Here is a 72,089-nt window from a genome sequence, read left to right as displayed (position 1 = left end):
ACACACCGCAAGGTTTTCTTTCATGGGTCAGATGGCCGAGTCCATAAGCTAAGACCAGGTCTTTCTGTGCAGGAATTCCGTCTCCCTTTCAGTCACTGGTTACTTGCAGTGACACACTTTTGGAAGCCAATCTTACCCACTTAGAATCTGTCTTTGGAATCTTTGGAATCTCAAAGAAAATCAGGGAACAACTAGGCTTCTGTAAGAGTAAACTCTGTTTTGAAATGTAAGTTGCATATGTAAATGTCCATATCATTAGTTCAAACTAATGATATGGTCACATTTCCATATAAACATATATATTTTATAAAGTGAAAACACCCGTATAACCAGAAAACACAGCAAGAAACAGAGAGTTACCTGCATTCCAGAAGCTTCTTCAGTCACTTCTGTCCCTGTCTCCCAAAGGGTAACCACTATGTGGACTTCTAAGACCATAGTTAGTTTGGCCTGGTTTTGAACTTTATATAAATGGAATTGTTGTTCAGTCACTTAGTTGTGTCTGACTCTGCGACCCCATGGACTGCAGCACACCAGGATTCCCTGTCTTTCACTATCTCCTGGAGTTTGCTTAAACTCATGTCCATTGAGTCAATGATGCTGTCCAACCATCTCATCCTCTGTTGCCCCCTTCTCCTCCTGGAGTCAATCTTGCCCAGCATCGGGTCTTTTCCAATGAGTTGACTCTTCTCATCAGGTGACCAAAGTATTGGAGCTTCAGCATCAGTCCTTCCAATGAGTATTCAGGGTTGATTTCCTTCAGTTTGAACTGGTTTGATCTCCTTGCTGTCCAAGGGACTCTCAAGAGTCTTCTCCAGCTCCACAACTCAAAAGCATCAATTCTTCGATGCTTAACTTTCTTTATGGTCCAACTCTCATATCCATACATGACTACTGGATAAACCATCCTTTTGACTATATGGACCTTTGTTGGCAAAGTGATGGACTATGTAGTATGAAAACTTTTATCTCCAGCTTCCTTCAATCAATGTTCATTTTGTAATATTCAACCAAGAACAATAGAATTTTGAGGCTAAGCTACATGGGAGGTAATATCTGGTCTATACTTATTTTTTTTGCCTAATTTTGACAAGTATGTATGAAAATCAGAAACCAAACTCTCAGCCTTTATCAGTAGGAGTTTAGCAAACCAGTGCAGATAGTCAGGAAGAGAACACTTCGAGTAAGTAGAAATAGCCATGTCTAATTACTTCAGAAATATTTCAAAAGACCATGTGAGTCCAGGTCTAAAAGAATAGTAGAAAGTGTGCATACAATTTCAAGTCTAACACAAATGTATGCCTAGTCATAGTATTACAGTGACTCCCTTCTTTCAAAACTTTGCAAAATTCTTCTAAGCCTCCTAAATTCCCTGCAGCTTAGAGAGCCAACAATATAAATATTCACAGGATTTTCCAAAGCAAAAATTGCTGCTTGGCTCCAGACAAGCAAACCAACAAGAGACTTTACTGGAACAAGATGCAAAGCACAGTCATATTGAATTTGAACATCAATTTTAAAAGCGATTCTTTATAATTTCTGGAGCTCATAATCAGAGAGGCCGCATGCTAATGAGACTGTGCCAGATAGCTTGGCTCTTCTACTTGGGATTTGCTTCTGCTTTTATTTAAAAATAAAAATAACCTGTAATACATAAAAATGTTTTCCTTCATATTATTTAGTCAAAGTCAAAATTACATTTTCTGACAATTAAATCATGCTTCCTTATTTTAGTAGAGGGAATGTTTGATTTTTTTCTCTTGCCTGAAAAAGGGTCACTGGAAAGACATCTATAGGAAAGCACCCACATCCTGAACTGGCTGTGGAGAGACCAAGATGAGTACAAGATGAAAAGGGATGGAAGATACAAAATTAGCATAGGTTCACACCCAACCGATTCTCAGAAACCAGCATGGAGTGCTGAATATATCCAGAAAGGGCCCATTCATTCATTCATTCCTTTAGGAACTCTGATTGTATCCTTACCAGATATCAAGAACAAGCTGATAATGATTTACCAAATGAATAAAGTTTCTTGCTTAAGGGAGAAAATGCATTCTTGGGACCAATTATGTGCTAGTAAACAGGTTCTTCAAGGGAAAAAAAAATCCCTGTTTTTCACTCTTTTGTTGGCATGATATAAGTATTCTCTCCACCTGTGATTTCAAGATACCCATTGAATTATGTGATCATAGTACAAAAGGTGAGTATTCATCTACCCCAAGTAATTATTTAACTATGTTGGGTAAATGGGCAGTTATGCTTCTATGGATGCTTATGATAGGAGGGGTGACGAAAGAGAGGTAAATTTTCCTCTACTACAGTGAGAAGTGAATAGATGCAGGTAAAAACGGAAAGGATGATGAGAAGTACCATGCTTTTCATAACAGGCTGTTGAAAACAGTTGTGTCTGGAATCCAAGAAATAGGCAGAAGAAACTGGGGACAGATATTCTTCCAATAGCCTTGGAGAGCTTTATGAGTCTTTAAACTAGATCTTGAAAATTTTAAAACAGGGTTAATAAAAGTTAAATTTAAAAAGGTACCCGTTGAAGTCGCTGAACCGGAGTTGGAGGGAGATACACAGTTGGGCTTTCGTGATTAAACAGGAGTCAACTCTGACACATCACCGCCTAGAACAAGTATTGCTGATGATGTGGAAAGGTATCCTTGAGACAGGATAAAGGCCGCATACACAGCACTGCACCTTCTCACCAATTAATCAAGGAAAACTGAGTGTGTATTCTCTGTCTCTGGAGGCCCGTGTGCACGTGTCTCAGTCAAGTCCAGCCTTGCTGAAAAGCGAGCCATGGTGTTCCAAAGGGAAGCAATACAAGCAGAATAATCATGCAGGGCAGGGATTTAGAAGAGCTCCAGTAGGTCAGCGAGCCCAGATAGCTCCCTGTGCAATTCCGCTTTGAAGCCTGAAATTCCCAAGGTCAGCATCAGGAGGCCTCGTGAAATGCCAGGGTTGTCCCAGAGGGGTAACAAGTCACGCCCCTGGTAAGCAGGTGGTGTGGCACAGCGGAAGGAGATCTGGCTGATCAGTAAAGGTATTCCATTCCTGGTCAGATAATAACTGATTATGAGATGGGTGGCAAGTCCCTCAGTTTTGAATCTCAGTCTCTGTGTACCCAATGACATCCTTTGTCATGCTCATCTGATACGTTGCAAATCACCTCTGCATCTAGCAGGCCTCTGGACCAAGACAGCAGATTTGTTGGTGGCTCTGTGCTACAAGGTCCGATGCTTTGACAGTGCGCTTTGTTTGGAATTGGGGTATGGAGAGAGATGTCCACCTACTTTTTACAATGTGTGGTATTTAGTTGCTAAGCCCTGTCTGACTCTCTTGAGACCCCACGGACTGTAGCCCTCCAGGCTCCTCTGTCCATGGGACGTCCCTGGCAAGAGTACTAGAGTGGGTTGCCATTTCCTTCTCCAGGGGATCTTCCCTACCCAGGGATCAAACCCATGTCTCCTACGTCTCCTGTGTTGGCAGGTGGATTCTTTACCACTGGGCCACTAGAAATGTTGTGTTCTGTAAATAATTCACACTTTCAGTTCAGTTGCTCAGTCATGTCTGACTCTTTGCAACCCCATGGACTGCAGAATGCCGGGCTTTCCTGTCCATTGCCAACTCCCAGAGCTTACTCAAATTCACGTCCTTTGATTCAATGATGCCATCCAACCATCTCATCCTCTGTCATCCCCTTCTCCTCCACCCTCAATCTTTCCCAGCATCAGGGTCTTTTCAAATGAGTTGGTTCTTCACAGCAGGTAGCCAAAGTACTGGCGTTTCAGCTTCAGCATCAGTCCTTCCGATGAATATTCAGGACTGATTTCCTTTAGGATGCATTGATTTGATCTCCTTGCTGTCCAAGGGACTCTCAAGAATCTTCTTCAATACCACAGTTCAAACGCATCAGTTCTTTGGTGCTCAGCTTTCTTTATAGTCCAACTCTCACATCCATACATGACCACTGGAAAAACCATAGCCTTGACTAGACAGACCTTTGTTGGCAAAGTAATGTCTCTGCTTCTTAATATGCTGTCTAGGTTGGTCATAGCTTTCCTTCCAAGAAAAGTGTCTTTTAATTTCATGGCTGCAGTCACCATCTGCAGTGATTTTGGAGCCCAGAAAAATACAGTCTCTCACTGTTTCCCCTGTTTCCCCACCTATTTGCCATGAAGTGATGGGACTGGATGCCATGATCTTAGTTTTCTGAATGTTGAGCTTTAAGTCAATTTTTTCACTCTCCTCTTTCACTTTCATCAAGAGGCTCTTTAGTTCTTCAATTTCTGCCATAAGGGAGGTGTCATCTGCATATCTGAGGTTATTGATATTTCTCCCAGCGATCTTCATTCCAGCTTGTGTTTCATCCAGCCCAGTGTTTCTCATAATGTACTCTGCATATAAGTTAAATAAGTAGGGTGACAATACACAGCCTTGATGTACTCCTTTCCCTATTTGGAACCAGTCCATTTTTCCATATCTAGTTCTAACTGTTGCTTCTTGACCTGCATACTGATTTCCCAGGAGGGAGGTCAGGTGGTCTGATATTCCCATCTCTTGAAGAATTTTCTACAGTTTGTTGTGATCCACACAGTCAAAGGCTTTGGCATAGTCAATAAAGCAGAAGTAGATGTTATTCTGGAACTCTCTTGCTTTTTCGATGATACAATGGATGTTGGCAATTTGATCTCTGGTGCCTCTGACTTTTCTAAATCCAGCTTAAACATCTGTAAGTTCATGGTTCATGTACTGTTGAAGCCTGGCTTGGAGAATTTTGAGCATTACTTTGCTAGTGTGTGAGATGAGCACAATTGTGCGGTAGTTTGAGCATTCTTTGGCATTGCCTTTCTTTGGGATTGGAATGAAAACTGAATTTTTCCAGTCCTGTGGCTACTGTTGAGTTTTCCAAATTTGCTGGCATGTTGAGTGCAGCACTTTCACAGCATCATCTTTTAGGATTTGAAATAGCTCAACTAGAATTCCATCACCTTCAATAGCTTTGTTCATAGTAATACTTCCTAAGGAACACTAGACTTCACATTCTAGGATGTCTGCTCTAGGTGAGTGATCACACCATTGTGGTTATCTTGGTCATAAAGATCTTTTTTTATAGTTCTTCTGTATATTCTTGCCATCTCTTCTTAATATCTTCTGCTTCTGTTAGGTCCATGCCATTTCTGCCCTTTATTGAGCCCATCTTTGCATGAAATGTTCCCTTGGTATCTCTAATTTTCTTGAAGAGATCTCTAGTCTTTCCCATTCTATTGTTTTCCTCTATTTCTTTGCATTGATCACTGAGGAAGGCTTTCTTATCTCTCCTTGCTATTCTTTGGAACTCTGCATTCAAATGGGAATATCTTTCCTTTTCTCCTTTGTCTTTCACTTCTCTTCTTTTCACACCTATCTGTAAGGCCTCCTCAGACAATCATTTTGCCTTTTTGCATTTCTTTTTCTTGGGGATGGTGTTGATCACTGCCTCCTGAACAATGTCACAAACCTCCATCCATAGTTCTTCAGGCACTCTGTCTATCAGATCTTATCCCTTGAATCTATTTTTCACTTCCACTGTATAATCAAACATTTCTCTCTCATTCTTGTCGTGATCACCAGCTTTTACTAGTGCTTTATAAAGGTCCTCAAGACTTTCAAGATGTCATTCAACTATCAAGTCAGCATCAAACTTTCAGATTCTAAGAACGACATGAACATCATAAAATTTTTTGCAGCATTTCTCTGTGAGTCAAAGTGAGCAGAAGCATAAGAGAGGCGGGAAGTTTGAGTACCGGGAACCAAGGTGAAGAGATAGATGAAATAAGCACTTTAACATAGTAAACCGGGCATGGAGTTTCAAGAGGGAGTTTCCTGTCTCTCCTTCACAGTGCATCCTCCATCCACCCAGGGAGTATTATAAATGTGTGTTTTTATCATCCTCCCAAGAATCTTAAAAGTTACAGCCCAGTAATCACACATTAGAATTCACTTTGGTCAGCAGTAATTAACAGACAAAACTGTGCTAATTTCACCCTGCTCATCATAATTGTACCCCAATTCACAACAGACCCAGACAACACACAACACAGACCTTGAGTCGGCTCAAACAAGAACCGCAGTGCCCTTCAGAACAGGGTCCTGAGGATCCGAACACATGCCTGTCACTGCCCTGGTTCTTAACTCCTGTTTGGAGAAACACAAATTTTGCCAAATCTTCATTTTTAAATCTCCTGGCATTAAAAAAAAGAAAAAAAAAAACTTGCTCTCCAGCCATATTTAAGCAAGGAAATGTGTTTGTCCAAATACTTACTTGGTCCTGAGGAGGAGACATTACTCCCATCAGAGAACATCATGGGCTTTAAAATTTTGACAAACTCCATTTGTTCGCGGGCATCTGGCGTGAGCTGACATCAGCGTGACTCTGACAGCCAGTTGGCACTCGAGCCCTAGGATAAGAAGTAAGAACTTTAGAAGTAAATTGTCCGGGGGAAAGGCCATTTGAGGTCTTGCAACCCTGGCTGCCTCAGAGTTTTTCCAGAGATAATGAAGCCTGTGGTTAAGAATATCCATTGATCGCTGGACCAAAATGGGCTTCCACAGGCCGAGAAGCTTCTTCATTGATCTATTTATACTTGCATCATAAATTTTTTTCTGATTCTGAAAGAAATGCAAGCTTGTAAAAATACAAATGGTAAAAAGAAGTAAAAGCAAATGTCTCCTGTAGTCAACTACCCCAAAAATAATGTTATTCTTTTTTGTGGATTTCCTTGAGTTTTAATGCCTATGTGAATATCTACATAATAATTACCATGACTTAATAAAAGTGGATCATAACATACGTGTATATATAGATACACATATATATAATACACAATATATATGTGTATTATACACTATAGGCTTCCCTGGTGGCTCAGTCAGTAAAGAATCCACCTGCAAAGCAAGAGACCTGGGTTCAATCCCTGGGTTGAGAAGATCCCTTGGAGGAGGAAATGGCAACCCACTACAATTCTTGCCTGGGAAATCCCATGGACAGATAAGCCTGGTGGGCTACAGTCCATGGGGTATCAAGAGCCAGACATGACTTAGCAACTAAACCACCACCATGTATATATGTAAGATATATATATATATATATCTTTTACCCCTCGTTATTGAAGGGAAGTTATGACCGACCTAGACAGCATATTAAAAAGCAGAGACATTACTTTGCCAACAAAGGTCCATCTAGTCAAGGCTATGGTTTTTCCAGTGGTCATGTATGGATTTGAGAGTTGGACTATAAAGAAAGCTGAGGGCTGAAGAATTGATACTTTTGAATTGTGGTGTTGGAGAAGACTCTTGAGAGCCTCTTGGACAGCAAGGAGATCCAACCAGTCCATCCTAAAGGAGATCAGTCCTGGGTGTTCATTGGAAGGACTGATGCTGAAGCTGAAACTCCAATACTTTAGCCACCTGATGTGAAGAGCTGACTCATTGGAAAAGACCCTGATGCTGGGAAAGATTGAGGGCAGGGGTAGAAGGGGATGACAGAGGATGAGATGGTTGGATGGCATCACCAACTCAATGGACATGGGTTTGGGTGAACTCTAGGAGTTGGTGATGGACAGGGAGGCCTGGTGTTCTGTGGTCCATGGGGTCATGAAGAGTCGGACATGACTGAGCTACTCAACTGAACTGAACTGATCCTGGACATCTTTCTAGGTCAGTTCTTGTAGTCCCATGCCTTTCTTTTTAGGGTCTGGACAGAAAGGCCCCTCTTTCAGGATCATTGTGTTTTCTTTGTGAGGGGAACAGAGGAAAGGCAGTGTCCCATTTCACAGAAGGACAAATGGAACTGCAGACAGGATGCCTGCCCCTCCCAGGGTCCACAACCAGCTGACTCCCCAGCACAGTTGAGACCTCCACAGTCTGGACCTTTGGACTAGCGACCCTTTCCAGGTGTCAGCCCATTGCTCCCCCATCTCCTGAAATAGAAGTTAAAATGATCACTTTTGAACAGCTAAGCTGTGCTAACCATAGATTGATTTTGCAGGTTGCTACCAAGAGGGATACTCAATCATTAAACCACAGCGGATGGTCATTCATTCCCGCAAGAACTAAAAATAAACCCAGTAGGTCATCTCTGCACTGTTTTCCAGCAGAACTCGAAACAAACCAATGATACAGGCTTAGCAGTGCTGGTGCCTGTTCCCTTAAGAGAAACAAGCTCTCGGAAATTACAGTTATTTATTGTTCCCTGTTAGACACAAAGACCATCATGAGTCTTCCTTTCTCTATCGACTGGGAAGACAGCATTTATCACAGCAGGAATCTGAAGTTGGGGTTAGGAGTGTACTTTGGGCTGCTTCTGCGAGGAAGGGCTGGAGAACCCCTGCTCTCCATGCTCAAGGCTCTGCTGTAGTCTATGCAGGACACCCTGTCCTTGTTCCTGTCCTTCCACCCGGACCACCCACCCCTCCGGACGCATCTGCTAATGGGCATTGCCTTCTATCAGACTGCTCGTTGCCCCCCACCACTCCAGCCTTGAGCCCCTCCTTCACCAGCTTCTCTCTCCAGATACCTGGTTCCTCTTAGCTTCTTTTTGTTGCTCTTCTGTCTCCCCTATTGAGCTTTGCAGGTGGCTCAGTGGTAAAGAATCTGCCTGCAATGCAGGAGACACAGGTTCAATCCTTGGGTCAGGAAGATCATCCTGGAGGAGGAAACAGAAACCCACTTTGCCTGGAGAATCCCATGGACAGAGGAACCTGGTGGGCTAGAGTCCATGGGTTGCAAAGAATCAGACATGGCTTAGCACTGAACAACAACAAACTCCCTCGCTACTGCACTCAGACTGTCTGCCTGGGCCTTATCCACTGGCCTGTTTTCACTTGCTCTCAGCCACTGAGTTCTGTTGGTTCTTCCAATGCACCCAGCATCATCTTGCCCACCTCAGTCAGCCCTCATCCCACATCAGTTCAGCCCTAGTTCCTGTCAAGTTGCTGTATGGATGTCCACCTCCAAGGTTATTTTCACACCAGATGTCCTGTCTCCTGTCTCCACTAAACCTTCTGGAAGCACAGCTCCCATCACACCCCTTTCCTCTTTCAGAAATGTCCAGGGGACCCACTGCTGGTTTTCACTGGGTCTCTCAACAGCTGTTTGTTGGTGCTGAGACTTCAAAGGTGAATAGCATCTAAATCTCTGCCCACAGAGGTACACATCTCACCTGGAGGAGGATGAGCCAGTGAATAAGACATGGCCAACCCAGACGGCTGCAGGGGGAGGGGAGCCCAGGTGCTGAGGGGCTCCAGGCCAACTCCGGGGGTTAGGGGAGCTCCGGGGAGGGGATGACAGGTCACAGCCAGTCCTGAGGGAGGAGGGTCATTGAACCAGATGACAAAGGGAATCATGATCCTCCACCATCTGGCCTGAGTTTCTAACTTCTTCTCCTTGCCTTCCTCCTGTCCCACAGCTCTCTTCCCCGCCCCCAGCAACATTCTGTAGCTCTCTTACACCCCGGACTTCTCTGGGGTCCCCTCTGCTTAGAAAGCCTCCTGCCCCCAAGCCCACCTTGTCTCTCCAGTCCCCAGGCAGTCTGACCCCTCGTGTGCTGTCAGCTGTCCTGTTCAGGTGTTCAGTCTACAGTTACTTAGCAAATGTTTACAGAGTGCCATTTTGGCCAGGTTTTGAATGATGGCAGAATAGAGACACACGGAGGGGAATAAAAGATTTAGAATCTGTAGTATAAGCAGCTAACTCCCACCCCCGATTGATGGTGTCATTATATTGCAGGTAAAAGGTTTTCTATCAGACATCTGACCCCCATCTACTGGATAACTTCTGCTGTCTCCTCCTCCCTCTTCTGGTTCTTTTCCTTCATTCCTGTAGTCATTCAGATCTTTATCATTCACGTATTTGCCACATGCCAACTTGTGTTACTGATTTATTTCATCTGCATTCTTTCTCTGTCTCAGTTATGAGCTCCTATTGGTAAGGAATCTCTCTTTTACTACACTTCTATACTTCCATAGTTAAGGTTCTTGGCTCTGTAAGACATTTAGGCTTTTTTCAATGGATAAAGATGAATGAATAAAGAATATGTGAATATGTAGATATATATATATTATGTGATACAATAAAGTACCAAAATATCCTGGTCACATATTATATATTATATAATATGTGAATATATATATATATATATGATGGGATACTACTCAGCACAAAAAAGAATGAAATAATGCCATTTGCAGCAACATGGATAGACCTAGAGGTTATCACACTAAGTGAGGTAAGTCAGAAAGAGAGGTGCAAATACCATATGATATTACTTATATGTGGAATCCAAAATATGACACAAATCAACTGAAACAGAAACAGATTCATAGACATAGAGAACAGACTTGTGTTTGCCAAGGGGCAGGAGGGTAGGGGAGGGGTGGACTGGGAGTTCGGGATTAGCAGAAGCAAACTCGTATATATGGAATGGATAAACAATAGGTCTGACTGTAGAGCACAGGGAACTATACTCAATACCCTGTGATAAACCATCATGGGAAGGAAGATGAAAAATACACATATGTATAATTGAGTCACTTTGTTCTATGGAAAAAAATGGACACAACATTGTAAATCAACTAAACTCCAATAAATTAAAAAAAAAATAATAATAGCCCTTGGCCCTGGGGTCCCCTCATTGGATGGGAAATTGAGGACACGGATGGGAGGAGGATGTGGGCCCTGCAGACACCACGCCCCCAAGGTGCTGGCGCTGATGCCTTACTTGGGATGAGCAGGTGAGCGGGAAACATCGCCGTGACAGTGCCCAGCCTGGGTGTGGTCCCCTCACGTCCTCCCCTGGGCAGCCTCTGGGCCTTCCTCACTGACTGTTGATGAAGAGAAGCATTTCCATCCTCCAGCTCTTTCTCCCACCATGAGCGCGCCCTGGCATTTCTGTTGTTCAAACCTGGACACATAAGCCACTACCATAATGCAATAAATTTCTTTTAACACTAAAGCCAGAGCTGTAATGATTTATCTCAGGATCTCAAATCATTTTGACTCTCACATATACTTAAATTATAAACCATGTCAGGAAAATATCTCATTTTCCATAAGTAGTAATAGTCAGGTTTATAAGTTACGGGATAATATTTTATATGAGAAAAGGTTGAACTCTTGTCATTTCCTTCCCAAGCCTGAAATAAGTAACACGAATAAAATGGGTTTTCAATTTTCCAGTGACTTTGAAAACCATCTAAATGGGAACCACTTCCCTTTTTCCTTTAATGCAGAGACCTACATTCCATAGACTTTCAGAAATATTTTTGAAAGTTTTCACCTTGCTTTTGCTTCAGGATTGCTGATAAGCTGGAGCTTAAATTGAATTTATTTGAAATAGAATTAACAAATTGACTTTTTTCTGGATTCTGTTCTATCTTGCCAAAATTTTAATGAGCTTTTCATATAGAACCTTGAAAATAAATGCATTAATAATAATTCCAGCCACAGTCATATTAGTAGAAGAGTTACCAATGCAGAGAGGTATGGGAAATGTTCCATTACATATAAAGATTAGATAAATAGATGAAGAGAGAAATAAATTGAAATAAAACTAAAGACCTAATAGTGACCAGGATATTTTGGTACTTTCTCTCCTGTATGTCTTTTTTTAATAGTAAAAAATTTATAAAATCAACTTCTGGAAATGTTCAAACACAGCCGTGGTCAGACAAATAATATACTTGACTTGTACTTCATATTTCTTTATACTTCTTACCTTTAGCAAAAAAGAAAATGTAACAGTGAGAAAGCAGAGCTGCTGTAAGAGAAACATCTGTTTCTCTATTCTTAAAGCAACTGAAAAAAAAAAAAACTATAATAAGATTCAGTGGACATTATTCAATTAAAAAAAAAGCCTTTCTTCAAGAAAACATTTTAGTGCACCAATTTTGTTTCATTACTAATGGGGTCATTTCAATTGTGGAATACTAAATCTCTTTTTCCATTATCACTGTTAATCGTACAGAATACAGAGTCCCACCTGCTGACGATTTTGACAAATTTACGTTGCTGATAAAAGGAAACCATCTTCGTTTGCAACCAAATCACAGGTTATCGCTGCCTTCATAACTTGGGAATTGAAATTCACTGCTCTTCCAAACTCGGGACTTCAAGAGCTGTATTTTCTCTCTTATCTGGGATCACCGTCAGCAGTGGGGCATTTCATATCACTTTGGACCCCATCAGTATCGCTGAACACACTGGGTAACATGAAGCAAGGTTAATTGGATTGATAACATAGCAATATCCAAATGGTTGAATATTTTAGCATCCCATTTACTATAAATCTGAAAGCACTTGTCATTTCCTCCCTTATTTCTGGTGAGAGTCTAGCCCCCAAGTTTTACCATGTAACCTTATGACTCTGACCCCTTCCCTCAAGCATTTAACCGGTCACCTTGGCACTGACCAGTGACTAATTCAGATGGAACAGCAAAGCTGGTCTCTTTTTATAAGAGAGAGAGAGAGCGTGTTTTCCATAGCGCAGCCCTGCTTGATTTGTTTTTCCATCGCTTTTCAGAAGCTCTATTCTTTTACTGCCCAGGAAAAGGGAAGGTTTATATCTGCGCCCAACAAAACCACTCATGTGCGAGGGAAACATGGGCTCCAGGTGCCCACTGGCACCACTGCCATCTGAAATCAGGCTACCCATAGGCATCTGCTTATCCAGTCGATGGTTTTGAGGCCTGCAGAGAGCACCCACCAGGGAAGGCTGGCAATGAGAGTCTGCCTCAGAAGCTGACAGCTAAACCCAGGTCCCCACCCCACGGGAGCCCTGTTGGCCCATCTCTGTGGAAACTCACCAGCCCCAGGTTCACACAGCACCTGGGCAAGTGGATGCACTAACTGTCCATTCACCCAGCCAACATTTGTGATGGGGGTAGGGGTTTGAGGGCCCAAGTCTGAGATGCAAAAATAAAGGAGACCCAAGGGACTTCTCTGGCGGTCCAGTGGTTAAGAATCTGCCTTCCAGTACAGGGAGTGTGAGTTCGACTCCTAGTCCGGGAACTAAGATCCCTATGCCTCGTGGCCAAAAAACCAAAACATTAAACAGAAGCAATGTTGTAATAAATTCAATAAAGACTTTTAAAATAAAATAAAGGAGACCTAACTGCCTCCTTCCAGCTCACAGGTGGAATCGTTCATACCAGGAGTGGAGATGACATCGCTCCGCAACCACTGTAGAATGCCATCCTGATGTCATGGGATCCTGAAAAGAGAGGTCTGGTGGGAACAGATAAAGGAAAATGTCCAGAAGAGCATCACTAGCCCACTGAGGAGTCAGCATCACCTGAGCATGCAGGGCTGGACCTGAAGGATGATGGGAGCCAATCAGCAGCTGGTGAGCCAGGGGCTTTGAGGATTCCATAGGTGGACAGTTACCATCAGGCTCCTGTCTCATCAAACACACCATGAGTCACAGAGTCACCGATGTTTACGGAACACCAACTCTGCCCCCATGGTACATCATCTCCTTGAATCCTGAGAAGTCTCTCAGGTTGACACTGTCATCCCATTTTACAGATGACAAGCTGAGACTCCATAACTTTACTGAAGTCTCACAGCCAGCAGATGTGGGAATTAGAATTTGACCTCTACAGCAGCAGTCCCCAACCCTTTAGGCTCTACAGACTGGTTTCATGGAAGACAATTTTTCCACGGATGGGAGTGGGTACTGGTTTGGGGATGGTTCAAATGCATTACATTTATTGTGCAGTTTAGTTCTATTATTATTATTATTACATCAGCTCCACCTCAGATCATCAGGCATTAGATCCCGGAGGTTGGGAACCCCTGCTCTAAAGTGAAAGCTGTTTCTTTTTTTTTTTGGTCTCTGAGCCAGGTTTCCACCCCAAGAGGACACGGAGGTTCCCAATAAGAACTGGGCATTTCTGCTCCAGGTTTGGAGCAAAGAGCCAGCCCCCTTTACCCCCTCCCCCACTTTGGGTCCCCTGATTCACTGGATCAACCTACCTAGGATTCTCCCCAAGCCAGTCATGGCTGGGCCAGTTTTGTTACCTTGTGAAAGTGAAAGTTGCTCAGTCGTGTCCAGCTCTTTGCAGCCCCATGAACTATACAATCCATGAAATTCTCCAGGTCAGAATACTGGAGCGGGTAGCTGTTCCTTGGTCCAGGGGATCTTCCCAACCCAGGAATCGAACCCAGGTCTCCAACATTGCAGGCAGATTCTTTACCAGCTGAGCCATCAGGGAAGCCCAGCTGGCTCTTTTCTCCCCTACGTGAGTGGGTGGGCCTGGGTGGCTGGGCCATCTGTTCCTCCAGCCTCTGCCAAATCTGGGTTTCTTTCCATCACCTGCTATCCACACTGCTAGTTCCTACTTCTCCACCCTGTTTCTCTTCCATCCAATGGTCTTTTTTTTTTTTTTTTTTTCCATACTCTTCCTGATAGATGCTGGTTTCATCCCAAATAATCTACTAACCTGCCTTCTAAAAATGATTCTGGTCAGTCTAAACATTTCAAGGCTTTAAAGAGATGTTACATTTTGGAGTCAATACATCTACAAATTATAACTCTGCTACTTACCAGCTGAGTGATCTTGAGCAAGTGGCTTTACCTCTCTGAGCCTCAGTTTTCTCATCTGCAGAAAGGATACAGTGATGACGCTCTCACAAGGTGATTGCAAGGACTCAGTGAGCTTGTTTTTACAAAGAGCACAGAGCAGCGCTTGATATCAAGACCACCGCACTGCACAACACCAAGCTAGGATGGGAATAGTGCCCCCTGGATGCATGCAGTTGCACAGCGCACAGACTATGCTGGATACAGGACTGTATCCAGCAGTCCTGCCTGGTAAACAGTTAATAATCAAGAAAATGTTATTATTCTTTGTTTTCCTTCTTGCTAGTAGCTGCTTTGTAATAGGTCTTTAAATTGGCCCATGTGGGATGGCTGCTGTTGCTGCTGCTAAGTCGCTTCAGTCGTGTCCGACTCTGTGAGACCTCATAGATGGCAGCCCACCAGGCTCCTCTGTCCCTGGGATTCTCCAGGCAAGAACACTAGAGTGGGTTGTCATTTCCTTCTCCAATGCATGAAAGTGAAAAGTGAAAGTGAAGTCGCTCAGTCATGCCTGACTCTTAGCGACCCCATGGACTGCAGCCTACCAGGCTCCATGGAATTTTCCAGGCAAGAGTACTGGAGTGGGTTGCCATTGCCTTCTCTGGCAGGATGGAGCACATACTTAAAGATTTGAAGAACATAGCTGCACTGTGATACTCATCTATGTAAATTGTTAAGGAAGGCTTTCATGTAGAAAAGCAGATGTCAAGAGTAGCTGTCTCTCTTGACAAGGGCTTAGACACAGCAGCCCCTGGATGCTCTTCTCACAGCCTGCTGGGCAGACTAGCTGCTTAACCCAGCCTACTCATTTCTCCATACTGTACTTCTGCCAAGCAAGTCTTGTATATTGAATAGGTATTTGCACAATAAATGTATATTTTCCAGTAAGTGCCTCTGGCTTCATTGTACTGCCAGAGAACTTTCTATGCAAGTGGCAAGGTCTCTGTAAAAAAAGGAGGTCATCTGAGTTGTTTTCCAGCCAGAGACCTTTAAATCCCCTACTTAACATTATTAGTTCCCGAGCCCATTGTTGATAACAAATATCCTTGTGATTGCTTGACCTGAGCATGATTGTTTGAATTTCAGTCCTATTTTTACTTTCCCTTCATAGCCAAGTTCTGTGTGATCTGTATCTACCGTCTCTATTGTATCTGCTTCCTACTCTCTAGACTCTATAACCTGTCTTTGATCAGTTTCTGTTAAACTCTCTTCTGCCTTGTTAAGGCTTTTCCGTCTCTTTTTCTTGGCATCCCTCCAATTTCCCCGATTCTTTTTCTTTTGAAGTCACCAATGACTTCTTCCTGGCCGAATACTGACCTTACCAGGCTGCAGAGAAATCCCCTGGGGAAAGGAAAGTCTTTCCACAAAAGTGGTGTCAGAACAACTGGAAATCAACATGGGGAAAGAATAAACCTTAACCCTTACTTCATAATTTCATACCCCCAAATTACAGTTAGATGTAAAAGCTACATCTACAATTCTTTGGAAGAAAACATTGAAGAGAATCGTTGTGACCTTGAAGCAAATAAATATTTCTTAGACAGGACCCAAAAAACATTAACTACCAAAAATAAAGTGATAAATTGGACTTCATCAAAATGAAAAACTTCTACTCAACAAGAAAGAATCATGAAGACAACAAATAGGCAAACTGTAAACTATCAGAAAACATTAGATAAATCTGATAAAGGACCTGTATACAGAATACACAAAGAACTCTCACAACTTAATATTAAAAAGCAAAAACACCAATGATGAAAGCGGCCAAAAAATCCCTGACCAAAGAAATGGTCCGCAAGCACTTGAAGAAGTATTCAATATGATCAGTCATCAAGGTAATGAAAATTTAAAAGACTGGCAATACGAAAGTTGATGAGATGCAGAGCAAATAATATTCTTAAGTGTTGTGTAAAATCATACAACCACTTTGAGAAACTCTTTGGCAGTTTCCTATGGCACTAAACATGTAACTATATTATACCCAGCAACTTTGCTCCCAGAGTTGGCCCAAGACAAATAAAATTAGATATCCTTAAAAAAAAAAAAAAGACTTCTACAAAAATGCCACAGATGCTTTACTGAGAGTAGCCAAAACTGGGAGGAAAATGGCCATCAAAAGGAAAATGGATTTTAAAAGTGCCGTAGAGCAATCCGATGGAACACTACTCAGACTACAAAGGAGCAATAGCTATAATAACATGGATGGCACTCAAAAGCAGCCTAGTGAAAGCAGACAGACATCAAAGAGTGTGTACTCAGTGACTGCATTTATGTGAAATTTATGAGCAGGCAAAGCTCAGCTATGGAGACAGAAATCAAAACAGTGGCATCCTGTGAGGTAGGTAAGGGGGTTGGTGAGTGGGGACTGACTGGTTGGGGACACAAGGGAACTTTCTGGGGAGGTGGGAGTGTTCTGTATCATGATAGGAATGTGCCTTAAGTGTGTAGGCATTTGTCAAAACTCATTGAACATGCGCACTTAAGATCTGAGAATTTAATTGAAAGTTGTAATTCAATAAAAGCAAATTTTTAAACAAATGAAGCTTCCCCTTCTCAGGCTTTTTTGCTGCTATATAACATCTATCTCCTCAAACTGTACCCTGGCTCTGAGGATTTCCCAGCCCCCTAACTCCCCACCTCACCCCACCCCTGTTCTGTGTGCTGACTGCCAGAGGCTGGACCCTCATGCCCTCATCCTTTTTCCTGTGTATTACCTCATCTGCTCACTCATCCTGAGCACAGCCACTGTCGAGATACAATAAACTAAATTCACAGATTCAAGACTTTTTTTCCTAACAAAGTTGGAGAACATTCCTTCTGCAGCCTACGAAATGCACCCAGGGTGATTCATATCCCTTCCCCTTACTACTTCCCACAGAAACCAAGCAAAACCAAATCGCTTACCTGGAAATAGCAGATGACCCACAAATGTCCACAGATACCCATCTTGGCACCCGGCATCCTCCCAGGTTCATGTCATTACGTCATCCTTGCTTTTTGGAAATAGGCTCCCTTTTCGGTTTGAGTCCTGTCGCATTCAAAGGCTAAATTCACTGGAGAGTCATCATGGCTAATGCTGGTCTCCTAGTGACATCTAAGTGCATTGCTGATGTTCAATGAATATTAATAAATAATAGCAACTGTAGGCTTGAGTAAGAGAACCAAGCCCCAGGCACCATGCGACCGGGAAAACTAAATAAGAAATTTTGAAGCTTTCTACCGTCATTAATTAAGATTAGAAGGCTAGTGAACTATGTAAGAAAAATGAAGCAATCTTTTATATTCAGGCCCAGAAAGACTGAGGATGATTGCATTTTACTGATGTCTCTTTGTTTTGCTTTATTGTGTGTGTGTGTGTGTGTGGCAAAGAACCCTAACTCAGACAACCATTAAGAAAAGTCATTAGAAAGAGCAACTGAAGAACATACAGATGTTATTTCCTTACCAAGCTTTTTTACTCAGCTGAATACTCAGAAATGTGCAAAAAGAAAAAGGTCTGGCTATAACATTTTTAAAAAGAACTATCCAAATGAACTTACTTATAAAACAGAAACAGACTCACAGACTTAGAGAATGAGCCTATGGTTGCCGGGGAGAAGAAATATTTAGGGAGTTTGGGATCGACATGTACACTCTGCTAAATTTAAAATGGGTGACCAACAAGGATCTACTATGCAACACAGGGAAATCTGCTCAATGTTATATGGCAGCCTGGATGGGAGGGGAGTTTGGAGGGAATGGATACATATATACGTATGGCTGGGTCTCTTCACTGTTCACCTGAAACCATTACAACTATGTGTACATCTGTGTGTGTGAGAGAAGGTCATTTATTTGTGTCTGACTCTTTGTGATCCCATGGACTGTAGTCTGTCGGGTTCCTCTGTCCATGGAATTCTCCAGGCCAGAATACTAGAGTGGGTAACCATTCCCTTCTCCAGGAGATCTTCCCAATCCAGGGAGTGAACCCAGGTCTCCCACATTGCAGGCGGATTCTTTATCAGCTGAGCCACCAGGGAAGCCTAAGAATACTGGAGTGGGCAGCCTATCCCTTCTCCAGCAGATCTTCCTGACCCAGGAATCAGACCGGGGTCTCCTGCATATGCAGATGGGTTCTTTACCAGCTGAGCTACCCCAATACAAAATAAAAAGTTTTTTTTTTAAAAAAAGAGAGCTACCCAGATTAAATAGTTTTCTTTTTCCAGCCCTTTGTACCAAAGACATTGAATGGCTTTTTCCATTGTCTATTAATAGAGATACTTTTGCCTGATTTTCTGAAGCTGGTCCTGTCTAGTTTGAGAGGATAGTTACGGATAGAAGTCATCACAGCTTTTACTGCTATCCCTAAAGACATATCGAAGGCTTGGACATCTTTTGATAACACACATTCTGTTTTACAAGATTGAAATCATTGCGACCTGGGGCTCATTTCCTGGGAAAAATATGTGAGCAGAGCCGGGCTGGAGAAAGCAGGGCTATGTGCAGGACAGCTCTGAGTTGGGAGGGAGAAGAGGACATGAGACCAGGGGTGGCCATAGCAACCACAGTGGCGACCAGGACTCCCTGAGGGCTCAGTGAGCACCGGACCCACTGTGACACCCACTCAGCCCACCTGTCACCTGTGCCTGCACAAAGTTCTCGGGCATACATGTCGAAAGGGCTGTACTAATTTTTTGTTTTAGTGTGGATAATTTTTTTATTACAGTATAGTTGATTAACAATCTTGTACCAACCTCTGCTGTACAGTAAAATGACTCAGCTACACACATATATGCATTCTTTTTCAAAAATAATCTTTTCCATTATGGTTTATCCCCAGAGATTGGGTATATTTCCCTGTGCTAAGTCACACTGCTACGCATGGGGCCGAAAGCCCTGGCTTCCCACATGGTAGCCAGCGTTCATTTTTATCCACATCCAGAAAATGGTCTTGTGCCATCCACTCTTCATCTGTCACATCCTTGGTAACTGCCCCATGAGGAGCTTGTGAGCGAGCTTTGAGTGATGGTCTGGAGTCACCGCTTGGGGCCAAGGTCTCTGCAAGGTCACCTCTGCAGGGCTAGCGGGCCCAGACCAGCAGCATCTCAGGCGGGTCACGGGAGGTTTGGGACCCTGAGTTGTTTGCTGTCCAAGTCCCAGTGGGGAGTCTGGTGCACAGTAGGCGCTCAAAGAATATTTATGGCTTTATTGAATTCACCACGAGAGATTCAGTAACTCACTGTTTCAGGACCTCCTAAATTATGTGGCCAGAAAGACAGGATGAAATAGTTCTACTTGTCCCTACGAGAATTCTCTTCAAAAGGAGTATAATGAACCAGGCATTTTAATTATTCCAAGGACACTGCCCGGTCAGTGTCTCACTGAACCACACACATGCTGGAAGCCTGGATGCCCTGCATTCTGTTTGGTTTTGGTGCCTGGGGTCCACCCAATTCCCATTTCCTTGTTTCTGCTTTTGTTCCTCAGGAGACTTGAACCAAAACACCTCCTGCGCTTAACCAACTAGAAATGAGTATACTGAGCACCTCAGATTGTAATGAAACAAAGGGCTGTCTCAGAAACTGCACAGCCAATCCCTGAGGAGCAAAACCCAGACTGGACTTCCCTGAGGATGTGCTAGCACGGGGTGAATGGGCAGCCTCCTCTGTGCCCTCCTGCATGACAAGGAAAGCATTTCTGATGACTTTCGGCAAAGAAATGTGAGCACACCTTTCCCAGCGTAAAAGAGTTACGCAAAAAAGTAAATAATTCTGAGAGGGTAATTGGCACTGCATCTGGCTTCTCCCATCCAGGTGGCACCAGTGGTAAAGAATCTGCCTGCCAATGCAGGAGATGTAAGAGACTCAATTTCAATCCCTGGGTCGGGAAGATCCCCTGGAGGAGGGCATGGCAACCCACTCCAGTATTCTTGCCTGGAGAATCCCAGGTACAGAGGAGCCTGCTGGGCTGCTATCCATGGGGTCACAAAGGGTCAGGGACAACTGAGCAACTAAGCGCGTACACATCTGCTCCTCCACGCTGATCGGTAGGACCATTAGCCATCCTTCCTGAACGCTGATGGTAAGGTGATTCATGGAGATTCGGAAAGTATAGAAACCAGATGTGGGCAAATCCTTATACATTCTAGGAGCTCAGATTTAGAAATAAGTCTTTTCAGGGACTTCTCTAGCAGTCCAGTGGTTAAGACTTTGCCTTCCCCTGCAGAGAGTGTGGGTTCCATCCCTGATCAGGGAGCTAAGACCCCACATGCCCTGGGGCCAAAAAACCAAGACCTAAAACAGAAGCAATATTGTAACAAATTCAATGAAGACTTTTAAAATGGTGCACGTCAAAAAAAAAAAAATGTCTTTCCATTTTCATTTTGTAATTTGCTGTTGAGGGATAAAGGGGGTCTCATTCATTGGTCTTGAGTTGGAGGCCAGACCATTGGAGATTTTGTTTTTCATTTAGAATCGTAGTGAACAGCTATTTGATTTATTTTCTAATTAAACTAATACTGTATTCCAGGTTTTTGAGTCTATGGACTCATGCTCTTCTGTAGATGAAAATACCTCATAAAATAATGAATATGGTCCAGAGAGTACTGAGTATAAGTTTTTACAACATTGATTCATATTGTCCATTAGACGAAATTCTGGTTTTTAAAAGACTTGTTATTTTTAAAAACAAATAACAGTCTATCTAAATGTGTTATAGAAATGTCTCTTTTGGAGAGATGGCGTAGTATAATAGACTGAGTTCTGGTTTTGAAGTGAAGCAGCTGCTGTGCCCTTGCTGTGTGACCCTGGGAAATTCACCTAACCTCTCTGAGGCTTGACTTCATCATCTGAAAAAAATGAAGACAAAACCCCTCCTGTTCAGGGCCAGAGTAAAGATTAAATGAGAGGCTATGTGTAAGCACCTGGTGCCTAGCAGCTGATGAAGAAAAGTCAGATCGTCTCCTGTCCTGTCCCAACTTAGAAAGGAATGGTATCATATGTTTTATTGATCAAACACAAGTAATCTTCCTATTTGCCCTGGAACGGTAACATTGCCTGCTTGGGTCATAGCTGCTGCAGATTCTATTTGTGATGGTTAATTTTTGTATCAAATTCATTGGGCCAAGCGATGTCCAGGTGTCTGTTTCTATTTCTCATTATTTCTGGGTGTGTCTGTGGGGGTGTCTCTGGAGGATATTAGCAATTGAATCAGTGGATTCTGGAGAGCAGATGGGCTTCCCTGATGTGGGGGGTTATATCCTATCCCTGAAATAAACAAAAGATGGAGGAAGAGAGAATTGGCTCCTTCTCGGCAGGCCTACATGACCTGGGACATCAGTCTTCTCCTATCCTTGGACAGGGATTCACTCCATCGCCCCCTGGTCCTCAGGACTCCAGATACAGACTTGAGCTCCAGTGTTGGTTTTCCCAGGCTCCGATCACAGATGGCAGACTACCCGCCTGCATCATCTTGTGAGCCAATTCCTTATAATAATCTCCATGTATCTCCTGTGTTGGTTCTGTTTCTCTGGAGAACCCTGACTAACATGCCATTTTCAGGAAGTGATCCCTACTACCCAACCTGGACTAGAGCTCTCGATTTAGGAAAACCCTAGCCTTCCTCACCCTTGGAGAAGGAAATGGCAACCCACTCCAGTGTTCTTGCCTGGAGAATCCCAGAGACGGGGGAGCCTGTTTGGCTGACTGCTATGGGGTCGCACAGAGTCGGACACGACTGACGCGACTTAGCAGCAGCAGCAGCCTTCCTCACCCACCAGCCCACAGCCCTCAGCCCAGCTCTTGTCAGCAGTCGGGGAAAATCACAGCTGCAGAATCACCAGGCTGGGAATTCTCCAGGGATTTTTACATAAAGTCGTCTCACTTTTTTTTTTTTTAGTTATCTCCCACAGTGGCAAAACTCATTTCAGCCTGATCTTAGAAACTGAAATCTGTGTTCACACAGGTTAAAAAGAATAAGCAATGTAAATGATGTAAGAGTTGTATCAGAGTCAGGTTACCTCTTTGATATTTGACTCCAGAGTGAAATGAGGCCAAACCACTTTAGAAACAGGTTTTAAATGAGTCCTCATATGATAGCCCCAGCCCCAGAACAGAAAGTTTAGGAGGAAGGTACAGGGTGCTTTGGGGCTTCCCTGGTGGCTCAGATGGTTAAAGAATACGCCTGTGAATGCAGAAGCCATGGGTTCAATCTGTTAGGCAGGTAGAATAGGGGAAAGGAGTCCAAAATGGTGGTGGCTAAAAGACAAGGAAGGGAAAAGCCCACGAAAATAGAACAAAGGAAGGTCAAAGGAAGGTCCGAGGACCGGAGTGAAGACTTCAGGTAGAACAAACAGCGCTCCGGCTAAGCCCAATTTGCATAGGGCAGGCCCAGGTGGAGGAAAAAACATATAAAAGGAGGAGCCAAAGCGCTTTCTCTCTCTCTCCCTCCTCTGCGTGCTCCTCCACTCTCTTCTCTTTGAGTCTTTGGGTCGGCATGCCCTCGCGCTTTGAGGATGGATTCTCCTGCTATCTTCTAAATAAAATAGAGCTGTAACACTGATTTGCCTAAGAGCTATAACACAGTTTGTCCAAGACCCGAGAGCTGTGACGCACCAAGGGCTTTAATGTCTGTTGCTCCAAATCTTTGTTGTGACGAGACAAAGAACCGAGGAACATACACTCACGTGACAAATCCTTGGATCGGGAAGGATTTGTTTGCCATTCCCTTGGAGAAGGGAATGGCAACCCACTCCAGTATTCTTGCCTGGGAAATCCCATGGACAGAAGAGCCTGGTGGGCTACAGTCCATGGGGTTGCAAAAGAGTTACACATGACTGAGCAACTAAACAACAACAGGTGCTTTGAGGGTCCCGCCGCCCCTCCCCTTGGCTTCCCCACTAGAGCTGGGAGTACAGGCCCTAGTGTGGTGCCCTGGCCGCCTTAGTGAGCCATTGTTTAACTTGCTTCCTCTGCAAATGGAAAATAAGATACCTACTTGGTAGGCTTATTGAGACACTTAAAATGAAAATGTCTGATAGTTATATCAGAGGTTCTCCATGAGTGGCAAGCATTTTCTGCAGGCACAGGGAGTAATATAGGAAATGGGTTGTTGACTGACCTTTGAAAAAGCTGGACTCTATTTGCCAAGGAGGTGGAGTAGCCGGAATCATCCATGCATCACTAGTGGAGTGTTAAGTGGTGTAACCATTCAGGAAAACAAAACCAAAAAAAAAAAAAATTCATCCAAAACTTGCCAGATGACCCAGCAAGACCACTCACAGATATAGACTCAAGAGAAATGAGTATGAATGACCCTTCCAAAAAAGACTTATATGAGAATATTCACATCAGATGTGTCAGATCTATTCATAAGAGCCAAGAATTAAAAATAGGTTAATGTCTGTCAAGTGGTGAATGAATAAACAAACTGTGGTTGATCCCTACAATTGAATACTATGCAGCTGCAAAAAAGAGGGAACTATTATTTCATACACTTCATGGGAAATAGATGGGGAAACAGTGGAAACAGTGTCAGACTTTATTTTTCTGGGCTCTAAAATCACTGCAGATGGTGACTGCAGCCATGAAATTAAAAGACGCTTACTCCTTGGAAGGAAAGTTATGACCAACCTAGATAGCATATTCAAAAGCAGAGACATTACTTTGCCAACAAAGGTTCGTCTAGTCAAGGCTATGGTTTTTCCAGTGGTCATGTATGGATGTGAGATTTGCACTGTGAAGAGGGCTGAGGGCCGAAGAATTGATGCTTTTGAACTGTGGTGTTGGAGAAGACTCTTGAGAGTCCCTTGGACTGCAAGGAGATCCAACCAGTCCATTCTGAAGGAGATCAGCCCTGGGATTTCTTTGGAAGGAATAATGCTAAAGCTGAAACTCCAGTACTTTGGCCACCTGATGTGAAGAGTTGACTCATTGGAAAAGACTCTGATGCTGGGAAGGATTGGGGGCAGGAGGAGAAGGGGATGACAGGATGAGATGGCTGGATGGTATCACTGACTCGATGGACGTGAGTCTCAGTGAACTAAGGGAGTTGGTGACGGACAGGGAGGCCTGGCGTGCTGCGATTCAAGGGGTCGCAAAGAGTCAGACACGACTGAGCGACTGATCTGATCTGATCTGATTATTTCATACAACAGCATGAGTTAATCTGAGGAATATTATTTTAAATGAAGGAAACCATATATATGAGAAAATATACACTATATAACCGCAGAGATCAAGAATTTCAGAGGTCAGTGGTGAAATAGTGACTCCTGCAAGGGTGGGATCGTGATATTGGCAGGAAAGGACCCTAAGAGAACTTTTTGAGATGATGGACATATCCTAAATATTGATTTGGATGATGACTGCCCAGACAGGTACAAAACTCATCAAGCTATATTGTTCAGGTGTGTGCACTTGATATTTGTAAATTATACCTTAAAAGTAAATTTGAGAGTCTCTTCGGCAGTGAACAAATTCCCTTAAACAAATTCTTAGGCCATCCATGCAGTCATTTCCAGGAGTCAGAAAAGCCTAAACCCCTCCCCTGCCCTGTCCATCACCTCTCCCTACACCTGTGGGTGGGCTCTGCATGGCTCTCTGAAAGCAGAAGTCTCCAGCCACTTGGCAGATGGCAATCATATTTCTGCTATATGACAAGATACAGGAAGATACAGGAAGAACACAGTAATACCTCCTCATTCTAGTTACAGGAAGTCTCTAATCTGGTGTTGAGAAAGGGGTTGGAACGTAGATATTTGTGGGTACATATTTGGGTACAGCTGGGTGTTTCTCCTAGGAGCAGGAGGAACTGATGCTGTGTCACTCAGGGGATGGGAGCCTGACACCCGAAGAGGAGCCTTGGCTTCACAGGGCAGTCAATTACACAGCCAGCCTGCTGGGATGGGGGCGGGGTGCTGGCTGCTCATCTCCCTGCCCTGAATCCCCACACTGTGTCTTGGCAGGGTTTTCCTAGCACATCATTCCATTCTTTCATCTGCCTTCAAAGAGTTTGAAAACATGTTTGTGAATTACTTACTTTTGTGGAACCTATTAAGTCAGAAGCTTATTTTCTTAATATAACAAGTAGATTAAAATGTGAGCAATTTCATGGTCTGCAAAGACAGTCAAATGTTGATTTAATTCCAGAAGGCATGCTCTAATGTGCATTCATAAAGCCAAAGTGTGTTTCTTATGAACAAGGAATTACTATCTGCAGGCAGGGCAGTGGTGGCGAGGGTGCTGGGGTCCTGGCCCCTGCATCAGAAGGCCATCTAACACTGCCCATGTGCTCTGGGCCAGGGGTAGAAGCAAGCCGTGGCTTGTGGGGCCTCGGTAACCTCCAAGAGCGTGCGTGTTCAGTTGCTAAGTCGTGTCCGACTCTTTGCGACCCTATGGACTGTAGCCCTCGAGGTACTTCTGTCCATGTGATTCTCCAGGCAAGAATACTGGCGTGGGTTGCTATTTTCCTCCTCCAGAGGATCTTCCCGAACCAGAGATCGAACTCAAGTCTCCTGCCTCTCCTGTGCTGCAGGTGGATTCTTTATTGCTGAGCCACCAGGGAAGCCCACCTCCAAGAGCACTGGCACCTTTTAGGATCAGAATCATTCAGCTATGGGCAAACAGTCTACAACTGCTTCTGCAGAGTTAATGATTATTAATAACACCTACTGTTTCTCAAGTGCCTCCTGTAAGCTTGGAACTATTGGTTTCTTCCTAGGCATGGGGTTATTTAACCCTTAACAACAACTCTGAGAAACTGGCTCAATATTAGGGGCTAGGATTTAGCAAACACAATTCCATAGACTGTATAGTCCAGGGAGTTGCAAACAGTAGGACATGACTGAGTAACTTTCACTTTCACTAACAAGTCCAAGGCATTTAACCCTTGCAGCGGCAACTCCACAAAGAGGGAATTATTCTCCCCACTTGACGATGAGAAATTTGAAGTTTAAGAAGCCAAGGAACTTGTTTGGAGGTTACGCAATCCCAAGTTGCACAAACTTTAAGATTTAGTTCAACCTAACACCCATGTCTGAGCTCCCCACTCCCACCCCACCTCAGAGCAGGTTTGCATCAAGGAGGGTGACAGGGAAAAGGGGAAAGCTGGGGCATTCAAAGAGCTTCCCAGGTAGCTCAGATGGTAAAGAACCCATCTGCCAATGCAGGAGACATAAGAGATGTGGGTTCAATCCCTGGGTCAGAAACATCCCCTGGAAAAGGGAATGGCTACCCACTCCAGTATTCTTGCCTGCAATGCCTGGAGAATCCCACAGACAGAGGAACCTGGTGGGTTATAGTTAGTTACGACTGAGTAACTAGCACTTTCACTTTTTTTCAGGGCATTTAAAGGCCAGTTCCCTGGGTGTGGGGAGGGCAGGACTGGGAGAATCTGATTAGCCACAGAGACGGGTGCTGGAGAAGAAGGAGCCCAGTAACCATGAGCGCCCGTGTGTCTTTGTGGAGCTGAATTGGTGGCCGTGATGACAGTGAAGGTGGAGACGTGCATGGTGGGCGAGGTGCGTTGGGAGGGCTCCATGCTTTCTGTCCTAATTTTGGAAGCAGGTACCCTGTTTCCATGGTGGCCAGTCTCTACCTGAAGAGACTAGAGCCAAAGGCATATGGCTTTCTTTCCCAGAGAATTCAAGGGCTTGGGCGCATACACACACACACACACACACACACACAAACACAAACAAAAACCCAATCCTTTGTCCCAAAATAGGGCAGTTTTTAACATGGCAATTTATTTTAAAATGTTACTGTTCTCTGCTGGAATTATTTTAAAAATTCCTGCCTGTATCATTTATTTCCCCAAGTAGAATATCAGCTCCTAGAAGGCTCTCATGGCAATGCCTGTCAGCGCTTCAGCGCCCTGCCAGGTCATCTGGGTCCAGGCAGTCCTGACCCACACTTGAGGCACCAGTTGGTGGCCTCCAGGTGGTCATCCCCTGAGCCAGAGCCTGGGTGGGCCACAAGGGCAGGACAGGGAAAGCCCTGGGCCAGTTTCTGGCAAAAGTAATGCCAGGCCATCCCCGTTGCGAGAACCCAGAGGCATCATAAGCACTGTCTCCCAAGACTCCTCAGAGGAATTTTACTCCAGATGGTGGCAGGTGCTCCCCGGGGCAGTCTCCCTCCTCCTCCTCCCCTTCACTTTCTACCCTTCATTCCCTCCCATCCCTGTTCCCCTCCCAGGGCTTCCTGGGATTATCTCCCAAACACACTCCTGGCCTGGAAACTTTGCCTCCGTTTTCAGCTCTCGAGAGAGTAACCCAAATAAGACAAATCTGCACTGTCCTCAGGACTCAGCATCCAGATCAGTGATTCCCAAAATGTGGGCACCAGGCCAGCAGCATCAGGGCCACAGGGAATTTGTTGAAAATGCAAATTCCCAGGCTCCACCCAGACCTGCTGCATCAGAATCCCTTAGGGCGGGGGCGGGGAGGGGAACCAGAACTCTGTGAGTTAACAAATCCTTCAGATGATGGTTTTGTCTTTATTTTTAAAAGTTTTATTCTATATACAAAATTTCAGATTTGTCTTTTTTTCTAGTAGGTCTTGGAACTGTGGATCTGAAACAGAAGAGTAATTCAACATCTCCTAATTTTCAAGCTGTCCTCCCCACTGATAGGTTGCATTTCACTTCACTAGCTAATTCTCATAACTAATTAATACAAGACTGCATCCAGTTTAAGAACTATAGGTATGCACTTGTCTGAATATTCTTTAAGAACGTAGAGTTTTTTTCTCTACAAGACTGCTTTTTTTAAACTAAAGATATAGCACCTCTATCTTTTGGTCCAGATGATGGTTTTGTTTGCTTGTTTGTTTTTATTTTGTTTCCAGCTTGATTGAGATGTAATTAACATAACATTTGTAAGTTTAAGGCTTATAAGGTAATGATTTGATGTGTATATGTATTGCAGAATGATTGCCACAGTAAGTTTAGTTAACATGCATCCCCTCACGGAGCTTCCCCCGTGGCTCAGTGGTAAAGAACCTGCCTGCAATGCAGGAGACACAGATGACGTGGGTTCGATCCCTGGGTTGGGAAGATCCCCTGGAGGGAGGGCATGGCAACCCACTTCAGTATTCTTGCCTGGAGAATCGCATGGACAGAGGAATCTGGTGGGCTACAGTCCATAGAATCGCAAGGAGTTGTCGACTGAAGAGGCTTTGCACACACACACAACCTAGACAGAGTACACAATGCGGTTGTTGCACAAATAACAGACGAAGGAGGGAAAGGAGTTTGCACCTTTAGTCACAGCCAATCAGACTGACAAATACACGCTCAGAACCCTCCAGGAGAAGTCTGACGAACCTTTCAGGCCGGACAAGGCAAAGAGGAAACCTGCCTCGGGGGAGAGCTCGCCAGCAGCCGGGCTGACCCTGGGCGAGCAGGGACTACAGTGTGAGACACCTGCGCCGAAGCAGGTCGTCTCTCCAACCACCTGATTTGACAAGACTTTGCCTAGGATCTTGCCTGGGGTTCAGCAGCTGACAGTCGCAGCCTATGCTCTTTGTCAATGCTCTTTCTGGGGATTCAGTTTCCCTTCTTTCAGCTCATGATGACCCTGCTAGTTGTCAGTGTGTTCATCATCAGTGTGATGAACACAGTGCTGAACATTAGTGTGGTTACAGAGGCAGACGCCCCCAGACCAGCAGCAGGGAGACCAAGGGTGGAGGACCGCACTGAGTCCAAGCCCCACGTGGACACTAGGAGGTCCCGCTGCCCACTTTCCACTTCCGCCCACCCAAATCACTCCATCACACCAGCAAGAAGAGGTCCAAACAGATGGCCCAAATGAGGGGCGGTGAGGGGTGGGGAGACGGGGAGGTTCAGAGAGGATGGCAGGGCTGAGAGAAGGGTCCAGAAGTGACCCAGATGTTTGGGTGGAGGATGGAGTCGGTGAGCCAATAGGACATCCGTAGGCAGCAAAACCATAAGCACTGAGAGATGAACCCACAGGCTTCACTCGGTCACCAGTGGTGACCCCTCTTCAGAGTGCTGCTCTTATAGGTGGGGAGTGGGGAAATCAGTGGAGTCCAGGACAGGGGCCTCTGTCTGCTACAGCAGATCAGCTGAGCTCCCCGCCCCCTGGAGCCACAAGTGTGAACGCTTGCCGAGTGGAGTTTTAAGGCTTTGCTGCCTGCGGCAGTGTGATGTCCACACGAGACCCTTCCCTCTGGACCCTAGGGTTGGGATCAGCAGTTCTGACCCTGTTCTTTCAGGTATGAGTCTTTACTGGCACTGATTCTCTACTGCACAGCCTGCTCTATAAGGGAACAGGGCAGGACTTGCTGTGCAGATGTGCAGGCCAGCACCCCGGGCAAGTGTCCTTCTCTGCGACGCTACTGTGGTCTCCACTGCCCTCCACCCAGGCTCTGAGTGCACCCTGCTGGGGTGAGTGCCTGGTCAGGGCCTCAGGTGCCCTACAGCCCTCAGGGTGTATTAGTGACACCATCTGCCCAGAGTATCACTCCCTCTGGGACCAAGAGATCAATGATGAGCAGACCCCTGCCCTGTGCTAATGGGCTGATGGGAGACAGCATCTTGCCTTTGGCCTTCTGGCTCCAGGGTCCCTCATCTGTGAGCCAGCCCATCACTCATGCTAATGGAGGCCACATCTTGGGTAAGGAAGGGCTGTGAAGCACATGAGGCAGTGGCAGCCTCACACCTGGCCTTATCAAGGGCAACTGAGCGCTGCTAGATGCCACGTCTGGGGCTTCCAGGGCTGGTAGGAATGGCTCCGCCAACAGGCTGTCCGAGGCTGCTTTCTAAATTGTTTATTTATTCATTTTTGGCTGTCCAGAGTCTTTGTTGCCGCACAGGCTTTGTTCCTGCTGCATCATTGGGGTCTGCTCTCTAGTTTGGTGCGCAGGCTTCTCATTGTGGTGGCTTCTCTTTTTGTGTGGCACAGGCTCCAAGAGTGAGGGCTTCAGTAGCTGCGGTTCTAAGAGCACAGGCTCAGTAGTTGTGGTGTCTGGGCTTAGCTGCTCCATGGCAGGTGGGATCTTCCCAGATCAAGGATCGAACCTGTGTCTCCTGCATCAGCAGTCAGATTCCTTACCACTGAGCCACCAGGGAAGTCCTGAGGCTATTTTAAATGAACACAATCGTTCACTTGGTTTTTGTCAAGGTGCTACCAGGACGTGAGTCATTCCAAACTCTGTGACCTTCAGGAGGCAGTGGCTTTAAACTGAGTTGTGTTAACCTGAGTGCATGTCAAGGGTGGGCTGGGACACTTGAGCCATCAGTGACCCTTTCCCATCAGAGTGGGTCCAGAGCCACCCTGGGAACCTGCATTTCTACTGCAAATTACAACCCTCTCCACACTGTCACCAACTCTTACTACTTTTTCTTTGAACCTGCTCTAAATTCTAAAGTACTTTGCTCAGATGCTTTGTTTTACCCAGGGGCTGTAACTATAGTTTGTCTGTGTTCCAGGCAAGGCGTTTAGAAATGGATTGACATACAACTGCTGCGGCTGTAAGAAATGCACATACTGAGACACTTCAATCCCTGGTTTGGGAAGATTCCCTAGAGGAGAGCACAGCAACCCGCTCCAGTGTTCTTGCCTGGAGAATCCCGTGGACAGAGGAGCCTGGCAGGTGGGCTATAGTCCATGGGGTCACAAAGAGTCAGACATGACTGAGCAACTAACATACGAGAGGGACGTGCAAACAGCTTAAAAAACGGGCAAAGCAGGGAGTTCCATTTGTTGAACTGAATGTTGTATACTATCCTGTTTGTATGAGTTTGTTTATTCTGTTCTAGAAATTTCTCATGGCAAGCTATGAATTAGTTCATTCCGACAATATTCTCTAATTTCAATAAAGAATGCAGGCTTGAGTCAGGCTGCTTGACTTCAAAGCCTCCTCCCATCGCTGGGGACAGATGTGTATTCTTTCTGTACTTTCATTTCCTCTTTAAAAGTTTTGTTTCAGTTTGTTGTACTTAGACCAGAATAAAACTGAAATTTCAAATTAATGGGGGAAATGATGCCCAAGAAAAATGGTGCTAGAATAATTGGTTAACAAATAGTTAAAATAAGGTAAAACAGTTTTGAGTGTTAAATATTAACAAAAAGAAAAACAGAAAGAGACAGAGAGAGAGGAAAAGAAAGAAAAGGAAGGAAGGGAGGGAAGAAGGAAAGAAAGAAAAAGAAAGTTCAAAGATTAATTCAAGAAAGTATATTTGCAGTATAACTATAGAGGAAATATTTGATAGATACAATAGTATAAAAACTTACCTTTATCAAAAAACAAAATTGAAAGTCAAACAGCAGGGGAAAAATAACTTTTCAAATATAAATGTATAACAGAGGGTTGTTCCCTTTCTAGAAAGAGCTCTTAGAATCAGGAGGAAACAATGACCATGCTACGAGAAAACAGACAAAAGAAAATAAACAAGAAATTCACAATAGAAGTGGCGCAGATGAAAACTAAACCTGTGATAAACATTCCATGGCAACGGTAATTAGAAAAATGCAAATTAAAAATATGAGCTCTCATTTTGTCTCTATTTAGTTTGCCATATTTATAAAGAATAATAATAATACCTGTGCTGGCAGTACTTCGGGAAAACAGGCGTTCTGATACAGGACTGACAGGAGCACACATTTAGTAAAGATAAACTTCTATTTCTGGACAATTTCAGCAAACGTTTACTGAGCACATATGCTTCGGTAGCGAGCACTGAGTCAGACCGGGGGACATAACAGTCAACAAACCGTCAAGGATCCTGCAGTTCTTGGATCCTGCGATCCAGTTCCAGGAGGTTGGAGGGAGGGAGGGAAGTGATGGAGAGACAGTCATTAGAACACATCTAGTGTACGCAAAGAGTCGGACACAGCTGAGCGACTGAACTGAACTGAGCTGAGTGCACACCAGTGCTAGCCACAGAACAGTAGTCACTTTCCACAGGCTTGATGGCCCCGCCTGCACGGCTGCAGAATGCCAGGCGGAATGTCCACCTATGCCCACCCACTCACCCTCCTCACACTTCCCCCAGGTTTTTAGAGGGAATTTCCAAGAGGTTTCTTATAGATTCAGTTAAAAAAAAAAAAAAAAAAAAGAACAAAACAACAGAGCCATCCCTATCTCCTTCTGCTGCTGCTGGTATGTCACCATCACGGGGGCCATGGGGGCTCTAGGGCAGGAGTTCTGCCCCGCTCAGGGCAGCCTCTCTGGTGTCCTCCCAGCCATAAACAGAGTGGAGGAAGGCTCAGTTCTATTCAGGTCTTATGTATGAGGACTGTGTGTCCTCATACAGCTCCTCAAGGAGTTGTACCCTGTTCTGTAAAGAAATACCAACTGTCAGATTTCTGTGCTCAGAAGGCCTCTGAAGCTGGCTTTATTCCCAGGATCAACCCTAGAGAAATTACAGAAGCTGGAGGCACGTATGGGCTCCTGAAACTTTTAAAAAGTGAGAAAAGCCCTGGGATGAAGAAGGTTGTTTTGGAATGATGTATGTGGGGGCAGGTGATCGGAGGCAGAGCTGACACAATGGGATGAGGGAAGAGTTGAGGTTCTAGTCTCCATTCTTCCTTGAGATGTCCTGAGTCATCTGCTCCTTCTGTCCACTGTATCAACAGGACCCCATCAGGGGTGAAGCATTGATGAAAAATGAAAAAGCCGGAAAACAAGACAGAACATCCATTACAATCCCACAGCTAGAATTCTTGCCAGGAGAGACGGCTGGAGGAGAGAGAGAGACCACAAGGACATGAAAACATGCTCCAGTATTTACTAGTTAGTAGGAAACTAAAGATACTATTGAGTTTTTAAAAATCAACAGGGGTAAATAACCATGAAAAATTTTAGGTTAAGGACACACACAGACAAAATTAGAATATTTAGCTTTTAAACCAGCAGAAGAGAACTCTATCTACAGGAAAATAGGAAAAGAGAAAACAGAGATAAAACAGAGAAAATGAAAATGGAGTGCAAGAAAAAGAATGGCAAAAACCGTTCCTAATAGTATCAGTTCAGTTCAGTCACTCAGTCGTGTCCGACTCTATGCGACCCCATGAATCGAAGCACACCAGGCCTCCCTGTCCATCACCAACTCCCGGAGTTCACTCAGGCTCACGTCCATCGAGTCAGTGATGCCATCCAACCATCTCATCCTCTGTTGTCCCCTTCTCCTCCTGCCCCCAATCCCTCCCAGCATCAGAGTCTTTTCCAATGAGTCAACTCTTCGCATGAGGTGGCCAAAGTACTGGAGCTTCAGCTTTAGCATCATTCCTTCCAAAGAAATCCCAGGGCTGGTCTCCTTCAGAATGGACTGGTTGGATCTCCTTGCAGTCCAAGGGACTAATAGTATAGTAATCAATAAATACAAATGGGTTAAACCTACATATTCATTAATCTACCAATCAGACATAACCTTATTAAAAGTTCAGCTGCATTTTTTTTAATTCAATGAACTTAGTACCTGACTTTGTACGAGAATACCAACCCAAGAATAGCCAACTCAACTCTGAAAATGAAGGGCGGAGAGTAAGAACTTGTCTAGCAGATTTCTTAAGACATTAGAAAGCCAGGGTAGTAATAACATGAAGATGGGGATAAGAATAAAAAGAGAGCTGCTCAGAGGCAGATCCATGCACATATACAGCATCACCACAGGGGACGATGTGGCCTCACAGATCCCCCAGGGTAGGGTGAGTCGCTCAGTGGATGGCGCCTGGACACTAGCTCACTAAAGAGCGAAATTAAAAACAGAATCCCCCCTGATACCACTTACAAAGTCAATCTCAGGTGGATTAAAAGCGATGTAATCAGAAGACAGCTCAATAGACCATTTTGTGACCCAAGGACAGAGGAAGGCTTCCAACACGTCAAAGCTTCCATCAAGTTCACCCAGCAGAATCCACTTCCCTGTTTTCCTGCTCCATCCTCCTGCTCCATCCCTGGGCTGTGACACGCTTTTCCACAGCCACATCAGCCCCTGAAAGCACTCTAGGTGTCAGGCACCCAGAGTTTCAATTATCATTCAGACAGAATCCCAGTTTACAATCAGCTAAAACATCCTGCCACATCACCTACTTCTAAGAAACAGGGTAACAGCATTATATGAAAATCAGGATGCTAGACTGCAAAACCATCCAAGAGCAAACATCAGAATGCAAACTAGAGAAACAGCAGATCTGTACTGGTGGTAAGATTATATGTCTGTGTGTCCTTACATATTTTACACATTTTCTGCCTGAATCAAATAGTACCTTTGTAATTAGAGGGGGAAAACCTTGCTTCTCCAAATGGGCAGGTGAATAGGAACCTGCCAGTGGGTGTGTGACCACATTGCTCTGGAAAGAAGAAGGGGTGGCAACTGTGCCCACAAAAATAGAAACATCGAGTGTAAACTTTTAGTGTTTGCGCCACGCTCCAGAACATCACACAGAACCCTCAATAAACATTGAATTGACTTGTTGCTCCTGAAACCACATCTCCTGGGACCACTCGGGAATGAAACTGCCTGAGGGTGTGCACTTCTATTTTTAAAGTCCAGAAAGTACACATGTTCATGTACACACACACACACACACACACACTGCTCTGGATTCTGTGTATCTGTCCTGGATCCAGTGATTCTGAGTGTTGCAGGGGCTTCTATTTCTATTTTTCCCAACATCTCATTCCACCAGTTTGCTCCTAACTAGAAGTGAAAGAAGCTTGGTTCATGGAATTGAGAACATTTCTCTACTTAGACAACTTTTACAGGCTCTCCCTCCTCAATAAATACATTCATAAGTTTCTATCGAAAAGATCATCAACTTGTGATTTTCAGCCGTGAAGATCTCTTTAAAACGTCCTTGTTCTCAGATGTGAAATCTGATGAGCATCTTCTAAATCGGCAATGATGTGCTTCACATTGGCATGAAATGGCGCACCGTTCTTGGCTGAGGGTCATCAGCTCTGGAGGTCTACTGACTTTATTTTTAGTTTGTTTGGTATCCTCATGAACTGTCACTTAGGAAGTGGAGTCTGGTCAGACACTTTGTATATTCAGAGACCTGAAGACAACTAGAAAGAACAGAATTGGATTTGTAACTTTAGGACACTGTCAAGACTGAGTATTTCTCTGTATGAATCAAGAACGTATTGGCATCTGTTTTAAAGCAAGCACTGTTCTCTTCTGGAAGCTTGATCATGGCCTCTCTTTCTGTTTTTTTTTTCCCTCCCCCACCTCATTCCTTACTGCATCTTTCTCTCCTTTATTTCTTACTTTCTGCAATTATTTAACACAGAAACATCCATGCCCATGGCAGCCTGCTACCTGTTTTTAAATATAAAGCAAGAGCCTTGCCCTCGCTTCCAGGAACATGGAATCCAGATAAAGTGCTATATGCCCCTGCACACACACAAAAAGTCCAAACCCAAGATTAAGACTTGATAGCATTAAATTATAACGTAGAAGAGATGTTGACAAGACAGCAGGATAAAGTAAATGGAAAGGAAATAGACTGTCTAGAGAAAAAGGAGATTTTTTTTTTTTTTTTTGCTGGGGAGGGTTTTTCGTCTCTAGCCAGTTAAACAAATGAGCATTACGCAGGAACCTGAAAAAGACGGAGGAGCTGTGTTTACTTGAGATGGATCACACAGAATGCTTATTGAGGTGAGAGCTTAGATGGAGTGAGAAGTAACGTTTCTTGCAAAGCGGACGTGAACAGGGAAGGCACGGGATGGGGCTGGGGAAGAGAACACGGCCATCTGACTGAGACAGGAGTTCCTGCCGGGCAGTGAGGGAGAGAGGCAGGTTTTTCCATCTGTCTCCTTTTCCCTGTGAAGCAAATTCAGACAGCATTTGGACAGGAGCCCAGAGGAATGCGCTGGAAGAACTCGTTTAAAACATGGCATCAGAGCACATCTGGCAGGCAGTGTTTCCACAGCATTCATGACCAGCACCTTGCCTGGACCCAACTTACAGGGCCATCAAATTAAGGGGAAAATAAATCCTAAAGACACGTGTCTGGAGCTTGATGAATGAGGCCAAGCCTATCTCGTTGGGTGTCTATTAGCCTCAAGGTTTAGGCAGATTCAATCCCTGAATACACCTTTTAATCTAATCACACACTTTGCATCATTTTTCCATCATTGATGGAAATTGAGCATAGTGATTAGCTAACAGGAAATATGAAACAGTATATTCTCCACGATTATACCTTGAACCTTTCATTCTAGGAAGCCTAAGGATCTTTTCTGGAGGTTATTAAGCAATCATAGCTGCTTAAGGAAGCTCGATAATTTTTTAAAATCTCCTGGTTCCCTAGCACGATAGAGTATCTGACCCACCCTTCTCAATAACAAAATCAGTCTTGCATAGAATATCTAATTTTAAAAGGAATTTTAAGGGGTCATATGAAAATGATCTGGAGACTTAGAATCTTTTATGGTCTTCAGGTAAACTAAAAAAAATCAACAAGCAGCAAAGTACTGTTGGAAGTTTTCCAAGTAAGTTACACACAAGCCACTGGATACCAATAAGCAGTCTTCAAAGTGCATGGGTAAAAAGAAATGGCTGTTTAACAGAAACAACAGAGCACCATGAACTTGGAATTGAGCAAGGTGGGGGGGCCAAGACCTTGTCCCAACCTGCAGAGATGAAACTCCTCAAGTACAAATTCCTCAGAGTGGAAATGACAGATGCCTCGGCCAAGGAAGATCCTGCTGCTAATCAGTCATGGGATTCTTTCAGCTGAGTCTGAATTCAACCTCAGAATCCTTCTCAACATGGTGCCTCAACAGGTAGTGCCCATTCCTAAGAGCTGATAGAGGAGGTGGGATCTATTTGCATTCCTGACATGGATTCCTACTTGCATGATGTGCAGTTAGCACACTGACAAAGTAAAATGTAGAATAAGAGGCTGAACAGACAGCTTGGTGATGGAGGTGTGGTGGGGAGAGTTATTAGGGTGAAGAATATAAAGTTGCCATATTTGTAGGTCAAGTGTTGGTCAAGAACAATCAGAGATTTCATACAGTTCAACCTGTTATTTAATGAGATGGGTGGGGTGGCACTTGAGCTGATTAGTCAACAGTAGAATGATGCAGATACACGAATACCTGGAAAGGAGCTCTCTGGACAAAAGATCATGTGCGAGGTACCAATGCCAAATTGCTGGGCCAAACTGCTGCATCAAAGAACCAAAGAGAAGTGGACAGAGGCTGAAACAAGGAGGCTGAGGACTTAGGAAGGAGAATGAATTTCTTCTATTGCAATGAAGACTTTAGCAAGAGAGTCATATGACCTGATGAAAGCAAATGTTAAGATTGTTCTGGCTGGAACTTCCCTGGTGGTCTAATGGTTCAGATTTCACATTCCAATGCAAGGGATGTGGGTTCAACCCCTAGTCAGGGAGCTTAGATCCCATATGCCTCACAGCCTAAAGGAACAAGCAAAACATAAAATTGAAGGAATATTGTAACAAATTCAATAAAGACTTTAAAAATGGTCCACATCAAAAATTTCTTAAAAAAAAAAGAGTGCTCTGGCTGATATATGGGAAATAAAGTGTGGAACAAGAAGACAGTTCAGAAGTTTACTGCAGAGGTCTAAGCGACGGACAATCCATAGTGGCTTGAATGAGGATTATAGCCAAGAGGCAGGTGAACATGGCTGGATTCCAGATACATTTTGAAGGCTGAGCTTCCTAGCCTCCTGATAGTAACAATTACAACAGTATAATCATTAATCATAAAGAAGGCTGAGCATTGAAGAATTGATGCTTTTGAACTCTGATTGTGGAGAAGACTCTTGAGAGTCCCTTGGACCGAAAGGAGATCAAACCAGTCAATCCTAAAAGAAATAAGTCCTGAATATTCATTGGAAGGACTGATGCTGAAGCTGAAACTCCAATACTCTGGCTACCTGATGCAAAGACCCGACTCATTGGAAAAGACCCTGAAGTTGGGAAAGATTGTGGGTAGGAGGAGAAGGGGGTGACAGAGGATGAGATGGTTGGATGGCACCATTGACTCAATGCAAGGAGTTTGAGCCAACCCTAGGTGATCGTGAAGAACAGGGAAATCTGGTGTGCTGTGGTCCATGGGGTCACAAAGAGTCAGACATGACTTAGTGACTGAACAACAACAATAATTAACCATAAGTAGAAACCACCAACCATTACTATCTGTCAAATACTTTCTGTGAGCCAGGCCTGTTGGTTGCTAAGCATTTTGCACACATTATCTCAATTCACACAAAAAGTCGACAGAGTAGATGCTATTATTATCCACATCCTACAGATGAGAAAACAGCTCAGAAAAAAAAAATATTAAAAGCTGATCCAAGAACATATGGCCACTAGGTGGTAAAACTGGAATTCAAAATAAATGGGTCTGTTTCCCAAGGCAGAGTTCTAGAATACTCTAAGTTCTCGACATCCAACCAGAATCCACAGAGGAGTATGCATGTGTAATGCATGCCTGAGTGGGGAGGTGAGGGGAAAGGGAAATTTCCATGGAAGCCATTCCAGAAGTGGAAACCACAAGGAGGGAAAGACAGTATGGGTAGGAAATAAAACAAAACAAAAATTGCTCCTTTGACTTTTAGTGGATGAATGCTAACTAAGCACCAAGATGTTTCTCTTTTTAACCAACCCATTCCAAACCTACAAGTGTACACTGATCGAGCCAATACATCCCTCATTCAGATATAGCATCTTACCTTGTCCTCAGCTGGCCTGTTTTTCCTAAGGTTTTATGGCTTAAACACACAAGGAAATCACCTGAAAATTCTTTGAAAGGACTGATGCTGAAGCTGAAGCTCCAATACTTTGGCCACCTGATGCGAAGAGACAACTCATTGGAAAAGACTCTATTGCTGGGAAAGATTGAAGGCAGAAGGAGAAGGGGGCAATAGAGGATGGTTGGATGGCATCGCTGACTCAATGGACATTAACTTGGGCAAACTCTAGGAGATGGTGAGGGACAAGGAAGCCTGATGTGCTTCTGTTCATGGGGTCATGAAGAGTCAGACAAGACTTGGTGACTGAACAACATGACTTACACATGACAGTCTCCTCCTCAACTTCATCAGGCTTTGCAGGAAGCCAAATGGAATTTTACATGAAGACCACAATCACCCATGACACCTGAGACGCATCCAGTCGACTTGCCTTAAACACCCTTTATCCCTGCATGGTTCCAGCATTTTAGACTCCAGATCACTCTGGATAAGTCTGTTCTTTCATTCAGTGAGTGGAAGACTTTGAGTTTGTGTGCAACAAGAGGTATAGACAGTAAAAAAAAAAAAAAAAAAAAAGACCCCTTTGGAATGGGAAGTATACTGGCAAAGCCAGTGGAGCCAAGTTGTCAAACTGATGTTTGTCTTCATCAAAAAAGCGAGCAAGGCTCTTTTTTATCAGAAGCGTTAAGTTTCCCAAGAGGGACAGAGCTACAGACTGTGAGAGATGCTAAAAACACAACTGTGGCTGAACACGCAGTGTCTACATTGGAGCACAGGGTGGAAAGATCTGGAAGAATTCTCTCTCACTCCTGAGTGTCACCTTTAAATTCAAAGGACACGTTAGAGCCTGTTCTTGATAACCCGTCCTGGGATCCCGTCCCAGGCGAGTCACCCACTGTCACCTGCCCTGCGCTGTTCAGTAGATGACAGTTAGACCTGCCTTGGAGGGAGACTGACAGAGGCTTGTGTTAGTGCCTGAGTGTATCCGCCTGACTGCATCCCACATGCAAAGGAACACAGCAGAATATTTCTCCCCTTCCAGTGATCAGCGTCTTTTTCCTTCCATAAGAATAACATTCAAGAGTTACATTCAAGGCTTCCCTGGTGGCTCAGTGCCAAAGAATCCACCTGCCAAGGCAGGAGACGCAGGTTCGATCTCTGGTCTGGGAAGATCCCACATGCTGAGCAGCTGAGCCCATGCACCACAGCTAGTGAGTCTGTTCACCCTGGAGTCCGGGCTCCACGACGAGAGAAACCACCACAATGAGCAGCCCTCACATTGCAACAAAGAGTAGCCCCCACCCTCTGCAACTAGAGAAAAGCCTGCACAACGGTGAAGACCCAGCACAGCCAAAAATGAAAACAAAATTTTTTTTAAAAAATTGCATTCGTATATAAATGTAATACTTCTTAGTATTAATTTGCAATCCTCCTGCCTCTCCGCGGGAAATGAAGAGAACTGCTTTGTCTACTCAGTTCCCTGTCGGGGTTCTGGATAAAGCTCACTTCCTGTGAAGAATAATGTGATTATCAGACATGATATTCCTGTCAAGATCCAGGCTCCATGTTTTATCTCCTCACATCAGACAGCAAAGCTAATTAACTCACAGCATTCAGAGGTCTGGGAACTTCATGAGTCAAGGGTCACAGAGAACCCGAGAAAGCGTTGATGATGATGAAGTGTTAACAACTAATTACACATCTGAACAGGGGGGATCAATACGACCCTGCGGAGCCTTCCTCCCTAATTGCCTCGTGGAGCAGCAAAATGCTTCATAAATGAAAAAAGAGGCACGCAAAGAGGATAATGGGAATATTGCCTTTGAAAGTAACCAAGAGGCAGAAGGGAGAAGGCAATGGCAACCCACTCCAGTACTCGTGACAACAGGGGCTTTTGAGAGATGTCAGGTGTTACTCCATCCTCTGGTATGGGCGAGTCCTTAGCTGCTTGGCATCTATGCTGGTCTATGGACAACAATTTGGGCAGCAAGGAAGTAGTGAGACAACATGTACTCTGAATATGCGCATGAAAGCGATGCTGATGAAACTTTATTTGCTCAAGTAGACTCAGAAACTCACATGCCTTGAAGCTCTAGACTTTCCCTCTGTTCTTTGTACAATTTCTGACTTTGCTAGAGGTGGCTCCAGGGTTTTTGAACATCTAAGCTTCCAGGTATTTAAAGGTGAAAGGGTGGGGGGAGGGGGCTCAGAGTCTCCAGGGAAACTGTAGAGAGGTGGAAAGCAACAGAGCATTTTTATGAAAAAGCACTGAAATGAAATATCTTGACACTTCCTCTTTCCCAGCCACATGTAGATGCTATAAAACTTCATAGTGAGATTGTTACAGTCCTTTACAGAGAGATGGCCAAGCTCCTGACAAGTCCATTTGCTTCCAGCCAAATAAGACCCAGACGATGTAATGAATACTTGATATTGTTGGACCTCTACCTTAAATTCCTTGCATCATTGTGACCTGAACTTTAGAAAAGTACCATTGAGAAGGGAAAATGTATACTTTTTAAAAATACATTTAACCACTGAAAAAGGTTTCAAATACAGTTTTTAACCACTATGGCTATTTGCTTAGATGAATCCTTCATTTTTTAATACAAATTTTGGCACCAAATTCTATTTTGTTCCAAAATAATTATAAAATAAAACATTGATATCCTTGGGGTGTTTTCCCAAATCTACTCTGAAATTGTCCATATTCAGAACCACTAAGATAATTTCTATCATAAATATTACACTTTCTAACATGCTAGCTTTTTAGGCAAATGCCTTCAATATCAGGGGTGATGACTCCTATTTCCTCATCCTGTTCTAATAACTGATTCATTTGTGGTGATGAAAAACAGCAATTATTTTTGCCTCCATGTCCTTATTTCTATGCAAATTTCCCTCTTATTTATTTTCAGGCAGTGACAATTGCCTGGACAACCCGGATGAGATAATATCATTGCCACTTCCCAGTATTAAATAATGTTAAAATAATGTCTTATAAAATCAACAGAATAATAAAAATAAAATCCTCACAAACCCTATTTGAGGAATAGTAATTCAACACAAAGGTGCTTTGTAAAAAAAGGCTCCCCCAGTGGCTCAGTGGTAAAGGACCCACCTGCAATGCAGGAGATGCGGGTTTGATCCCTGGATTGGGAAGGCCCCCTTGAGATGGAAATGGCAACCCACTCTGGTATTCTTGCCTAGAGAATCCTATGGACAGAGGAACCTGACAGGCTATAGTCCATGCGGTCGCAAAAACAGAGTTGGACACAACTGAAGTAACTGCATGCAACCCCAGTAGAAAGTCAATAGAAACTCAGGAAGCAGAAAACCTCATCTTTATAAGCTCTGAGAATGTTTCCTCCATGTTCTATGGCTGTCACCCAAACAGGCAGAGATTGTGTTATGTATATTCCAAAGATTCAGGAAGTAAAATGGATGGAGAGAGGGAAGGGGCTTAGGAAGAAGGGAGGAAGGAAGGGAGAAAGAGGTCAGACAGGCATGTGTAAGTTTATGTATGTATATGTGTGAATACATATTTCTAATTTCAGCAAGTTTGAGAAGAGCTACAGGCAGGGGAAAGACAAGTACAGTTGACCCTTAACAACATGAGGTTGGGGGCACTGACTCCCCGCAGTCAGAAATCCTCCAGTGACTTAGAGTCCACTCTTCATATATGTGGTTTGGTTTGGACTTTGATATTTACTACTGAAAAGAGTCCCTGTGTAGGTGGACCTGCATAGTTCAAACCCTTGTTTTTTAATAGTCAACTCAAGACAGTTGACTTGATGAGTCTCTTGTGATTACATTTTAATGTCTGTTTCTTCTAGGGTACGTGTGTGTATGCTCAGTTATGTCTGACTCTGTGACCCCCTGGACTGTGGCCTGCCAGGCTCCTCTGTCCATGGGATCCTCCAAGAAAGAACACTGGAGTGGGTTACCATTTTCTCCTGCAGGGGATCTTCCTAACCAAGGAATCAAACCCATGTCTCCTGTGGCTTCTGCACTGGCAGTCATTCTTTAACACTGCATCACCTGGGAAGCCATTTCTTCTGGTGCTTTCCATTTAATTCAGTCCTTCCCACCCTATTTCAGAAAGCTATCTAATCATAACAATATATAAAACCTCTCTATATTTAACATAAAGACTTTACTCTGCTAATTCTGGGGCTCACTGTCTTCACTAAGAAATTGGGACCTGATAATCTCAACAGTAGAGTCTAAGATAGTATTTGGATTTGAAGCTGCAGATGGAGAGGAGCAAAAACTTAATTCATAACTTCAAAATCTTCTCCTTCCCTTGGTAGGAATAACTTGGCTTCTTGGTGATATGGGTGGGGGAGTGGGAGGGAGGTAGAGAGAGAAGATGCCCCTGGCCCTCTCCCATGAGCTTCCAGGCTAGGTTAGGCCAGGGTGCAGAGAGGTCTTCAGGCCCTAGCCTCCTAATATAGAACATTCTGAAATATTTATTGCATTTTTATGGTACTGTGCTAGGTAATGAGGGAATAACCCAAGGAGTGCATGGTCCAAGGAGAGACACACATAAAATATTTACCTTTAAAAAAACTGTAACATTTTAACCGTATGGAAAAACAATTTTTAAGAAACTTCTCTCTGATGCGGGTTGTGCGTTTGTGCTCAGTTGTTCAGTCATATCCAACTCTTTGAGACCCCATGGACTGTTGCCCACCAGGCTCCTCTGTCCATGGAATTCCCCAGGCAAGAATACTAGAGTGGGTTGCTATTCTCTTCTCCAGGGGATCTTCCTGACCCATGATCAAACCCACATCTCCTGCTTGGCAGGTGGACTCTCTACCACCGAGCCACCTGGGAAGAACCCCAGATCCCACATATGGAATATAAAAACAGAAGGAGAAGCAGGTGTGGCTTCCTTAAAAGAGACAACAGGACATTTGCTATCTGGAAGATACATATCAGAACAGGTTCCTGTCTGCCCATCCATCCTCACCCAGCAAGCTCAGAGCTATGGTGAGTTTTCTCCAACACAGGCATTGTTCATATGGTGGATTATTCTCTTCACACAGAAGTCACATAGACCTAGTCAATAAAGAGTTGTTCCATACAATGAAGGTTTGAAATCCTCATACAGATTTGAACGGGACTAGAAGAAGAATATCAAGAGCAAGAAATATCTTTCCCTGAGTTTCTTTTGAAGTCTAGATCCGGAAATATCTAGATGGTGGTTACACTTCATTCCTCAGGGGAAAAAATAATGAATCCTCACAAGTATTCAGGACTAAGAAATAAATGAAAGAAAAAGCTTAGCTTTGGGTGAAAATTAAGACAGAAAGCACTAGACTTCTTTGGGTTCTGAATGAGACCCCCTCAGGATCAGTGTGATCAGTGTGCATCACTCTTGGAAGAGAAGGACTACCATCTGGGACTGTCAAGTACAGCAGGCACTTTGGGAACCAAGTCCGATCCTCACTAAGCCAGTCTGGGTCTTGGGAGGCTTGTCTGGTTGGGTGGGTCTCAGCGGGAAATGACCTTATAACCGGGTTCTTGGCTCCTTAGGGATCCTGGCAGCTCTATGTCAACACTGGGAAACACAGGAGACACCCTGAAGCTGCCCCATCCAGGGAGAATTTCCAGGTTCAGATGACCTTGGCCGCCATGTTGATCCTTGGAGGAGGGCTCACTCTAGGAGCACCCATCTGCCCAAAGCTTGCTGACAGAAAACCCCACGTTTCTTTTTGCTCATGATGGTCTCATGTATGCAGACCTTTCACTTAAGAGAATCACTGTCACTCTCTATCCTACCTTATCCACGAGAGCCTCAAAATTTTTATTTTGTATGACTGAAACTTCACAAAGTCCACATTGCCAAATATATGAACAAGAGTTTCATTTCAAATAGGGGATGTTTGCAAGCCCTCAGATTCTCCAGTTATACACGTGTCTGGCCTGGCACCGGGGCAGGATCCGCTCCTCTGTGAAAACCCTGGACCTCCACTGGGAAGCCATCTTTCCCCACATGAGAACCTATTCCTGCACATCTGACAACCACGCCTTGATGGTCCCTAGAAATTCTGGGTATAAACTCACTCAGGGGTCCTATGAAGAAGACTCTTCATCTCTCTTCATCCCAGAAGGCATGCTTCTTTTGCCAGCACCCCGGGAGGACATGATGGCAGCTTATTCGAGAGAAGAAAGTGAAAGAAAACTCTCCACCTTTGTAAATAAGATCATGTATACCATTTTTCCCCCAGACTCCACATATATGCATTAATATACGATATTTGTTCTTCACTTCCTGAACAGACTCAGACACAGAGAACAAACATGGACACCAAGGGGGGAAGGTAGGGTGAGATGAACTGGAAGATTGGGATTGACATATACACACTACTATGTATACTATAGATAACTAATGAGAGCCTACTGGAGGGCACAAGGAACTCTACGCAGTGCTCTGTGGTGACCTGAATGGGAGGAAATCCAAAAAAGAGGGGATATATGTGTACGGGGGGCTTTCCAGGTGGCGCTAGCGGCAAAGAATTCACCTGCCAATGCAGAAGCCGCAGGAGACATGTGTTCGATCCCTGGGTCGGGAAGATCCCCTGGAGAAGGGCAAGACAACCCACTCCAGTACTCTTGCCTGGAGAATCCCATGGACAGAGAAGCCTGGTGGGCTACAGTCCATGGGGTCGCAAAGAGTGGGACACGACTAAGCAATGAAACAGCAAACAATATGTATATGCATGGGTGATTCACTTTGTTGAACAGCAGAAACTAACACATTATAAAGCAACTATACTCCAATAAAACACTTTTTTAAAAAAGGCAACTTTGGGTCCTCTGATGGTTTTCAAGTAGTGAGCAGGTTGACCCCAGGAGGCTGAGGGCACCTGGTGTGGGAGCTTTGTAACCTCCTGGCCCCTCCCACTCACCTGCTGGGGGTGGGATCCCAAGCTAGGCTGGATGTTCAGCCAGGGACCCCCCTCTGCCCTGAGCTTTATGCTCACCCCCAGCCCCATGATCTGGCCACGCAGAGACCTGGGGCTTCCTGTTTGTGTCTAAAAGCTTCAGCTCCAGCTCCCGAGGTGGTTAATTTGACATTAAAAATGCTCCATAGAACATACCATTAAGCCGGCTTCCCTGCAAAGCTCATAAAGATGCGCCAAGGCCGGTTCTGGCTCTCTCCACAGTGCAGCCCTGCAGGGACCATCTTTTACGTTCTGTATGAACCCCACAGAGCAGGTGGCTAGTCGCTGAATGGGACTCCCATCCTTGTCCATTAGGCTGGATTTTAAAACAATTGGCAAAATTTGTGGGAAAGTAACTTGAGATCTCGTTTTCAATTCCCAAGAATATGTGAGCCCAAGACCTGACCCCCACGAAGCTCTGACTACAGTGAAGTGAAGACAAAATCTGGAGGGTGACTGAGATGCAGGCAGAAAATAGCACTTGCTGGCATGGTAGGTTAGCATCATTACCAGTTCCTACATCACCAACGCCTGAATCCTCATGACCAAAATCAGACTCCTTTGTCTGATTTCCCCACGCTTGGCTTTATTTTATTTTATTTTATTTATTTAGTTAAAAAAATTTTTTTAAACGTATTTATTTTTAATTGAAGGATAATTGCTTTACAATATTGTGTTGGTTTTTAATTTTTAAAGATTTTTTTTTTATGTGGACCATTTTTAAAGTCTATTGAATTTGTTACTATATTGCTTCTGTTTTCTGGTTTAGGTTTTTTGGCCCCGAGGCATATGGTATGTTAGCTCCCCAACCATGGATCAAACCTACACCCCCTGCATTGGAAGGCAAAGTCTTAACCATTGGACCAGCAGGGAAGTCCCTACCCTTGGCTTTAGACAAGCTAATTCCCTAGTTCTCTCCCCATTGGCTTGTCTGGGGATTTTCTTTTCTGCTCACCTCCTTCAGTGATCATTAACAGCCTTTGGGATCCCTGGAGGCAAAGGAGACCATGTTCTCTGTCCAGTTCCAACTCTGAGCCTCAGATCACACAGCCTGGTGGTGAGGAATGTGTGTTGAATGGAGGTACAGTGGAGTTGACATGGTAAGGATGCTCTGGAAAGAATCCACAGGGCACACTCATGGCCACTTGATTCTGGGAGTGAAACTAAGGAAGGGCTTGGGGAGAAGGCAAGAAGCCAAAGGGGAATCAGGAAAGCACACGCATGAAGGGCTCTTCCTGCGTTTCTTACCCCCAAACTAGATTTAAGAGAGAAAAATGTAAGAAATAATCAGGATTGATTTCCCAATTGTGGCAAATGTTTTCCAAGCCCTGTGATGGGCAGGGTGTTACAATAGTTTTCAAACTATCCGAAAGCGATGAGGGAGCTATGGGACCAATGAGAGATTTGTAACCCTATGCTGTCTGGGTTTTGGAGACTAGGTTTATCAGAGGGGCCAGAGGGCTGGGAAGTCTTTGCCTGAAAGAACACCTCACATTTGGGGGACATATTTGGAATACCTGGAGCATAGTATTCAGGGAGGAGGGTAGTGGTAGAAAAGATGCTGCAAAGGTAAGAAAGGGCTCTATGGTCATGCTGAGGAATTTGAACCTATGGTGGATAAACTGGGTCTAATGACCCAGTGCACAATTCAGAAATGTGATTTTTATTATTAGATTTTTCAAAATTGAAGTATAGTTGATTTGCAACGGTGTGTTCGTTTCAGGAGCATAGCAAAGTGATTCAGTTATACATATATTCTTTTTCAGATTATTTCCCCCAGTGACAACCCACTCTTGTGGGTATTCTTGCCTGGAAAATCCCATGGGCACAGAAGCCTTGGTAGAGTGCAGTCCTTGAGGTCACAGAGAGTAGCACACTACTGACCGTGCACGCCATGCCATGCTGCTGCTGCTGCTGCTGCTGCTAAGTCACTTCAGTCGTGTCCGACTCTGTGCGACCCCATAGATGGCAGCCCACCAGGCTCCCCTGTCCCTGGGATTCTCCAGGCAAGAATACTGGAGTGGGCTGCCATTTCCTTCTCCAATGCATGAAGGTGAAAAGTGAAAGTGAAGTCGCTCAGTCGTGTTCGACTCTGAGTGACCCCATGGACTGCAGCCTACCGGGCTCCTCTGTCCATGGGATTTTCCAGGCAAGAGTCCTGGAGTGGGGTGCCATCACCTTCTCTGACGCCATGCCATAGGTTAGTACAAATACTGAGTATAGCTCCCTCTGATGTATAATAGGTCCTTGTTGTCTATTTTATATATAGTGTGTGTATATTTTAATTCCAATCTCTTAATTTCTCCTTCTCCCCCTTTCTCCTTTGGTGACCATAAGTTTGTATCAATTTTTGATAAGTGGATAGTATACACAAGAGTGGAAACACCTCATGGGAAAGAGGCTGATGAGTTGGTAACTGGGAAAGGTCATGGACCAGATGATAAGAGCTGGTCCAGGCAAGGGCAGGGTGAGAGATGGGCTGCATGAGAGATGGAGAGGATGGGCTGTATCTGAGAGAGTCTTGGGAGGAGAGTAAGAGATGTAGAGACAGCATGTGTGAGAGGCTAAGAGTGAAGGGGTGTCAAGGATGAGGCAAGGTGTGTAATGTGATCAGCCCATTGTAGTTTCTCTTCCAAGGACTGAGGGAGCCCCTCCCCATTCTCAGATCTTAAAAGGGATTGTTGTGAATCCCCTCCCCTTCCTCACCCTTCCAGAAAGGAAGACACAAAACCTTTCCAGAGCTTATCATCATACTCATTCATTAGTCTACTTCCAAGCTGGAAACCAGTTGAGGCCCGGGGATTAGCTTTGGTTAATATCAGGTAAGAACAGCTCCCTGGTGAGAAGAACATCACTGGCCCAGTCTTCTTCAGCCTTTCATTTCATTTATGAGAGGAGGGAAGAACCAAAATCTTTTTCTGCTTAAAACAGATGCTAACTCATCTCTTGGATATAGCCGATCAATAAACATTTAAAAATCAAGACTTTGTTCCCATCAAAGTTGCACCAACCATAAAGCTGGCATTCTGAGAGGACAGGGCCCTTCCTTCTCTTCCAGGTTGGGGACCTACTGTTCTCCAGTAATGCAGTCTGTGCAGTTGAGTGTGTGTCCCTTTTTGGTTTAACTGTATTTTTTGGCTCAAGAAATCTCACATTGTCTCATAAAGTCCTGGCTTATTGCCAGTGACTAATGGACAGTCCGTGGCTGTGAGCCCATGGTTGACTGACAGGCTTGGTCGAGTTGTTAAAAGCTGACTTGCAAACAGGTAGAGGGGAACAACACTGGCATTTGATAACAGGCCAAGTCGAATATTCCAAGCTATTTCTGAACAATGAATTGCGTGTGAGGCACCTACCTGCTCAGGTGGCTTTGAAAATCTTTAAATCATTGGTTTGTAAAATTGCTATTAGTCCCTTGATTGTTCCACTTAGCACAAAATTTACATCTAATAAAACCATCTTCTCCATTTAAAGTATATTTGCTCTTCTTTCTAGTTTATTGTGTAACTCTGGGCTAAGCAAAGAAAATCATGTGTCTTCAGCGGCTTTGTTTAGAGTTACTCCACAAAAGCAGATTTCAGTAAAAAGAAAAGAACATAGAATATAGAACAATTCTTCTACCTGATTTTCATTGCACTTCCTCTGGATGTTTTTTTTTTAAATTGTGGCAGGCATATTTATTTTTATCCATTGCACTGTGATTTTTAATTATCTTTTTTTAAAAAGGCTTTATTTTAAAATTCATACAGAAGTCTTGGTCTGCTACCAAGTTTTGTGTCTTAATCAGTAAAGTGTGATTTAAATGAGCATACATGTTTGCAAGAGCATCTTAGATAATAAGTCCCTGACTCTGAAAGAGTTCTGACATTTTTGAAACTGAACAAATGGGCCATGCTGTTTCATACAGCCTTAGGCTGGTCAGATTTAGCAAATAAAAATACAAGATGTCAGGTTGAATTTCAGAAAATAATTTGGTTTTCTAGGACAGGTATTTGTATGCACTATTTGGAACACATGTATACTAAAAAAAAATCATTATTTATCTGTTATTCACCTGGGGTGTCCTCTGTTTTATCTGGTAAACCAAAACCTATAAATTGAAGGTTAACATACAAACCTAATAAGTCTGGCTTCCTTGACATTCTGTATTTTTACATAAGACAGTTTCAACTATTGGAATATTTTCTTTTGAAAGGTTGCCCTGCTCTGTATGTATGCGAAGAGTGTTGTGTGTTTTTTTTAAGTGACTTTTGGTTTTATTTTGTTTTTTGCTTTTTTGCCGTACTGTATGGTGGGATCTTAGATCCCCAGTAAGGGATTGGACCCAGGCCCCAGCACTGGAAGCACAGAGTCCTAAGCCCTGGGACGCCAGGGAACTCTTTCAAAGAATGTTTTTGGCAGGACAATGTCATACTTGATTCTTGGGGATTGAGCCTATGGACCATCCTTCAAGGATAAACACTAAAGGGACCTATAAGGACAAATCAAAGATGCTGTGGACACATGAAAATGTGGCTCACTCTCCATTTTACTCACAACTTGTGAAACAGAATGGGGATCCAAGATTCTGGGATTAACACAATTCGCAGGCCATGACGATCTTAGCTGGGTCTTTAACTAAGATGGTAACATGCTCTAAATTGGGGCTTTCTGTAGCCATTTCACTAAATTGCATTCAACAGAGACAAAGGATTCCACTTATATTCCAATGAAAATTGCTTTACTATTAGACAGACCCTCTTGAAGCCTGTGTCACTTTACAAGGGGAAGCTAAGGAGAACACTTAGCATTCTTTTTATAGGTTTCCACATAGAAAAAAGCTCCTGTTATTTCCCTTCTAAATTCCTTTGAAAAGTGGCTGACCTTTATTTCCCCTTTTCTCCCAGGATGAGATGATTAAGGAAAAAAAAAAAATCAACCCACATGGGCATGAGGTCATTTAAAGATAGGCCAATTAATAAAGACATTATACAGCATCCATGTTAATCCACTCCTTAATTTGCTCCCACCCTAGGCTGCCTTCTGAGGGCTGGTTGGGATCATGTGTGGACCTTAGTGATGGAGCACTCTACTAGGAAAATGCCCTCTACTTTCCTAGCCAAGGACACTGACGCCCCTAAAGGGACTTCCCTGGACCAAAGTCACACATCCAATAGGAGATACTGTTGTGTCTCACATTCAGCTTTCCTGAATCTTTTCTCCAGCAATGATTTCTGTCTTCCCCAAGTACTCTACAGATATAAGTGAAAACTCATGATTATTTAAAGTCACCAATTCACTTATGTTCACAGCAGAATTATCCACAATCACCAAGAGTTGGAAGCAACCCAAGTGTCCACAGACGGATGGAGGGATAAACAAAACACGGTCTCTACAAACACTGGAATACTATCCAGCCTTCAAAAGAATGAGTGTCTGAGACATGCCACAACATGGATGAACCATGAAGACACATTATGCTCAGTGTAATTAACCAGTCACTAAAGTCGGAGAAGGCAATGGCACCCCGCTCCAGTACTTTTGCTTGGAGAATCCCATGGATGGAGGAGCCTGGTGGGCTGCGGTCCATGGGGTTGCTAAGAGTCAGACACGACTGAGAGACTTCACTTTCACTTTCCACTTTCATGCATTGGAGAAGGAAATGGCAACCCACTCCAGTGTTCTTGCCTGGAGAATCCCAGGGACGGGGGAGCCTGGTGGGCTGCTGTCTATGGGGTCGCAGGGGTCGCACAGAGTTGGACATGACTGAAGCAACTTAGCAGCAGCAGCAGCAGAGGACACAGTGGAGGAAGGGAATGGCAACCCACTCCAGGATTCTTGCCTGGAGAATCCCATGGACAAAGGAGCATGGTGGTCTATAGCCCATGGGGTCAAAAAGAGTTGGACACGGCTGAGCAACTAGTACTACTAGTAGAGGACACAAACTGTATAATCCCACTTCCATGAGGGACCTACAGTCATCAGATTCATAGAAATGGAAAGTAGAATGGTGGTCGCTAGGGCTGGGGGCTGGGGAGGAGGGCTGGGGAGCAGGGCCTGGGGAGTAATTTAATGGGTGCAGTTTCAGTGTTCAGCAAGATGAACTGTTGAAGACTGGTTGTCAACAATGCGAATGTACTTGTGCTACTGAACTGTACATTTTTAAATGGTTATAATGGAAAATTTTATATGATTTGTTTTCTACCACAATGAAAAAAAAGCCTCATCAGAGAAATTGAATCAGATTGTGAGAGTCTAAGGTGCTCACTTCTAATGCTCTGCCAATAAGAATTGGGTTTAAAACTGAGGACAGACCTGAAGCATTCAACTATGTAAAGGATGTGTGAGTGGTTAAGAAATCTGTGTCGAGGGTGATGTTGGTGACTCTGGGAGGGAGGAAATGGTGATTTTCAGGTGACACCCAAGTAGAATCGGACGGCGGGCTTCAGGGAAGGGCTCTGAGAAGGCCGCCCTGCCCCAGGGCACCCCCAGGACTGCCTTCTGTTCAAGAGATTCAGCTCAGTCAAGTGACTGCTGGCGGATTCATTTTGATATTTGGCAAAACTAATACAATATTGTAAAGTTTAAAAATAAAATAAAATTTAAAAAAAATGCAATCTCCCTGGAAATGTTTATCGATAAATTCCAAAACCGTGAAAGCAACACACTGGCCTTCTCTTCGGGTTTCCCAACTTGTGTCCACTCTCCAAGTCTGCACCGGACACCCCATGCTTTGAACTCCCATCCCCCCAGCTCTTCCTTCAGAACACTTAAAGGCATGTGATTTACAAACTATAGTGGTAACTGTTTTCATTAATCTACTTTTGGCTGCACTGTGTCTTTGTTGCTGCTCTCAGACTTTCTCTAATTGAGACAAGCAGGGGTTACTCTTTAGTTGCAAAACACTGGCTTCTCACTGTGGTGGCTTCTCCTGTTGGAAGCCTGGGCTCTAGGGCATGGGCTCAGTGGTTGCAGTACTTGGGCTGAGTTGCTCTGCTGCCTGTGGGATCTTAGTTCCCCAGCCAGGGATCACACCCATGTCCCCTGCAATGGCAGACAGATTTTTACCACTAGACCACTAGCAAAATCCTACCAGCTGCAGTTCTTTGCTTGTATCTGTCCACCCCGGCTCCCTGGAGGCAGGCATGTTTCCTCCGATCTTCTTGTGACTCAGCATCTGGAGCAGGCTCACAGGAACCAATTCTCAAATGTCTGGGTCAGTCAGCAAGCAGTTGAGAAGACCAGTGGGTCTGGAAAGCTCAGCAGGGTGGTGGTTAAGCCAAGATGTTGAAGTATCACTAAAGTTCTCCTTTGTATCTTCTCGGTAGCTATAAAAATGGACTATTCTCCACGATTCTGATGCCAACATGATGTGAAGGGCTCCTACAGGAAGCACTGAAGCTGTAAAATCAATCTAAGGATTACATTCCCAACTTTTAAGACAAGGTACATTTTTAAAAGCAGACCTATGAATCTTGCATATTTCAATCCTAACTCCTTAGTAGCTACAAATAAAACACTGTAAACCTTTCCTTGTGGATGCTTAATGAGAATCAGCACTAAAGATACAGATAGAAACAACTGTGTCTTTCAGTATTTCAGCAGAATGTAGTCAGTGTGTATATGAATATATATTTCCAAAATACTTTTTTGCCAGGAGACTTAATACTGGACAATTAAATATTCTATTTGCTCCTGTGGAAATTAAAGTGACAAATAATAATCCTTTGTGAAATCTCCTTGTGACTGCCCATGTCCTGTAGATTTTCTCTGTAGAAAAGAATTTTTTAAAAAAAATAAATATATGATAACTGAATTGCTTTGCTGTACACCTGAAACACAACATTGTAAATCAACTGTACTCCAATATAAAACACAAATTAAAAAATACTTTTAAAGAGAGACATTTAATTTTAAAAAGAAAAGAAATTACAAGGACAGATGTTGAACTGAGGCTGTTCTGGGGCTGAGAGTTCATATTCTGCATCAGTGTTGTAAGTTACAATATGACAGATCCAGTGAACCTCTTAAGACTGCAACTAGGCCCACAACTGGAGCCAAAATTTATTCCCCGCCAGCTTCCACCATAGAAAAGCAAGACAAACTAATGATTTATTGTATTACAAGTGATTTTAACAGAAAGGTTTTCCTTTTTTTCTCCTATGAAAAATCAATTCTAAAAGTCTTTGTCTAAGGTTGAAAGGTTATAAAGCCATCTGAAAAGTCATTACCTTATTTTGGAAGTTGGAAATTGAGATGTTTAAAATAATGTATTCAGTAGAAACTGGGAAAAATTGACTTCTCCACTTTCATCTTTTGTACAACATAAAATGTCCAAGGATTTAACAAAAATTACATGAACCTAAAATTCTCCTCTAATGAGGAAGAAGCCAACCAATCTCTCTTTATTTCATGTACAGTGTAAGAACTTTCCTGATGGCTCAATGGTAAAGAATCTGCCTGCCAATGCAGGAGACTTGGATTCGATCCCTGGTTCAGGAAGATCCCCTGGAGAAGGAAATGGCAAACCACTCCAATATTCTTGCCTGGAGAATCCCATGGACAAAGGAGCCTGGTGGACTACAGTCCGTGGGGTCACAAAGAGTCAGACACAATGATGAAACAACATGTCACTTCAACACCATGGTGACATTTCAGATAAATTTCTGATTGAATGACATAAAATAGTTGGATTTTTTGCCTATCAATTGGCTTCATCCTTAATAGACATGTCTCCTTTTTCCCCAAAATTCAAAAGTAAGGACTTTCTGCTCCTTCCTATTATCACATGGTTCCATTAAAGTTTGTCTAACTATGAGACCCCAGGTGGTAAAGCTTCCACTTTGAAAGAAGATCAAGAACAAAGTTGGCAGTGCTCTGCCTGGAATATCATAATTTGATAGCATAATATAAGACTTTCCAGCCTGGTATTTAAAAAAATGAAAGCCAACATCTGCTCTCCTTGGGGTCTAAGCTAATTATTCTTAACTCAGCAAAACTACCTTTTCATTTCTCTTCCTAGATAGCTAGTTTTTGTAACTGACAAGGAACACTCAGAGCACGATTTGGAAGGCAACGATTTCTTGATTGACGCTAATGATTTCCAGATGTCTAGTGTCTCTGCTCTTCTTGATGTAGCATTTTAATATTTGCTTCAGTCTCTTTAGGTTTTTAACACCAAAGTTCTTCTGTCATGAAGCAATCACAAAAATTAATAGCATTGACTTCAAGTACTGGCATCTAAGTTGAAAGCAGGATGGTAGGAATGTAACTCATAGTTAGGTGGAACATGGAATAAAAGAACACAAAGATCATCTTTATGAAAAAAGTTCTCCCTTGACAGAATGGTGGTTCCTCAAAAAAAATTTTTTTAATAGAATTCCTATATAATCCAGCCATTCCATTTCTCCATATACCAGCATCCCTGGGAGATATTGCAGTTTTGTTACAGATCTCCACAACAAAGTGAGTGTCATGACAAAGTGAGTCACACAAACTTTTGGTTTTCTGGTTCATGTAAAAGTTACGCTTACAGGGCTTCCCTGGTGGCTCAGTGGTAAAGAATCCACCTGCCCATGAAGGAGCCACAGGTTCAATCCCTGGTCTGGGAAGATCGTAATTTGATAGCATAATATACTATCAGATATACCAGATCAATCTACTGGTCTGGCCAGTAGAAGGGTGGTTGCCAGGGGCTAAGGAGAGAGAAGAGTGGGAAGTTATTGTTTACTGGAGATAGGGCTTCAGTTTTGCAAAATGAAAAGAGTTTGGAGAAAGACAGCGGTGACGGTTACACAGCAATGTGAAAGTACCTAATACCACGAAGCTGAGCGTTTAAGAAGGGCCAAGATGGTATGTCACCTTGGCATGATGGATGAAGTTGTACCATTCCAAGGGAGCATCTCTGCAAGGCATGCTGGGATGGAAGCAGAAGGCTGGTGGAGGAGGAAGCAGGGCTGATTTCACGTGGGTCGGGGGTGTATAATATAATCTGGGTTTATCCCTGGCCAAGGTGGTTGCACAGTGCAAATCACAAAGCTCAAACACAGGTATAGAAAACTTAACTTTGACTCACGGTGTCAACATACAAAGAGAATAATAAAAAGAGAGTGGGACAGGGTAGCCCAAGTCTCGCTGTGATAGATAGCCCCAAAGTTGGCAGGAGGCAGACAGAGTCTCCAGCTGGTGGTTTGAGCAGGGCAAAACCTTTAGGAAGGAATCAGTACTTATCAGAGCCCCTCCAGGACAGCTGGGGTTAATAGCTTTGTAGGAGCCAAATGGAAACCAGGAACCAAAACAGAAGCTCCAGCAGTTAGTATTGTGAGTGTCTGTCTGCTTGACATTCCTTATTTCACTTCTCCTCACACCATTAGTAACAGCATCTCTTATGTTGCACTTTGTGCCACGCAGAGGTAACAAGTTTTCCATAGACTAACTCATTTAATACACAACCTGTGAGGTTTAAGTCCTATCCTTGGAAGGAAAGTTATGACCAACCTAGATAGCATATTCAAAAGCAGAGACATTACTTTGTCAACAAAGGTCCGTCTAGTCAAGGCTATGGTTTTTCCAGTGGTCATGTGTGGATGTGAGAGTTGGACTGTGAAGAAGGCTGAGCGCCGAAGAATTGATGCTTTTGAACTGTGTTGGAGAAGACTCTTGAGAGTCTCTTGGACTGCAAGGAGATCCAACCAGTCCATTCTGAAGGAGATCAGCCCTGGGATTTCTTTGGAAGGAATGATGCGAAAGCTGAAACTCCAGTACTTTGGCCACCTCATGCGAAGAGTTGACTCATTGGAAAAGACTCTGATGCTGGGAGGGATTGGAGGCAGGAGGGAAGGGGATGACAGAGGATGAGATGGCTGAATGGCATCACTGACTCGATGGATGTGAGTCTGGGTGAACTCCGGGAGTTGGTGATGGACAGGGAGGCCTGGAATGCTGCGATTCATGGGGTCGCAAAGAGTCAAACACAACTGAGTGATTGAACTGAACTGAACTGAACACTGTTTTACAGATGGGAAAACTGAGGCACAAACAGCCCATAATCTCATAAGTCAGAGGATAGAAACTGAACTATATCACAGATAGATAAACTGAGCCCTGAGGTGGAGGGGAGAGAAGTGACCCAGGAATGAGCAGGCCTGAGCTTCAAAGCTGGGAGTCTGATTGCAGAGGCTGGATGGTAATCGTTGGGATTACCAGCTCCCAGGTGAACTCCAAGGAGGCTTAGAAAACAGTGCCAGCTCAGTGTGAGCAGGAGTCCCTCGCAGGGCTCCCCTAGGATCAGGCTGATGGACCGAAAACAAATCCCAGACTCACCCCCTCTTCCCTCAAGGTTCTCTTCTCTCTCCATCTCCTCCCCTTCCCCACTCCCCAACTCCAATGGTTTAGAGATGACCTGATGAGATCAAGATTGGCCCCGGGTCTGCACAGGCTCAGCAGGCCACGTGGAGCCAGAGAGAGGAAGCTCACCGTTGGTCACTGTTAGCACACACACACAGGGAAGCGTCATGGCCCACGTTCTTATATATGATAACATTTATGAGCTGTGCTGAGCGCCGAAGAATTGATGCCTTTGAACTGTGGTGTTGGAGAAGATTCTTGAGAGTCCCTTGGACAGCAAGGAGATCCAACCAGTCCATTCTAAAGGAGATCAGTGCTGGGTGTTCTTTGGAAGGAATGATGCTAAAGCTGAAACTCCAATACTTTGGCCACCTCATGCGAAGAGTTGACTCATTGGTAAAGACTCTGATGCTGGGAGGGATTGGGGGCAGCAGGAGAAGGGGACGACAGAGGATGAGATGGCTGGATGGCATCACCGACTCAATGGACGTGAGTTTGAGTGAACTCCAGGAGTTGGTGATGGACAGGGAGGCCTGGCGTGCTGCGGTTCATGGGGTCGCAAGGAATTGGACACGACTGAGCGACTGAACTGAACTGAACAACAACACAAATTGGCAATTTCACTTTGAGTCCCTTTCCCCCTTAACGTTGTATTCCCTCTGGTCCAGAAACAGTTCTCCTTCCAGAAAAGGACCACTTTGAGGCTGACAGTGTCATCAATTTTATTCTATTCACAAATGGTCCAGCTTTAAGCATACATTCATCCAGCTCACTTCAGAGCATGGGTCAGAATCGAATATGCTAGATCTTGCTCCAAAATAATTTCGAACACTCCATCATGTCCCTTTCAATCTAATGAAAAGAGATGATAGTTCTCTGGAACCCAGATTTTTGGCCCATTCTGTGTGATGAGACCTCGTCACTGCCATAGAATTTAAGTTCAAGGGGAGAGTTATGGAAAAGACATAATGCATGATGAGCGTAAAAAGAACAGTGAAGTGTCCTGGTTTCCTTCATCCCTCTATGGGCTATGGGGATCAAATCCCCAAGAAAGTGTGATCTAAACCCTCTAATACTGTGCTTGCGATTCCATTTAAACATAAAATGAGCTCAACATAGAGTTGTAACCATGCTTAATAGCAGAGAGAAATATCTACTTTAAATATTTTGTTGTTATTTTAGTTGCCAAGTCATGTCGAACACTTCTGTGACTCCATAGACTGTAGCCTGTCAGGCTCCTCTGTCCATGGGATTTCCCAGACAAGAATACTGGAGTGGGTAGCCATTTCCTACTGCAAGGGATCCTCCCAACCTAGGGATCAAACCTGCGTCTCCTGCACTGCAGGCAAATGAATGATATACAGCAGTTTAAAAATGTACATTATTCTCCTCCCCTGTAGCTCATACATATTGTTTTAAAAATTAAAAATGGCTGCATAAGTATCATAATTGTATTGTTTATGTGACTGATTACAGAAAAACAAGATATACTTTGTCACAGATGTTGTCTACAGATAACTATTAACCATTGAGCAATTGAAATCAGGCTCGTGGGCTGAAAGCTATTAATTAATCTATTAGTTAATTCAACTTTAAAAGATTGCAAGGAGATTTTAATAGAAGTTTATATAACATCTCTGAGCACTAGTATTCCATTTCTCCTGATAACAAACTTCTCAGACACTCTTAATATTGGAAAATCAAAGATTGCTGGGGAAAATTCTGCAGGCGAAGAAAAACTTATAGGGTAAAATTTTCTGATATTATAAAATACTTAAAAGCTATATTATTTCATACTCATGAAATTTTGGAATTATCTATATTCCCAATCTTTTCAATCATCTTAGCCTCAGAATATTTTCTAACTACCCTGCACTCAAAACCTAATTCACCCATTTCTCAAGCATAGAATGAATATAAAAGATCTCAATTTTTATGCCACTGGGGAAGAGTGTTTTCAGGCATGATCATTTGCGTTGATGACTCTGTTCTGGTGCTCTGTAATGAGAGCAATAAGAATTAAATTTTTTGAACGTCAGGGCATCATTATGGTTCCAAGATTACCCTCCTTCTCTGTTTCCTGGTTTGCACTTGACTATTCAAATGGAATAAGGAACTAAACTCACCAACTCATGGAGCTGGTTCTTAAATTCAAAAAGCTTCCATGGAGAATGCTGTTCTACAGATGTTTAAAGTGAGAATAAGATGCTGACTCCAGAGGAGAAGATACACGGGATCTAGGTCAAGAGTGGATGCTCACCTGCATTTTTCACAAGGGCCTTTTCTACCTCTCCTGCTTCTGTCTGATGGTGATCCAGCTCCTGAGAAGTCTATTTTAGCACCCCGCCATTGTGGCAAGAGCTCTCTCAATAAGCAGAACAGAGGTAGCTACAGTGGTAACACGATTTCAACCAGAAACTAGATTTGCCTCCAGGGAGTGAAGGCAGCTCTGTGCATATTAAATTCTGTATGTGGCTGAAATCTGCTTCTCATTTACTGGGTTTGAAAGCAAATAAAATGCATGTTTGGATTTTTAGATCCTTTATCTGTCATCAGAAGAATATTTTCCTGTGCCTTATGTAATTCTTTCAAAGATGACACCAAGAATAACCTGCAAAACTTACGCTCTTAAACTTATGAAACTGAAAATTGGTTCAGTTTCAGCCAAATATAGCAGATAGCATTGCAGCATCTGTCTTTCATGTCCTGAAATATTCCAAGTTTGACTTCAGTAAAAGAGTAAACATTTTTCTTTCTATTATTTCCTTACTTGTGAGCAACTATTTATTATGGTTCTTATTAGTGACACTTTCCTCTGGGGTGGGGAAGGGGGCTAGAAGATGTTCATAGAATCTTCTTTGGAGCCTTTTAAAAATACAGGTGCCAACCACATATATATAGTCAACTGATCTTTGATAAAGGAGCAAAGGCAATACAATGCAACAAAGATGGTCTTTCCAACAAATGGTGCTAGACACTCATGAGTGTCATGAGTCCAGACATAGACCTCATACCCACCACAAAAATTAACTCAAAATGGATCACAGACCTAAATGTAGAAGACAAAACTATAAACTCCTTTGTGTTGTTTTTGTTCAATCACTAAATCATGTCCGACTGCGACCCCATGGACTGCAGCACACCAGGCTTCCCTGTCTCTCACTGTCGCCCGGAGTTTGCTCAAACTCATGTCAATTGAGTCAGTGCCCTAAAAGATAACAAATAAAAAAACCGAAATGACCTTGGGTATGACAATGACTTTTCAGATACTATACCAAAGGCAAAATTCATCAAAGAAATAATAGATAAGCTGGGACTTCCCTGGCGGTCCAGGGGCTAAGCCTCCACCTCCCAATGCAGGGGGCCTGGATTTGATCCCTGGGCAGAGACCTAGATTCCACATGCTGCAACTAAGCATTTGCCTGCTGAAACTAAAGATTCCACATGCCACAAGAAAGATGGAAGATCCCACATGCTACAGCTAAGACCCAGCGCAACCAAATAAGTAATAAATAAATAGTTTAAAAACTGCTCTGTGGAAGACAATAGCCAAAGAATGAGAAAACAAGCCACAGGCTGGAATAAAATATTTGCAAAAGGCACACCTGATAAAGGACTCTTATCCACATATACGCAGAATGCTTAAAGCTCAACAATAAGAAAACAACTCAGTTAAAAAGTGAGCCAAAAGTCTTAACAAACACCTGACCAAAGAACATATATGATGGCAAATGGGCATTAAAAAAAAATGGTTCACATAATATTTTGTCAGGGAAATGCAAATTAAAACAAGGTACCACTACACACCTATTGCTGCTGCTGCTGCTGTTAAGTCGCTCCAGTCGTGTCCGACTCTGTGCGACCCCACAGACCGCAGCCCACCAGGCTCCCCCGTCTCTGGGATTCTCCAGGCAAGAACACTGGAGTGGGCTGCCATTTCCTTCTCCAATACATGAAAGTGAAAAGTCAAAGTGAAGTCGCTCAGTTGTGTCTGACTCTCAGCGACCCCATGGACTGCAGCCCACCAGGCTCATCCGTCCATGGAATTTTCCAGGCAAGAGTACTGGAGTGGGGTACCAATGCCTTTTAGAAGGGCCCAAATCCAGAACTGATGACACCAAATGCTGGCAAGGGTGTGGAACAACAGGAACTCGTGTTTACTGACAGCAGGAATGCAAAATGGTACAGCCACACTGGAAGAGAGTTTGGCCATTTCTTACAACTCTAAACATGCTCTTTTACATACTATCCAGCAATCTCATTCCTTGATATTTACCCAAAGAAGTTGAAAACTTATGTCTATATGAAAGCTTACACATGGATGTTTAAAGCAACTTTATTCATAATTGCCAACACTTGGAAGCCACCAAGTGAAAGTGAAAGTGAAAGTGTTCGTCTCTCAGTCGTGTCCGACTCTTGGCGACCCCGTGAACTGTAGCCCATCAGGCTTCTCTGTCCATGGGATTCTCCAGGCAAGAATACTGGAGTGGGTAGCCATTTCTATCTCCATCTTCCCAACCCAGGGGTTGAAGCCAGGTCTCCCACATTGCAGGCAGATTCTTTACCATCTGAGACACCAGGGAAACCCACCAAGATGTCCGTCAGTTGGTGAATGAATAAATAAACTGTGGTCCATTCAGACAATGGAATAGTATTCCTCACTATCAAGCCACAAAAAAAGCACGAGGAATCTTAAACGCATATTACAAAGTGAAAGAAGCCAATCTGAAAAGGTTATATACTGAATGAGTCCAGCTATATGACAAAACTACAGAGACAGTCAAAAAAAATCTCATGATTGCCTGGTGGGGGCAGGGGGTGGTAGGGATGAGCAAATGGCGCACAGAAGAGTTTTAGGACAGTGAAAATACTCTGCATGATATTATAAGGATGGTACATGCCATTATATTAGGTTGGCCAAAAGGTTCATTCAGGTTTTTCCACCCCATTTGTTTGTACATTTCCAATACGTACTGCATTGTTTTTGTAGTACATTTGTCTAATCCCATAGAATAGGTACTTTGGCCACCTCATGCGAAGAGTTGACTCATTGGAAAAGACTCTGATGCTGGGAGGGATTGGGGGCAGGAGGAGAAGGGGACGACAGAGGATGAGATGGCTGGATGGCATCACCGAGTCAATGGACATGAGTTTGAGTGAACTCCGGGAGTTGGTGATGGACAGGGAGGCCTGGCGTGCTGCGATTCACGGGGTCACAAAGAGTCAGACACGACTGAGCGACTGAACTGAACTGAAGAGTGAACCTTAATGGCAACTGTGGACTTCAGTTAATAATGACCTGTCAATGTAGGGTTATCAACCACAGCCAAGGTACCACTGTGGTGGGAATGCTGATAGGGGGCAGGCTGTGCATGTGAGGGGGCAGGGATACAGGAACCTCTGTGCCCTTCCCCTCCATATTGCCATGAACCTAGTCTAAAAAAATAAAATTTAATATAAATTTTTAATAAATTAAAAAACCCGCCAACAACAGATGTTCAAATTCTGACTTGAGTTTTAGTGCACCCATGTTTCTGACAGTAGGCCAGGGGTGGGGGTCCCACCTGTGAATTTGAAAAAAGACTCCTCATAATTGTGATGAGCCTCTTAGTTGAAATCATTGGCATTGTAAAGTACTAAACAGATTGCATTTAATAATGAGACTTTTTAAACCTTTCCGGGCATGCTCAGTCACTTCAGTCATGTTCAACTCTTGGCAACCTCATGGACTGTAGCCCACCAGGCTCCTCTGTCCATGGGATTCTCCCAGCAAGAATACTGGGAGTGGGTTGCCATTTCCTCCTCCAGGAAATCTTCCCAATCTTTAGCATGGGTATTAAGTGATGGGGGATGGCAGAGGAAATAATAAGATTATATTTTACTCCTTCTGAGTAAATTATGTCTCTTCTGCTGGTAAGTGAAAACAAGCAACAATGTGAGAATTCTATTACCATCACAGATCTGCTACCTTAAATTTTTCGCATGAAGTGTGATACCATTTTTTAAAGCCCAATACAGCTTTTCAGTATATCGACTGAGTAAAGTCTTTTCACTTGTCTCCCCAAAGCCTATTTTCCAATTTCTGATTCTGTTTGCAGTTTGGACACACAATATAATCTTAAAATCTCTTTACAAACTGTTTCCAGGTTCTCTGAACAGGACCCTGGAGAAATGGTACAGAACATGCATGCATCATAAGCTCTATACGGTAGAGATTTTCTTTTTAATTCTATATAACATCATTGGGTTTGGAAGCAGTTGCTTTAAAAGAAATATGTTTTCCTTCTCGCATCTTAAATGAATAATGCTTAGAAGCTGTCTAAGATGCTTACAGATCTGGGGAAACAGGAATCATAGGTGACTTAAGCTTCTCAACGGTATAGACATTTTTGAAAGCAGAATAGGTAATTTAACTTTCAGAGATGCTGAAGTGTGGCAGACTGCCCCAGTCACCCCTCCTCCTGAAACCTATACACAAACACAGAAAGTAGAATACTTTAGAGGATCACAGTGAAGATGAAACCTATAAAATGAGCTTCCTGTACAGACATAATAATAGGAGATCACAAAGTATGTATTGTCTACTTGGGTCCTATTAGAGGATTAGTATGCTAAGAAAATATTTGTCAGAACTCTCAATCCTTACAGCATCAAGGTGAATTGAAATGTGCAATCCTCTGCAAAGAAAACTCTTTATTATATTTGATGTTTTTCAGAGGAGCTAGTGGTAAACAACCCACCTGCCAAGGCAGGAGACAGAAATGGGTTCGATCCCTGAGTCAGGAAGATCTCCTGGAAGAGAACATGGCAACCCAACTCCAGTATTCTTGCCTGGAGAATCCCAAGGACAGAGGAAGAAGACTGTCTCTGAATTTGCTCTGCCTCCTTCCATGGTCCCTGGGGAAAGTAAAGGCTTACTAAACACCTCGTACATCCAACCACACACACAAACACACAACCTTGACCTGACTTCCTCCTCCCCCTGAGCCCCCACCACGAAATCCAGGGCATACACATGGAGACACAGGATGAATAAGGATATAAGACCCAAGTGATGAGCAGCTTGATGCTTAAATGGGAAAATTGGATTTTATCCTAGAAGCAAGTTACAGCCACTAAAAGTTTATGAGCAGTGGAATCATATGATCTAAATGATGTTTGAGGAATATTCCTCCTATGGTGGATGATGGGGAAATTCATGAAACTGTACCTTGTTACTATGATCTTCTAAAACACAACAGCAAAATAATCAAGGGAGCGATGTGGAATTACCACATTTCAAGTCGCCTCAGGCACCACTAAGAGATTTCAGCCTCTGAATGATAATACTGATGTTAGCAGTACATAGTTAAAACTTCCTGAGCTCTAAACAAACCCTCACATATACAGTCAAATGATTTTCCACAGTGATGCTAAGACCATTCAGTGGGAAAAAGGACAGTCTTTTCAACAAATGATACTGAGAAAATCAGAAATCCACATACAGAAGAATGAAGTTAGACCCTTACCTAACACCACATACAAAAACTAACTTAAAATGGATCAAGGATCTAAACCTAAGGTGCTAAGGCTATAAAACTATTAACTAGGAAATGCGGGGGAAAGTTTTGTTACATTGGATTTAGCAGTGATTTCTTGGATATGATACAAAAAGCACATTTAAATATGACACCCAAAATACACTTAAAATGATGTAGATGATACATTTTATATTATGCATAATTTTATCACTTTTTTAATTTTTAAAGAAAAATCTTTGAAGATTATATCTTTTAGCATCAGCTTTGACTTGTAAGGGCTTCCCAGGCAGCTCAGTGGTAAAGAGTCTGCCTGCCAATGCAGAAGATGAGGGTTCAATCCCTGAGTCAGGAAGGTCCCCTGGAGAAAGAAATGGCAAGCCACTCAAGTATTTTTGCCTGGGAAATCCCATGGACAGAGGAGCCTTCAGTCCACGGAGTCACAAAGAATTGGACATGACTTAGTGACTAAACAGCAACAACAATATGTAACATATACAGATTGACTTGTAAACAAAATCTCTGTATCAGAACACATTCTGTGTTTGACCCGAGGGTACGAGTTAGAAACAATGCTGAGGAATCCACTGTAAATAACATAACTACACAGAAATATCCAGTCACCCAGTCACCCACACAGAAGGATCTAGGAAGAGAGGGCTGGGCCCTGCTTGACTTTCTTCCCACAGAACCAAAGAGAAACTCTAAGATTACTTGCTGATGAAAACCAAAACTTTGCTGTAACTCTTTCATGTGAGAAAGAAGTTTATGTGCATTTCTCTTTTTTTTTACTTTTCCACACATAAGAATCAGCAGCAAAGCTCAGATCCAGGAAAAAAACAATATACCAACCTTTCCCTTTGCCATGAAATACCATCACCATTGCATTTTCTTCAGCTGATGGAAAGAGAGTTAACTGCAAAGCCAAGAACGCAAGCCTATATACCTCAGAGGGACATCTGGGACCCTTTTCTAGAGCAGCAGTTCTCAAGGACTGCCGAGACTTGCAACACTGGTATTGCCTGAGATCTTATCAGTAAGCCCCAGGCACCTATGTTTTAATAAGCCCTGATGAAGTTCAAGAACCTGTCAAGTATGAATGTCATTACCACTCATGCAATAGGAACCCCAGGAAGACAAAAGGGGTGGGGTGGGGGTGGGGCAGGATTTTCAAAGCATGAATGAAAATGAACTGTTGACTTCTGAATGGTTGATTGAAATAAAGAAATAGAAAATTAAACCAATAGAAAATTAATATCCATTTTTCTACAAAGAGCATCTAATCCAATTAATATTTATAGTTTGTTTTTTTAATTGAAATCAATTTTTATTAAAAGTTCTAAAAGAAATGTAGTGAGCACTCAGTATGTTCAAAGGGCTTTTAGGTACACTTTCCCACTGAGTCCTCACATTATTGAGAGAGTCATTTCCTAGGCAGGTTGATAAGGAGTCTAAGGGTCCCCAAGGAGAGAGGGGTCTGGAATTCTCAAGGAGGAAGAAAGGACAAGCTTTTTTTCTTTCTCCACATTCCTTAGGATTATTTAACAATAATGTATCCTGCCTAAGGACAGTCTTTGGATTCAACCTTCTGTTATCTTAAAATGTTAATTATGGGAGTAGACCTGGTCTTTACAAGGATGTATCTTGCCTGAGGACAGTGTTACCTTAAAATGTAAATTATGGGAGTAGGTCTGATGAAGTCTTTACAACCTCCAGACATTCTTTGGATTATATAACCTCATTGTTAACACTAGCAAGCGGGTACTCTTTCTGCCCCCTTCTGATGCCTATGTCAGAAGCTTTCTCTATCTCCTTTATACTTTAATAAAACTTTATTACACAAAAGCTCTGAGCGATCAAGCCTTGTCTCTGGCCCTGGATTGAATTCTTCTCCTCCGGCGGCCAAGCATCCCGGTGTCTCCGTGTGATTCAACAACAACCTTTCATTATCCCACATGGTGGGCACTATTATTCCCATTTTACAGATGAGAAAACAGCCTGAAGAGGTTTTAAAAAAACTTGCCTATAGTCATACAGCTGGAATAAGCAGCAAAGCCTGGATTTAACACTGGGTCTCTCTGATTCAGTCTGGGCTTGCTCAGCATTTGTTGTCGTCTGTTGGGTGGATCTTCCTGGACATTGAACTTGAAGACAGTCTTAGACCCTAACCTGGAATCACGTGTGATTCACCTTGCTCCTTTACCCCATGAACACCATCTGCTTCCACTTTCTTTTTTATTTCTACTGAAAATTCCTCCCTTTCCACCCAGACTTCATTCTGCTGGGCAGTGATTTTTCCTTAATCATGACTTTCAACCAGTCAGAGACTATTCAAAAACTCCTAAATACCAAATCGTTCTTTTCTTAGTGTCCTCCTGTGAATTCTCACCTGCAGAGTGGTTCAGATGCTCTCTCTGGCTACAAACCTTGGTCTGTTATTCCCTTTGCTCTCAAATGCATTCCCTCCTCCCTCGATTGGTCAGTCTCCTCCCAGTCTCAGGAACATTCGATGGTCACCTAGCTCCATTCTTCAGCTCCCATTGCCTTCTGGACTGGAATGCCCTCCTCTCTTTCTTCTGCACATTCAACCCCCTCCCCTGCTCACCTCTTAGCTTGAGCCCACCTTGACCTCTTCCTCCCCTGCCCTCCTTCAGCCCTCACTCTCTGCAGGGGTCTCTCAAGTTCACTAAACAAGAGCCCCCTCAGTAGACCATTTGTACATGCACATTTATAAACTACATTAATGAACAAACCATATGGACGCTGTAAATGTGCATTTCAAAGCATTTGAAAATAGAAATTAAAAACTGATACTTCTGATCTTTTCTTCCTTCATCTTAAAAGATAATCCCCGGGCTCTGACCACATGTGTGACCCCTTTGATGATTCTGCCAGCTTTCCTTGTCCAGTTTGTCATGCATCCCTATTTTATATTCCTTAAAAATATGTTGTATGTTCTTAAGGGGAATAACTCTCTTTTCAGTGACAAAAATGGGATATTACATAGGAGGTGCCCAATTCTTTTTTTTTTGGGGGGGGGTATAGTTGCTTTACAATGTTGTGTTAGTTTCAGGTGTACAACAAAGTGAATCCGCCCATTCTTTGATACAAGTTCACTGATGTCCACTGCACTCAGCTGACATGTTAGGTTTCAAGGCTGCTGGTTATTGTCAGATCATAGCTTCTGGTTGTTGCATAAAATGAGACGTCAGTGGTTTCAGTTTGTCTGACTTCAAAGGGAAGCCAGGCAGTGCCTGAGTCCCATGTCACTTGGCCAGTTCCTGTGAAATTGCGCATTTCCAGAAGAACAGTGTGACTCGCAGCCAGAAAGAGAATCACATATTTCACCAAGTCTTGGCGAATTGAGAAGGGGGTGACCTTTTCGTTTCTTTCCCATATCCTTGCGGCTCTCTCTCTCTTTTCCCTCAGGGCTTCATTGAGATAGAATTGACATAAAACATTGTGTAAGTTGAAGGTGCACTAGATGTTGATTTGATACATTTATATATTGTAAAATAATTACCACCTTAGCATTAGCTGGCATTCCCATTCTGTCACATAATTACCATTTCTTTCTTTGCAACAGGAACATTTAAGACCTACTCTCTTAGCAATATTCAAGAATATACTTCTATTAGCTATAATCTCTGTGCTGTACAATAAATGCCCAGAACCTATTAATCCTATAACTGAAAGCTTATACACTTTGACCAATATCTACCCCTTTCTTTCATCCCCCCAGCCCCTGACTCTATTCTGTTTCTCTGAATTTGGCTTTTTAATATTTCACATATAAGTAAGATCATACAGTATGTCTCCATCTGATGTTTTTCACTTAACATAACGCCCTCACATTTCATCCAAGTTGTCACAATGGGCAGGATTTCTTTCTTTCTCATGGCTGAATAATATTCCATTGTATAAACCCCACCTCTTCTTTATCCATTCATCCACTGATGGACGCTTGGGTTGTTTCCAAGCCTTGGTTATTGTGAGCAATGTTGCAAAGAACAAGAAGGTGCAGATTTCTCTTCCAGATAGTGATTTCATTTCCTTCGGGTAAATAACCGGAAGTGGAATTGCTGGACCATATGGTGCTTCTATTTTTAATTCTTTGAGGAGCCTCCGCACTGTTTTCCCGAGCGGCTGCCCCCACGTGCTTGCCCACCAACAGTGTGCTAGGGTTCCCTCTTCTCCACACCCTCACCAACACGTGTCTGTTCCCTGCCTCTCTTTGAACCCTGTATGGATGTCCCCAGATTACCTGAAGGTCAGGTGTCATTTCCTGAATCACCTAGCAAGATGAAAGTGTACCCTGACCAACATCTAATCAACAATCTAACATTTTACAATCATGCCTTCTCCCTGATAAAAGTTTCAGTTAATCTTTGCTTAGCAAGATAACCTTGGTTGGGAAGAGTGTTATTACTGAGGTGTGCCTTTTTTCTTTATCTTAAAAGTCGTTTCACATCTTTAAATGTAGTCTTATGTTATTAAAAATTCCCTAAACACGTCTCATTTCTTTCTGTTCTCCCCTCCATGTTTTACACCTTTGTTAATTATCTGAGGGATGCAGAAAGTAGCGTCTCTACTTTAAAAGTGATGTTTGCCAATGCTGACAAATTAGATAGTTGCCAAGTGTTCAAAGAGAGGGAGGGAAGATGGGTAGGAATTAAAAAGTCACACCATTCTTAATGAGAAACTGTCTAGCCATTGACATGAGTGACTCATCTGAAGGATTGGCACCCTAATTTAGACACACAATAATCCTGCCAGAGAAGACAAAACTCCACAGCAAGACCTGGCTTCCATATTCCTTGGGGTAAAATGCCAGGGGGTTGCCTGTTTTATTTTCAGGGGAGGCAATGGATGCTTTTATTGGCATCTTGATGAAAGAATCTTACCAACCAATACTGTGATTTTGTACACGACTTTGGAAAGCAGAGTGTGGTCAGGAAGGAGTCACTTTCCTGGTCCCTGGTCTCCCTGTTACAGGCATGATTGTAAAATGTAAGACTGTTGACTAGATGTTGGTCAGGGTGCACCTGTTTACCCTCCAGCCCAACATGATGCAGAGAAGCACAAGGCTCAGCCATGCCTGCAGAATTCTGGGGGTGGTCTCAGGTGGTCAAGATCAAGTTGGGGGCCAAGGTGAGAGTGAAGTCGCTGGTGTTCCCCTGTGCCTAGCCTTCTGGTGATCTGGGGAGTAGAGAGCAGACAGCCATCCTTATCATCAATATCCATGTGGTATTGCTGGATTTCCTGGCTATCTTCCCTTCCATCACCTGCTGAAAAAAGTAGTGAAAGCGTTAGTTGCTCAGTCATGTCTGACTCCTTGTGATTCCATGAACCATAGCCCGCCAGGCTCCTCTGTCCGTAGGATTTTCCAGGCAAGAACACTGGAGTAGGTTGCCATTCCCTTCTCCAAGGGATCATTCCAACCCTGGAATCAAACCTGGGGCCTCCTGCATTGCAGGCAGGTTCTTTACCATCTGAGCCACCAGCGAAGCCCGCTCTCACCTATTAAGCAACTATTATTTCACCTTTTCAAAAATCACCTGGCAAAGCAGATATCAGGATACCATTCTCCAGGTGAGAAATTGAGTTCAGCAGGATGAAATCATTTTTCCAGATTCACACAGCTAGGAAGTAGTAAGTAGACAGTCGAAGGACTTCCCCAGCGGCTCAGTGCTAAAGAATCCGCCTGCAATGCAGGAGACACAGGAGACGCTGGTTTGATCCCTGGGTCAGGAGATCCACTGGAGGAGGGCACAGCAACCCATTCCAGTGTTCTTGCCTGGAGAATCCCATGGACTGAGGAGCCTGGCGGGCTACAGTCCACAGGGTCACAAACAGTCGGACACGACTGAAGCGCAGAGGCTGATCTCGAAACTCAAACCTTTCCATCTCACCGGGCTACTTCTCACCTGCATTACTGAGTGGCTACTCACTGTGTATAAACAGATCTGTGCACACATATCCCCACCCCCATTCGGCCTCACATTAGCCTGATCCATCTAATTCCTAAATCCACCACATTTCCTTGGAGTTGGTTGTTGCTGTGATCGCTCAGTCCCTTCTGGTTCCCCATGGCTTCTCCCTGAAGTCTCCAGCAGCAGCTGAAGAAGGTATTTGTTTGTTTTTTCTGAAATACCATCAGTAGCCCCTCCCCGCCATTTCCTACAGAATGAGTGTCCAAGGGAAAAATTGTTGTCCTTATTTTGATGGCATTTCAGACACAGGGCTCAAATAGCCACAGAGCCCATTAACTTAACTGCAACACAGTGGCAAAAAATAAGAAGTTTTGTTTTCTCTGCATTTTTATCTGCTATTTCTATACTAGCATTCCTTAACTATTACTGAAGATTCTGGTCTTGACAGAGGACTAACTCTGTGAGATGTGGGAGGTGGGAAAAAATAGACTTCATCTAACTATGAGAAAAGGATCTTGAGGGTTTTTTAAAAACCTTTCTTTTCCAAGCACCTTTCCCACCTACATTCCAAGTTAAGAAGAATGTTACCAAATATCTCTTCTTAAAATATGTCCTTTGGAGTCTGTGAAATGGCACTGTTATAAAGAGTATAACAAGCTTTTTTAAAAGGAAAGGGGGAAAAAAGGAGATTTTTTTTCCAGGAGAATGTTTCTCAAAGTATGGTCCTGAAAACCCTGAGTAGTAACTGAGACCCTTCTAGTGGAAACCTTAGAGTTAAAATAACTTTCACAACAAAATCCACACATTATTGCCTTTTTACCCTTATTCTTTCATGAGTACAATCAAGTCTCCTGGGGGCTATTTGGCATGTAGTGACTACCATCTGACAGCTTGTATTCTGATGTATTTTAAAACTGCAATTTGGTACATCCACTATGAAAAACATTGTTCATGATCATCAAAAACTTAAAAATAGAACTACCATACAATCCAGTAATTCCACTTCTGAAAATATATCCAAAGGAAATGAAAACATCAGCTAAAAAAATATCTTCACCCT

General features: G+C 43.5%; 1 long non-coding RNA gene across 1 annotated transcript; it reads right to left on the bottom strand.

The window, feature by feature from the left end:
• Positions 1–35,302: 35,302 nt before the first annotated feature.
• LOC129635944 (uncharacterized) lies at positions 35,303–66,125 on the bottom strand. The gene is made up of 3 exons (XR_008706553.1): positions 65,949–66,125; positions 53,327–53,634; positions 35,303–35,637 (listed from the first exon to the last, which is right to left on the bottom strand). It is a non-coding gene; the product is annotated as an uncharacterized LOC129635944 (long non-coding RNA).
• Positions 66,126–72,089: the final 5,964 nt, after the last annotated feature.

Source organism: Bubalus kerabau, chromosome 21 (genome assembly GCF_029407905.1).
Source record: "Bubalus kerabau isolate K-KA32 ecotype Philippines breed swamp buffalo chromosome 21, PCC_UOA_SB_1v2, whole genome shotgun sequence".
Classification (NCBI taxonomy): domain Eukaryota; kingdom Metazoa; phylum Chordata; class Mammalia; order Artiodactyla; family Bovidae; genus Bubalus; species Bubalus kerabau.
The sequence above is the reverse complement of the archived record's forward strand: the minus strand, read 5'-3'. Positions and strand labels throughout refer to the sequence as shown.